This window comes from Mytilus californianus, unplaced genomic scaffold, assembly GCF_021869535.1.
Source record: "Mytilus californianus isolate M0D057914Y unplaced genomic scaffold, xbMytCali1.0.p SCAF_4, whole genome shotgun sequence".
Classification (NCBI taxonomy): domain Eukaryota; kingdom Metazoa; phylum Mollusca; class Bivalvia; order Mytilida; family Mytilidae; genus Mytilus; species Mytilus californianus.
This window is the reverse complement of record NW_026262690.1, coordinates 14052965-14125053: the sequence shown is the minus strand read 5'-3', so window position 1 is coordinate 14125053 and position 72089 is coordinate 14052965. Positions and strand designations below refer to the sequence as shown.

Sequence of the window (72089 nt, the reverse complement as noted above, 5' to 3'; positions counted from 1 at the left end):
TGCCATGCGACCTTTTATTATGATGTCTGTTATCAACAATATTCATTATGTCAATAGAGGAAGTTTTAGATATGTCCACCTGTTCAATGATATTATCATTTAAACCGAGGGTACGTGGTGTCTGTTGTAGTTTAATCCAAGAGAGTATTTTAGAAGAATTTTGAATTGTTTATACAATTGTCCTGAAATAGCATTGCTAGAATGTTGCTGCACAGAAATGGAAGTTTCACAATTGAAAAATTGAAATCATTACTTATTGATTTTAAACCTTAGTTGTTACCCAACCCTTACTGTTTATTTCAGAATAAATCCCAGATATCAAGCAGACTGAAAACTGTTTCGATGATATCCTTTATTTCAAGTATAACAGAATAGATGTGATTAAGTGTACACAATAATCACCAAGCTGTAACAGTTTTACAGTGACAGTACGTCACATAGCTTGATACAGAAGTTTGTCTTCTTGAGAGGCCTATATGAATTGTTCACGTCCAACAAACTTGAAAAATTGGTTGTCAAAAAGTTTTTTGTATCAGTTTTTTACGAAAGTTAATGTTTCCCTTCTTTACACAAGATATCATGAGTTATATGGCATAAATAAGACTTCGTGATAATAATATAAATTGAGCAAACAATAACTTCAATACATGATAAACGATTGAATTCATTGTTAAATTTATAAAACAATTACGATTTGTTTTTTGCTGCAAAATACTCGTTAACTATGATACATGTATATAAAAATAACATTTACCTCTAGATCTAAGCCTTGCCTGCTTTAGATGGCTTCCAATGTCATAGTGTTTTGAAGTATTAAACAAAATTCGTTCCACATTGACCCCAGCATATTGGAATGCTTCCATTAAACTGTCTTTAACAATTCTAAAAAATGACTTGGTAACGTCAGTTATAATTGTAACGTCTGTCCAATTATACCTACTAAATATACTCAAGTACATCTGTGAGATTGTATTCATATTATAGGAAAGCCGTGTTAGTGTTGGAAAATTATTTTTATCTTCCAGAACAGCATTGGTTCCAACTGGTGTAATGACTGGAAGATTCCAAGAGGCTGCAAGTCTACCAATTACGTCAACTCCAAAACTACAACCTTCAAAACAAAAAAAAAGTTTCATATTTAAATAGAATAAAGTGTAAAACAATTCAAACGAGAAAACTAACAGACTAATCTATGTACAAAATAATGAACAAAAAACAAATGTGATACACAGAAAAAAAACGACAACCACTGAATTACATGCTCCTGACTTAGGATAGACACATACAGAATGTGGCGGGGTTTAACATGTTTGCAGGCGCCCAACCCTCCCCCATACCTGGGACAGTATATATATATGTATATATATATAGCTATACAGTTTATGCTCTAAATGAAAGGTCTGTTTGCAAATACAAACTTAAACCGTTGGTTTTCCCGTTTGAATGGTTTTACATTTGTAATTTTTGGGGCCCTTTATAGCTTGCTGTTCGGTGTGAGCCAAGGCTCCGTGTTGAAGACCGTACGTTGACCTATAATGGTTTACTTTTATAAATTTTGACTTGGATGGAGAGTTGTCTCATTGGCACTCATACCACATCTTCTTAAATCTATTTAAAGTTGTATGTTCCCATATATTTATTGCCCATATATAGTATTTACAACAAACTAGTCATAACATGGAATACAGGTACCACTTAAAACTAATTGTTACGTACTTTTTCATTTTCAAAGTTAAGGAATTAGCCCCACCCCTCCAAAATTAATTCGGCCAATTAGTTCATCTGATTGCTGTTTATTTCATCAATTTCAAATGACATTAATTGAACTATTTTAATTTAAAACGACATAGAAAAATAAATAAAAATACGAAAAATGAGACAACATTACTATTTCGAGTCAAATGCATGATGATAGGAAAAGGGAGTGTATAATAATTGTGCAACAGTAGTCTACTGATGTTTGCATAATATAAATACATTTTACAAATCAAGGCCGAAAAACCTGTGGAAATTGAATGAACTCCAAATTGAGTAAGACCGGGTGTGTCGACAGGGTAAGCGTCTCTTGCAATGCATGCATCACCCGCCATGCGAATCCACACAATCGATAAATTTACAGATCTGATGACCATTCTGGTACCTAAAGATCTAAGAGCATGAAGACATGTCGCTTCTGTAAAAACCCATATAACTTTTTTAACTGTATCAATGATTTATTTTTGTCATATATTCTTATTTAATTTTACGTGTGTTTTATTCTGTTATTGCCAAGATTTTTAAAATCATAAATTAGAATGTAAATTTTTAAATTATATACGAGAATATACATAAGATATAAATATACAGATGAATGCGGTAATTAACTGTAAAAATTGACTGTTCTAATAATTGTCGCAATTGACGTAAACAAGGAGTGAGGTTAATTCTGTCTAAACAAGTCATGCGCGTACACTGGACAATGACTGTTCTGATTAAATGAGCTCCACGCTAAAGTAAAAATGTGTTCCTTGTTTGACATTAGCATACGAAAAACAACCTAAACCTGAATATAAACATATTCTGATTTAAAATATATCCCCTTAATGTTATCCAAATCTGAAACCTTTTTCACTGTCAAAACACAATAAAAAAACTGGGGGTGATCTCAATTGCTCCGGAAAGGTAGGCAGATTTTGCTCCACATTTAACACCCATCATGTTGCTCATGTACGTAATAATTTGGTAATAAGTCTAATTCGGTGGAATACATAATTAACTGGGAGATGTATACTCCATATGCAGGCGTTGCTGGAATGCTACGTTAAATTCGAAAGTTCATAATTGGGAAACTGAAATCTCTCTATTGCCGAATATTTGTTGTTCTCAACCGACCCTCATTGTCAATTTCTAGATGTAAGTGAAGATATGAGACCGACTGTTTCTGCTCTTTCCTTAATTTCAAGTTTGATGGGATAGATGCGATCAATGCAGTCACCATATATAGCGGAACGTGAAGGAAAATGCTAGCTTCTTTTCTGTCTTCCTAAAAAGCTCCTGTAAGCAGTCCGCCTCATATGAATATAGTTGGCATGAAGGGGAGCACAGTTGATTCCAATTGGAATGTCGATTATTAGTAGAAAACAATTCCTTCAAACGAAACAGATATGCTGTCAATCAAGAAATCAAGAAACTGGATATAATTTCAGTTTCAGAGAATTTTCTTTTTTAATCAGAGTGTTTTTTTTATTTTTTTTAGAAAGTACGATTTATCCCTCCCTTAAACAAGATATTTGTTTCTATGCTGGTAATTATTATACGAAACAAAGCAAGACCAATTATTTCAATTTGTCTTTTAATTTGGAATTGGCACTCATAATATAAGGAGACAGAAAAATAGGGCCGTCGGTTGGATTTTAATAAAAAGTTTATAATTTACAAATCTATTTACAGGATATTTGCAATTCACAAGCTTTAAGTTGGAACATACGCATATTTATCTTTGATGAGTTTTTACAATCACTGGATCGATGCCACTGCTGGTGGACGTTTCGTCCCCGAGGTTATCACCGTTTTTTTTTTAAATTTCAATTTCTAATGCTCTTCAACTTCGTATTTGATTTGACCTTCCAACTGTTTTGGTTCGAGCGTCACTAGGGGAATCGGTGGCCGAGCGGTCTAAGTAGTTCACCTGCTGTACCAATAGCTTGTCACCACTAAGTCTGTGTGAACTGACCGCCACGAAATAGCCAAAAGCACTGAAAGTGGCGTTAAACACCAACCAATCAATCAATTGAGTGTCACTGATGAGTCTTATGTAGACGAAACTTGCGTCTTCCGTCATAAGCGTTGTAAGCCTGGTATTTTTAATGAGTGTTTGTTTTGTTTAATGGAAATAAGTATTCCAAATCAAAACAAAAATGTTGAAAATTAGTATTCAGAATTACAAAGGAAAACAATGCTTTGGATGATAACTTTCAAATGAGAAAAGCAAGCAGGTAAAACATGGTTTTTCTGACAGTAAGTTAAGTGACTCGCCATTTTGAAATCCGGAACTTGAGTTATGTAGACCGAAATAATGACCGTAATGGGACGTTTTGTTTATGTTGCATTAGAACATGGATATCCGAATTGCATTGTAAGCTTGGTCTACATAAAACGTGATATTGTCACTAACTGTCGTTAAATCAGCGCCTCTACACGAAGGGTAATCACAATTTCCTACAGTAAACATACTTTTAACTTAGGCGAGGTTAAAAAAAAAACTAATATCCTCATCGAACTATATTTACCAGAATGGCACAATCTTATTTTTGTGTAAAAAATAAATAGGTGTTGTCTATCCCGTTCATATTTTTTGGGGGAAAGTAACATTTCAACTACACAGCATGATAAAATAGAATGTAATTTGTTGACATTATCTTCAAATCGTAACTGGAGGGGATTGGTTGGGATTTTTTCTTGTGTACTTTTACAACTATGGTGTTGACTTATTTTAAGAAAATTAGAAACATTAACTATAGTACCGATTTTAATGCACTAGATCATCATTTCGACAATTAACACATCTTCTGGTGCTAAATTTGATTGACGTTTGCAAGATCCGAGATTAAATCGAATTTCCCTTGATTGGTCGCTATAAAATTCCTGAAAAAAGAACTTCTGTCGAAGTGATCAATTTGACACTTCTTAAATTTAATGAACATTCTCAAGCGTTGACAACAATTCTCTATTTTTCGTGTTCTCGATACATGGCTTTTCTAAGTAAGCATTGATCTTAGATTGGTTGGGATATTTCTGAAGTACCCTTTCGGTCATATAAAATCCTTAAATGTTGATAGACAATTTAGCTTTCTTGTTTATATCGTTCCTGGAGAAGTAAATAAGTTAATCACTTCACACGCACCAAATGTATAATGAAAATATCACTTTATGTATTTTGTGCATCTGATGCGCTTTTATATATTAATTTTCACCAGAAACGCTCGAAAAAAGAAATTTGAAGGCCAAGAATGTATAAATATACAGTATTATTTCCATTTGATGCGTAAAAAATTTGAACAAAAAAGCACACAAAGGACCAGGTTACTTGTTGTATATCGAAAATACGATCAATCAGTTGGAAATAAATACTCCATATATAACACTAAGTTACCAATAAATTACAGGCACATATAGAATGTGGCGGGGTTAACATATTAACCTGTTACAGTGGTGTAACAGCAAACCATTAAAACACACTTTAAAAATCTGTTGGGGAAAATAGCGTTACTCGGTACGCAGCACAAGGAAAACAACTGACTTAAAGTCAAAAGATCCACAGTACCAATCTAAAAGTACTCGCAGTTACTGAAAGCTAGTTCAAAGCCAATTAAAACTAATACATAAATCATGTTTTCCAAGACTAAAGTATCAATTAGTATATATTCAACAGATTTAACGTCATAATCGTCTGAGAAAATCGTGGCCTCGACATAACATCGACAGGATGTAGGAGCATTACCGTTAAAACAATATTCAATGTCCTTTAAGATTACATTTATTCAGAGGATAAATAAGTTCACATATATCGTATTTAAATGTACGTGCTTTATAAACAACACAACCGTAACAATAATGTTCTGATATACCATTTTTTAGTAGGAATTCTACTGGTGTAGCCAAACTTCAAAACAAATCTTTGTATCTATGAAATGATATATGCTTACGAAATCACAGACTTAATAATTAATCAGTAATACATAGATAACATTCATTGAAATCTAAAACGTCAGACACTATCATGGAGAACACGTTGGGAAATATACAAGCCGTAAGAAGGGCTATAAAATCATCACTGTCCAAAAAGGATTATTAACAATTGGAAACGAAGAATCGTCTCCCTTGTCGTATTACGTCGTACGTTTTGTTTCTTTTGTATATTTGTAGTATTATAATATAAAAATCAGAAGCTTGCACTTCAAATTCTGAAACGGTTACGCCAACAGGTTGTTCTTTTATGTATTCACAAGCACCTTTAACATGTTAAATCTAGAGAGTAGTTTATTACGTATTCTTCGCCTTAAGTTTTCTTTGTGACGATTATCTTTAGTTCGTGCCTTATTGTGATTGACATTTACAATAATCTTCCGATTAGTCATGTTTTCTGTATGTAAGCGCAAGAACCAGAAAAACTAATATTAAAAAAAGAAATATTTCCTGCTGTATAATTTAAGACGAATATATCTCAGCAACTACAAAGTAACAAATTTCAAAATTGAAATCTGTTTTGTTTTAAAATTTTGCTCGTAAACTTGACTAAGAACTTGCATCATTATTTGCACAAACTTTATACTTTAGTAAGTCTGTGATTGGTAAATTGCACCATTTTAGATTAATTAGCAGATTTGTCATAGAAGGGGAGTCTTTGATAAAATTTTACCCAAGAATTTCGAGGACATTATTTTGAAAATTTAAAATCTTTTATGAGAAAACAGGTTTAAAAACTTTGAAAATCTTTGCGCAATAGCAAAAGCTCAAAGTTTAATAGGATTAATTAAGTTCTCAAAGTGTCAAATGTCACGTAAAAGTTTATACATTTCGTTAACTCACGATTTTGGAAAAAAAAGTCACGAGCACAACTTCTATCATAAACACTACGCACCCATAAATGTTTCATGTGAGTGTTTTTACAATTGCATTTAAAAAACAATAAGCATACATGTCCAATACGTCAAATGTAAACATTTAGTTAGTGTTTGAGTGTGGCATAAAAAAAAATCACCATCGCAACTTCTATCATAACTACTACGCACTCATGAATGTTTCACCTGAGTGTTTTACAATTGCATTTAAAACTATAAGTTATACGTTAATCTATCTTAAGTAATATCTAATGTGAAGATAGATGGATAACGAAAAAAGTTAAATCACAAAAATACTGAACTCCGAGGAAAATTCAAAACGGAAAGTCCCTAATCAAATGGCAAAATCAAAAGCACAAACACATCAAACGACTGGACAACAACTGTCATATTCCTGACTTGGTACAGGCATTTTCTTATGTAGAAAATGGTGGATTGAACCTGGTTTCATAGCGCTAAATCTCTCACTTGTATGACAGTCGCATCAAATTCCATTATATTGACAACGATGCGTAAATAAAACAAACAGACATAAAAGGTAAACATGTCAAAATAGGGGAACAGCAGTCAACACCGTGTCACAATCTTAATCACAACAAAAACAAACAAATATTTAACAAAGAAGCACAAAAAAGCATATATCACATTTAACAACCTCGTTCATTTCTTACTTATTTTTGTATTTTATTTATATTTGCCAAATCAACCCATAAAGGATCAAGGTATTTTAAGCACTTGGACCGAATCGTAATTTTAACATTAACTCTGGCGTAGAATCGCGTGTTTGACGTCAGAATGTAAACGTCACACAGGTAGAGATATAAAATAATTTTGTCGTTTAAAGTATGCAAAAATTATTATAGAACAATAACACAATGGCGGGATGTTTAAAGTACAGAGACACATCATATGTATCAAAGAAACATATAAAGTCACACGGACAAAGCACATACGTAAAAATGAAAAATAATACAAACAACACAATGACGGGATGCATAAGTACAGAGCCACGTCAAATGTATATCACCAAAAACAGACCAAACATTAAAAGTAATATTAATAAAGACAAATAAAAGAACACTTTAACACGTTATTAAGATAATAAACAGCGTCAGTACGCAGAATCTATACTTCAAGACCATCATGTATTATTTGTGAAGTTGATACGGAATATTTATCAACAAGGTCTTGGTACCTTCCGATGAACTTTTTTAGAAAAATGACGAGACGTTCTTTGACATACCCCTGGTTCATCAACTTTCTGCTCAGACACTGGTGACGTTTTACAAAGTCTGAGTAGGAGCTTCAAGCTCTTGCATACCGAATAAGTTGGGAAATGTATATCCCATATGCAGGTAAAGTTGGTATATTGCTACTAAGGTGGGGGAAATTGATAATTTTAAAATTAAAATCGTCTCGTTTGTCATAGATTCTGGTACTGAGATGACTGTGTATGTCAAATTCGAGGTATAAGTCTAAAAATGAGGCGGAGGAAGCCGCGTCTGTTGTTTCTTTAATTTCTAGTTCTGGGGGATATATTAATGGAACCCAATCAGAAAAGTTCGGATTGTTATTGGAAAAAACATCATCAATATATCTGAAGTAAAGAAGAAAGAATGTACGTGTTTGAGTTTTATGTGTGTGGTGTGTTGTATTCTGAATGCAAAATGGTTCTATCAGATCTCTTATATTATCCCATAGACTTAAAACAAATCTTGATTATCAAGTTCAAATTTAGGCATATTATTTCCAAACAGTAACAGATTTAAGTCAATAAGCAATCTTTAGGTTGATATGATCAAATATTGATTCTACCATCAACGCATTGTTTACTCTCAAATATCAATTATATGTCGTTTCTTTGGCAAGTCCACAGCAGCAAATTTAGTTGTTATAATATTGAAACTAACTATATAGGTGGTAATCGCAAGCTTATTTCATCATTATCTACAACTGCTTGGTGTTACAAGGGAGGGTCGAGATGCTTATTGAAAATGGAAGTGATGAACTTCTTCTGTGCTTAACCTTATTAATAACATTATGTTTTTTTTTTATCAAATTCATAAGGTATTGGTTTCGTTAAACAAACTTGACAACAGGGGATTTCAATTTGCTTGTTTCTTCTGTTTGATTTTTCCTGCGGAAAGGATGCTCAACTATTCAGATTGACGATTGAAATGATAAAAATGAAAACAAAACTTTATAAGTCTTTTTAAAGTTACGAGAAATACCTTTAACAAAATGTTCATTTAGATTTATTCGTCGTCTTTACCATTAATAATTTGTAAATTAAAAGAAAAGGAATAATGCCCCTTTTGTTCAGAAAACTCGCTAAATTTAAAGGCGTAAGAGATAAAAATGACATCATCAATAAATATGCATAATTAAATGCAGTGCATTCGTCATTAAGGATAAATCTGTCAAAAAATTCAAAGAATGTTGACACCACTCCGAATTCTATAAATGAAATGAATTACCTTAAATTTCTTCTGCCAAGGTTTTATTTTTTTTTTAATATATTTTCCTGTTGTCTTATTGTGTGTTTGGCTGGTTGTTTGTGTACATGAAAAGTAACAATTGTATTCTTGAAAAGGTTTACAAACCTGGACCAATAAAAACATCAATATTGTCGTTGTAATAAACATCTGCTGCAATTGCACCAAATCCATTTTCTGAACATTTCAAACCAGCATCCCTGTAGATATAATTCACATCGAATACTTCTGAATACATAGATTTAATCTTTTCTATTGCAATGTCAACGGCAGGGCCACTCTTTTTATATTCGTAAGGTAGTGTTCCGCCGTTCACCATTATAGTACATATTGTTATATTCGTTCCAAGTACAGTACAGATATACAAAACAATATTCCACAATACATAAATAAACATATTATGATAAGAATAAATATAGTAATAAAATTCCCCAACTATCAAACAATTTAGGAGTAAGGTTTAAATGATTGTAAATTTTCTTATATTGATGATATCTTCATTTCAGTTGGATGATAATTTTCAGGTAAATCAATAACATATCGCATAAAACTTATTTTTACGATCACAGAAAAACCGCTGACGGCTATCAATTTAAGATCGAACATAATCATTCCTTGATTAATAACTTTATGTCCCGTTCCCCCGAGTAAGCTACTCTTAAAATCATCGAACGTCAGATGTACAAAAGGTGTAAATTAAATTTATGGAGCTTGAATTTACTCTGCTCTTTAGCGTCATATGTGCATATTTATTCTGTCTTTAAGTGGTTCTGTTGGCCCAAGCTATAACTGTTTTTTCGGCATATATGTTTTGATTGCCTACTGTATTTTTCGGACGTAAGCTTATTTCTTGATCAATAATTTCGTAGCATGATTATTATCTGTCTGATTTCAAACGTATCATGTGTTCTGAGGGGGTTTCAATGATCAAGCAGAAAAAGTACTACCACAGGCACAAAAGAAATTAAATGCAAAAATAAAAATATGAAGATGTGGAAAAAACAAGATATCACACGATATATGGTGCGGTAAACTTCTATATTCTTTCTCTTACTTCTATAACTGCATTGTTTTTTCTCGGGCTTTCCAACATTTAAGTCTATCAATTATCTTCCAACAGATCATATTTTGTCAATTTGATAATTGTCGTCAGAATGTAAATAAAAGAATTCCACCACAGACATATAGAATTATAATTGAAGACACCATAAACAAGGGATGACTAGCTTCTCTGGTACAACATATAGTTACTCAAATTTATTGTTCGGATTTTGAATCTGATATTTGATATTTTATAGACAGATTAAAAAATTATTTTAAACCTATTCCTAGGTTTTTCACTGACTATATCAATAAAGAGATATGTTTGTATTATGGCAACTAAAACATTCATCGCAACACAAATATATCTTAAGGTCATCATTATGTCTTCAAACATAGGCAAGTGTCCTCACAATAGAAACAATGACAAGCTCTAAGTAGAAAAACTAAGATATACGTTTCTAACCAGCGACATACATATCATTATGAATCTAGTTTAGAGAGAACCTAGAGCTACATCTTTGATGATATCGATCGAAGGAAAACAAAAGTGTACAGAAAAAACTGTAAAATAAAAAATCACTTTGGACGAAATTAACCTAAATCGATGATTCAGGTTTAAGTTAAGCAAAGATAAATAATAATGAATCACAGTGTGTTTTTAAAGTTTCCTCAAATGTCATAATGTTTCGGTACAGAAACTATGTAAACTTTGTAAGCTGGAATATTGGCAGATATACTTCGTTTAAGTAAATTTCTTACAGCATCCCTTCATTGTTATTATAGAACACGATCCAGAATAGTGCCCGAAGTAAATTTGATATACCAAATTTTAATAAATATGTGAACTGGAATGAAACATGTTTCATGTGCTTTAAACTGTTTATACGTTAATCACCTAAATGCACTAGAGAACACAATGGTAAACAACAACAACTACAATAAGCGTGAACTCAAATATATGTAGAGAGTAATATATCTGTATGTGTTTTAAAAGCAGTGACTGATATTTCCTTTCTTCAAATTGGTAACTTTAGGTAAAATATATCAGTAACGGCATGCTTATAAATTCGTAGGATCAGCATAGCTGCATTTCTGCAAAATGCACATACCATAATGTCATATTTCAGCTGAAAAGTATTGTGCTGAAATATGTATATACAGAATGTACACAGCCATGTATCACCATCACTGCTGGTGATCCGATGGATTAATCTGTTGTAGAGTTGTCACTGGTTCAGACGTACTTATAAACATGTATTACAAATGAACTTAGATGCACGATTTTTTATTAGTTGTTATTGTTAGCTTTGAACTAGCTGTCAGTAACTGCGATTACTCTCAGATCTGTACTTAGTGTCTTTTTGTTGTGGGGATGTATAAGTACACTGCCACGTCCACTCTGTGTTTTTGTTAGATGTATTTCTGCTTTGTATCTATCTGATGAGTTAAGACTTTTCAAATGATTTTTATAGTGTGTTCTTATGTTGTAATGTAACACCACTGTCCCAAGTTAGGGGGAGGGTTGGCGCCTTCAAACTAGTTTAACCCCGCCACATTCGGAATGTGCCTGTCCCAGGTCAGGAGAAATTCTTTGGTTGTCGTTTGTTGCTGTATATGTTTTTCGTTCATTATTTTGTACATAAATCAGGCCGTTAGTTTTCTCGTATGAATTGTTTTACATTTGTTCCATAAGGGATTTTATAGCTGAATAAATGGTATGGGTTTTACATATTGTTGAAGGCAGTACGGTGACCTATAGTAGTTTATTTCTGTGTCATGTTGTCTCTTGTGAAGAGTTTTCTCATTGGCAATCATACCACATCTTCTTAATTTTATATAAACAAGGTGTTGAATTATTTCTAAACATTTAGGATATTTAACGCACTAACTTTATAAGATGTTATGGTCATTTTAAGGAAATATTTGATTACCTAGGAACGATGAATAATGACTCCAAAAGAAATTTCTTTAGCAATACAAGATTAATCCAAATAAAACAATTGACAATTTTTAATCTGTAAACAAATCTCTAATGACTTATGGATCAAATAAGCATCGATAGCAGCTTTTGTTGGACAATAACAGGAAACAAGTAATCTTGGGTCAAAGTTTAATAACAGTTCAACTGATATTTATTTTAATGTTTAATTTTTCCTCTTGTTTAGTTATAATCTCAATTGTGAGTTGTTGACACTAGAAAATTAACAGACTTATCTACTGTGGTAAATGTTCCAGTATTTAACCGTACAGATCAACATCATACTGAATTGTCTGAAAAGCTACACTACAGTATTGAATTGACTGTATGCAAATTGTCTGAACAGTACTGAATAACCGCTATTCTTAAGTCTGAAAATTGACTGAAAGACTGAAAATGATTGAATAATGTTTTGTGCAGACTTTGCAGATGATGCTAAGATCAAAATGACCCTTATTAAAGACTAAAATAAATTTACTAGTGTGTATATTGGTAAAAATTATTATAAACATGCAAAATAATATTGCAATTAAAAGATAGGAATCAAATAAATTGCAGAATAAACTGTCACAAGTCAGCACTTCGTCTTGACATGAATTATTAGTGAAAAGGTCATTTTGTATATATTCTATGTTAATAGTATTTATGTTGTTTCGTTGTTTTCCTCTTAAAGTTAATGTGATTCCCTTTGTTTTGGTTTGTGACCCGGATTTGTTTCAGTTAAATCGATTTATGACTATTGAACAGCGGTATACTACTGTTCCCTTTATTGGATCATCAGAAACAGTAAGATATTTCTACTCTCAGGCAAAGATGACCTTAACCGTTTTCTGTTTGTAATTTTTGGTGTTCAATGCTCTTCAGGGACGGATTGTCTGCCCTTGATGTGCATGGCGGTGATTTTTGTGCTCTGGAAAATATTCATAAAATCTTAGTTTTAAGAGTTTCAGGAAGCTTTTTTTCCCCGGAAATTTCATCGAAATGATCGTAAGTTTCCAAACTGGGAGAATTGTGTTTAAATAATGTATTGACATTTCAAACTTGACTGTTTACAATACTATAAAAAATTGAAAACAACACGTTAAATAATTTCATGCGTCCGAAGCGCTTTTCTGGATTTACCTTCATCAGGAACGCTCAAAGCCAAACATTTGAAATCCGAGGGATGTATAAGTACCGAAACAGTTGAAGAGCTATATGATATAATTGTACTAGATCTATATCAACATGTCATCTACTCATCACTCGCTAACACAAACAGAGACAATCAAATGAGATTTTTCACTACAATTTAGTCATAAATTTTATAAAGGTATAACGCATGAAGAAATATTAGAATCGTTGGAAAAAGAAATTTCACGAAATGACATAAAAATAACAGAGAAGTCGTGTGTTATAACCCTCAATGAACTGAGAATAAAACAAAAACTTTTGGTATCTGGTGTTTCAATACGAAATAGAGCAGCTATTTTATATGATGTGGAGAAAAATATTACGAATGTTACAATAAAAGATGCTCCGTTCGAACTCAGTGAAATGTATATATTAACTCAAATGACAAAATACGAACAAGTTGTTCCTGAATCGCTAAAAAGGGGGGTAAACTAATGTACTGATATAGAAACGGGTACAAGATACCTCCAAATACTAAAGTGTACGCCAACTCTTCCAAACCGTTTTTATCCAACGCAATCATAGGTTTGAACGTTGTTTTCAATTTAGACTTGTTTATATTTTTTCGTTTGGGCTTGTATTATATTTGCCTTCGGGTTTATATGATCCGTTCATCCTATTTTGACTCCTCAAAATTCAAGAGTCTATCCTAAATTGAGGTATATTGTATGGCTTTCCAAATACCGTTTCGATTCCTAGCATCACTGAAGAGACATTAATTGTCGAAATCCGGATATGGTGTACAAAAACCTTTGCACCTATTGTTTGCGGTATACCATCTTTTCCGCAAGTTTGTTGTTTTCTGTTTAGTATTAAATTTATAATTAAGATCCATTTATTACATCGGTGATCCGTTTATTTGGCAATCGCCAATGGCAGTCAGCAGGGTTTAAAAACTTTTGTTGTTCGACCTGTTAGTCAAATGCGTTTTGTTAAAATATACTTTTTCACTCTTTTGGTCTTTTGGAAAATGTTGTTTGTGCTGTATTTAGACCCCTCTAACAAGAAATTTGTTTTGCATGCACACATATAAAAATTGCGGTTTTTATCCAACGCAATCATAGGTTTGAACGTTGTTTTCAATTTAGACTTGTTTATATTTTTTCGTTTGGGCTTGTATTATATTTTCCTTCGGGTTTATATGATCCGTTCATCCTATTTTGACTCCTCAAAATTCAAGTGTCTATCCTAAATTGAGGTAAATTATATGGCTTTCCAAATACCGTTTCGATTCCTAGCATCACTGAAGAGACATTAATTGTCGAAATCCGGATATGGTGTACAAAAACCTTTGCACCTTTTGTTTGCGGTATACCATATTTTCCGCAAGTTTGTTGTTTTCTGTTTAGTATTAAATTTATAATTAAGATCCATTTATTACATCGGTGATCCGTTTATTTGGCAATCGCCAATGGCAGTCAGCAGGGTTTAAGAACATTTGTTGTTCGACCTATTAGTCAAATGCGTTTTGTTAAAATATACTTATTCACTTTTTTGGTCTTTTGGAAAATGTTGTTTGTGCTGTATTTAGACCCCTCTAACAAGAAATTTGTTTTGCATGCACACGTATAAAAATTGCGGTTTTTATCCAACGCAATCATAGGTTTGAACGTTGTTTTCAATTTAGACTTGTTCATATTTTTTCGTTTGGGCTTGTATATTATTTGCCTTCAGGTTTAAGGCGACAGTATATTAATGAAACCAGAATGAGTTTAACTTTTGCTACCATAAATGTGAACGGTTTAAGAGATTCAAAAAAGCGTTAAAAAAACATTAATATTGCATATTTGAAGGAAACCCACTGTACTATAAATGATTCAGACCTCTGGAAAAACAATGGAGGGATAGGGGGGTAAAATAAACTTTTGAAATTGCGATACAAATGATTCGAGGGGGGTAGCTATTCTCGGATTTCAATTAAAAGACAGTATAGTAACTGAAAAATCTAGAGACATAATCGTGCGGAAGATAACATGTGAAATTAAAATTCATACGGAAAAATATTAAGTAGTAAACATATATTCACCCAATGAAACTAATTCACGGAAACTCTTTTTTTAAAAACTTAACAGTACCTGATCTAGAGAAAAATGGTCCTCAAATTATATTTGGTGACCTTAATTGCGCTATTGACAGAAAACTTGACAGGTATCCAATAAGATCAAACCATGATCAATCTTCCAACGAGCTAAAAGACCTAATGACAAATAATAACCTCATAGACATATGGCGCTATCATAATATGAATGTTAATGAGTTTACTTTCCAAAGAAACAATTCAAGGTCTCGAATAGACCTCATTCTTTTGAATGAACTAGTTGCACATAAAGCGTACAGTAGCAAAATATTACACTTTCCGTTTAGTGACCACGATCTTTGTAGTGTAAAAATCAAAATAGACGAAATAAAACGTTGCCCAGGAACGTGGATTATGAACCAAAATATAATAAAAACAGATGTTTTTAAAAATATTTTTAAATCTTGGTGGGAAACATGGAAATCTACTAAACAGGATTTTCCTTCTTTACGAGAATGGTGGAACATGGGTAAAGTCAAAATCAAAGCACTCACTATTGAAATTTTAAGCAAAAATGGAATGTCAGAATCAAAAAATTTAAAGCTAGAAAATGAATACAGAATCTTAAAAATGACGTTCCAAATAAAAAAAATGTACACGAAATTAAATACATGGAAAATACAATTCGAGAATTTTATGAGCAAAAATGCGAGGCAGCCATTCTCCGCTCAAAAAGTGAATGGTATGAAAATGGTTAAAAGGCCTCTAAATATTTCTTTAATTTAGAAAAACAGAAAGCTAAAAACAAATTATGGAATCGTATAAAATGCTCGGACGGCAAATATAAAAATGACATAGATTCAATACTATCCGAGCAGGTTAAATTTTACTCCGAGTTGTTTAGCACAGAAGGTTGGGACGAAAATAGCACAGAAAAACTTATCGGATGTATTGACAGGAAACTGACGGACGATGATAGACAAAATATAGAACGACAAATTGACGCTGATGAATTAACTAAGACATTTAAAAATCTCAAGAAAGATAAATCTCCGGGAAGGGATGGGATTATATCGGAATTTTATCAAATATACTGGGACCTTATCAAAACGGATTTCACTGAAGAAATAAACTAGGTATTTGACGAAAATGAACTCAGTAAATCGCAATACCAGGGAATTTTAACTTTACTACATAAGGGAGGGGAACGAGAATTATTAAAAAACTGGGAGAAATATAAGTGATGGAAATAGACTTTTACAGGGTATTATTGAATATGTAGAAAATTAGAATATGGAGGGATTAATTATATTTTTAGACCAACAGAAAGGTTTTGGTAGAGTCGAATGGGGATGGCTGATAAAGGTTATGGAGGGTTTCAATTTTGGTAATAACTTTTGTAGCTGGACAAAAATGCTATTTAAAAATGCCAACACTTGTATTAAAACAAACAGGTTTCTGTCTAAATCCTTTTCAATAAGCAGATCAATAAGACAAGGATGTCCTATAGCCCCCTTGTCTACATAATACAAGTGGAACCAATGGCGTGTGCCATTCGCGCAAATGTAGAAATACAGGGAATTAAAATACCAACGTAAAACGGACATATTGAAACTAAATTATCAATGTTTGCGGACGATACACAACTAATAAAAAAATCCGAACAATCGACCGAAAAAGTCTTTGAAATATTGGAAATATATGAAAAGGCCTCCGGCTCCAAAATTAACTGCGATAAAACTAATGGTTTGTTTATTGGGAGACTAAAGGGCAAGAAACCAAGATTAAAAAAATTTATCCTGGATTAAGGATAGCATAAAAGCTTTAGGGGTCCACCATAGTTATAATATTAATAACAGTAAAATATGGGATTCCATAATTGGCAAGATAAAACACTGTATTCACGTTTGGAAAACAAGAAATTTAACGTACAGAGGTAAAGTATTAATTATAAAAAAACCAATTAATACCGATTTTGGGATACGAGGTTGAGATGAGGGGTATACCTAATGAATGTGAAAAAGAAATAAACTCGCTTTTCTGGGATTTTGTTTGGGGCGCTAAAGTCAGCCTTGTTGACAGAAAATTATGTTGTCTGGAAGAAAATTTAGGGGAAATTTTAATACAATAGAATTGGTTTGAATATACCGCCCCTTACGTATTTTACACTTTGGTAACCTTTGAACTACCATTAGAAAATGTGTTTTTTAAAATCATTTCAAAGGACTTTAAGCCGAATTTATTTGATTTTTAAAATTGTCCAATGTTTTGCACTAATAAATTCAGACACAAATTTGTTTTGTATTCAGAGAAGGCCGAGTTTATCATCAACCGTGAGCTTGAAGAAGATGTCAGCGCAGTGCTAACCGTCACAGGTAGGTTTCTTTGCTATTCATCTTTTTTGGCTGACAACACTGAGGATGCCAACAAGTTACGTACCGCTATTGCAAGAGTTACGTAACAAAAGTGCTATAAAGCCATAAAGTAGAAAACCCTTGACATCAAATCAGGGATTACACCCTGTCGTTTAATCACCCGGCAGATAAGCACCAAGTTTCTGTTTCAAGTATTAACTGCCGTGGCATTTCGCAATACACTGCCCGTACGCAAATTGACAGTTCATCCCTAAGGTCCAACATTCAGCGACCTTCACCAAACCTTATTAACCTCAGTCTTCCTCAGCTTAGTTCGTTAATAAATGAAATTTCGGTATTTATCATAGTTGGGTCATATAAAAACTATGGCCATTATGTATTAAAAAGAAATGTGAGAAAGTATTTAAAATTTTGGATAAGCGAATTACATGTTAATTCTTATATATCTGACATAATATAATAAGTTTTAAAAATTCCCCTAATGCAAACACATTGTACAGTATTTTGTAGTAACAGTTTCATGCTAGAAAACTTTCTGATTATGTCTAAAAAAACAATAACTGGGTATTTGAAGCAGAATTAATTAATTAATCTTTTATAGGGCAATTTCGTGTAAATTCTTTAGCGGCTTCAGTAAACAGTTCCGATAAAGGGAGATTAATTTTAGGATTAAATACATTTTAATGAATTAGTCGAAAAAACAGAAGATATCATTTAAAGGTGGTTAGCAAGCACTGAACTTTACGCGTAAAGATCATAAAATGAAAAAAATACGATTTTATAGCGGGTTATTTTCATCTTGAAATACGCATAGACAAAAACAAATTTTTTCCTTGAATTTTTAAAACGAGAAAAAAGTATGTCTTCACGGTTTTGTCGTTAAGGCTGGGTGTAGTATGTGATGTTCCTTATCGTTTGTGTTCGTTTGGTCACCAGATAATTTTTTTTAGACGGCAGATGGGTTTCACAATCATGATGAAGCTATCGCATCGTAAATAGAACCGTTCAGCAAGATTTAAAAAAAAAAAACGCAGGTTTTGTTGTTAACAAGGAAAGGGTTTTGGGGAACTTACTGGAAGGTAACAATATTTTTTTTTTTGGGGGGGGGAATGCATTTGAACAAAGGTATTGTTGAAGTGCCAGTCAGGAATATGACATTCGTTTGATGTGTTTGAGCTTTTGATTTTGCCATTTGATAAGGGACGTTCCGATTTGAATTTTCATTGGAGTTCGGTATTTTTGTTATTTTACTTTTTTCATGGAAAATAATAAGTTTTTGCTACAAAAAAAAATGACTCGCTCTACATGTTGCATAATCTTTATCTCTTCCGCTCTTGCGTTTGTGAGATATTAACTACTCTATAGGGAGCCTGAAAGAATTTTTTTACTAACGCTAGTGCTTTTGCTGGCAATTTTGTTATACGAAGCATAGAATAAACTTCTCATTAAATGTTTAATGAATCGGAAATCGGAAAAAGTCCTGCTTTTAGAGAACAACGATCTGTAGAATTTTTCTTGGCGAGTTCTTCGAAAATACCTTCTGGCAAATCGGTTAAGTTTTATACAGATAATCAGAATGACGTTAAATCTTACAGGAGATCAATATAGTAAAACATTCGATGACGATGAAAAATCAGTCAACAAGAACCTATTTCACTATTTTTATAGATTATTGGACCGGACATGTTTGACTGATTTGCTACAAATTAAAAAAAGTAGGTTAAACAATTCCAATTCACAGTTTGGATTCAAAACACATTAAGAGTGGACACTTAAGCCTATAATTTGTCAACCGAAAATAACTTGGTAGTCTACCATTTCTGTAGTTCCTCTTGTCTAAGAACACATGTTGTTTGATAGAGTTAAAGGGACTTGAGTGATTTTGAAATGAGAGTTTGTCCCATTGTGAGCGTTTTAAGTTGATTCTTGAGGACAATTTTGCGACTGTAATGCACATGTTGTTAAACGAAGAGATTTCCGTCGTATGGGGATCTCACAAAGATAGTATTGTTTAGCAAAAATTACATTCTTGAGTTATATTTTGATTCTACGTGAGATATTTTAATGTTGTTGCATTATGTGTTTAGATTTTGAAATATTTGATGCTCAATTGTAAATTAATGTCTAGGCAAAGAATAGTAGTCACTGTATTTCTAGTAATGGAAGTGTAAATTTTTTTCGTTGTTTTGTTTCTGATTTTACAAAGTTTGTTTTCGTATGAACAATGGCTATCTTATTGGAAGCAGCCAGATACCAATCCTTGCGTTAGCCAGTAAAGCACACAATTCAAATAAAAAATATAAACTGTTTTTAAAAAATCACGCTGGTGCAATTTGTAGAAACATTTATTGTCCGATAACTGTTTGCATTTCCTTAAGTTCCTTAGTTCAACAACACGTCTCTTAGTCGGTGCCCGACGTTGCTTATTACTGTATAAATCGCTATCATTACATTTCTTTACTAATTACACCTTATGTAAGAATCCTGGGTTTTGATTGGTTGATAGCCAGTGTATTTTTCACCAATTTACTGCTATCAAATGAATATCGTTCATTTTTTAACGCCGCCGGGGTATATGCAAAAAGGATATGCCTTTTTTACCCTCTCTGCCGTGGTATTTGCCAAAAAATACTCTATCCGACTGGACGCTTGTAATGTCACGATCATCATTGCGTTTTTGAACGTTAACATTCGGTGTAATTAAACAGATATAGCATGTTCTTGAGGGGTATTTGCGAAAAATACCAGTCTTGAGAATGAATTTCCCTCGCCTTACGGCTCGCGAAATTTAACATTCTCTCGACTGGTATTTTTCGCAAATACACCTCCTTAACATGATATATCTGTTCATAATTACAACTTATATAAGAAAGCCAGATTTTGATTGGTTGATAGCCAGTGTATTTTTCGCATATTCTAATATTTTTTCCTCATTTCAAACGAATTTGCCTCAAATACCATGGTATTTGCCATTTTGGATATTCCTTTTTTACCCTCTCGAGCATTTTCCCGCCAAAATTTTCGGATATGACGTTAGATGAAAATGCGAGCTAACGCGTATTAGTACATGTATAATTCCCGCGGTTCTATGATAATATCCTCAAAATTATGCATAAACATGTTAATGAATTAGTTTAAATCCAAATCTATTCGGTGTAATTAAACAGATATATCATGTTATGGAGGGGTATTTGCGAAAAATACCAGTCTTGGGACCGAATTTCCCTCGCCTAGCGGCTCGGGAAATTTTACAGTCCCTTGACTGGTATTTTTCGCAAATACCCCTCTATAACATGATATATCTGTTCAATATAATTCCATGTGATGATAACATGACTTACGAATTTGGTTAACATTTATTAGTTCGTGAAGTGCCAATAAAAGTCCAAATTCGTGAAAAGTAAGTTGATCCTTATTGAAACGACCTTAAAAATGTTTCGAATTTATTAATAGGTGTTCTGTGCTAAATAGGATTTTCTGTAATGTTTCCATACCGTGAACTTGCTTACATATAGATTGATAATCTGATTTCTGCAAATAGACGTGTAGATTTAAAGTAACAAAGAGCAAAACCGATATATCAAGGAAATGTTCATCATTCTGTTCTCATAGAGAAAACATAGTGTTTATCCCGTTTTTCTGGTTAAAGTATTACTTATCTGTCGCTATGTTTACCCGACGTTCTGAATATAATTCTACTTCCGTTCAGTTTTACAAAAAACTAGGTGCATACACAATTTCTATTCCTATATACAGTGTTTATTATTATTCATCAAAGAAGACGATATTTATCTTGTGACGAAGTGTTGGCAGACAATAAAAGTTATGAATAAATTATCTAAAATATTCAAAGATCTTCCATTTGCATCTAGTTCTCCAAATAAGGAAAATATTAAGATACGACATAGAACAACTACTGACGGGAATCCCCTTTTCGGGCATGCACACAAACATTAAATGTATACATCATAGTTGTCAGTGTCATGATTCAGGTCAATTAAAATCCTAATTTATAAATCAATCAGAAACAGTAATGGGTCCATGCTATCATAATTTACCTCATAAATAAATATTAATCATCTAAATACAAATTTACCTTTAAGGTAATCAGATTAGTATTTTTTTCAATCATGTAAATAATTCCTAAGGTAATGGGTAATGTGATTTCTTCAAATCTTAAATACGAGATTACGTTATAGCATTCTGTAAAAGAAATACACACAATATTAAAAGCGATATTTATTTTTTTAAAACAAATTAAAAGAGAAAGAAATGTAGGGTAGCTGTTATTTCTTTTCCAAGAATAAAATCAATATTTTTAAAAAGTAAACTGAATAAATAATGCATTAAGAAAGGAGGCACAAATATGATCCAGATTTAAAAGGATGGAAAAGGGGAAAATACAAAATTATCTTGTGATTAGTTAAGGCGACTGAAATCAAATAGAAAGAGACAAAACAGGGTAACAAACAGAAACTGATGGAATCGTATGAACTCCAGAAGGAACTAGATCGGTCCAGTCGACAGGGTAAGCGCCTTCTTCTATGCATGCGTCACCCGCCATGCGAATTTACACTCAGTATAAATGTCACATTCGATAAAATTACAGATCAGACGACTATACTGGTATCTAAAGATCTATTTTGTAAGACCGCGAAAACATATCGCTAATGAATTTAGACACCGACACATCGTATCGGTCAACCAATTCGTGATGGTGACCATAAAAATTATGTAGAGTCGATTTATGTCGTTCTTCCTCATAACTCTATTAGAGCAGTTTTTGTGTAAGTAGCACATCCCTGTTAATGAAGTACGTATAGTTTTAACATACACGAGCGTAATGTAATAACTGAGATATGTAAATACATACGATGGAGCATGGGGTATGTTACTGCTGAGAAATGGGAAGTTGACAATTGGAAAGTTGAAATCATCACGTTAGTCATAGATTCTTGTTGAAAGTCGTTCGCCTGTGTCAATATCGAGAAAAAGATCAAGGTATGTAGCAGACCTTAAGCTTTAGGTAGTATCCTTAACTAGTCCACTGGGATATATGAGGTGTAAGATTTCATAGAAATAAGAGCTATTGAGTGACACATTAAGAAAGACTACATATAGTAGTCGTCATGTAAAATTGGCACCGGCATTTTGATGAAATATCTTTAAACAATCAATTGCTTTCATTCGAGATGATAATAAATGCCTTTTCATTCCTAACTGTAACATTGTAGTTTACTTTTTAAATACAATAGGAAGTCAACGCTACTACAATCGTTCAAAAAATTGACTACTATAGACGCTACATGCATGGCTAATTTTCCATTAATAACAGTACTAATTTCAATGACTGAAAATCTTGGAAGTTGTTTGAAATGCAAATCTACTTATTAGTCAGAACGAAATAAAATAAACAAAAAATCTGTTCGGCTGCTGTGAATGAGAGTAGATGGTTTTTCAATGCAACTGAAGTATATATGGAATGTTTGGTAGGTACACGAAATCTGTCCTTTAATGGTTCCATCACGGATGATCACCATCTCAAACACAACGTCATTTTCAAAAGATAAAACTACATCGAAAACACAAATCTTTTCTTTGAGAAACAAAAAGATCAATAGATTGATGGATGTCTGATATTCAAATTCCGGTATGAGATTATTACATAAGCCTAAGTTGTATGGTGCAGGATGCTTATTCTTTTGATGATTCTCTTTCATCAAAAGAATAAGCATCCTTGGGGGGGGGGGGGGGGGGGAATTCATTTGAACAAAGGTATTGTTGAAGTGCCAGTCAGGAATATGATATTCGTTTGATGTGTTTGAGCTTTTGATTTTGCCATTTGATAAGGGACGTTCCGATTTGAATTTTCATTGGAGTTCGGTATTTTTGTTATTTTACTTTTTTCATGGAAAATAATAAGTTTTTGCTACAAAAAAAAATGACTCGCTCTACATGTTGCATAATCTTTATCTCTTCCGCTCTTGCGTTTGTGAGATATTAACTACTCTATAGGGAGCCTGAAAGAATTTTTTTACTAACGCTAGTGCTTTTGCTGGCAATTTTGTTATACGAAGCATAGAATAAACTTCTCATTAAATGTTTAATGAATCGGAAATCGGAAAAAGTCCTGCTTTTAGAGAACAACGATCTGTAGAATTTTTCTTGGCGAGTTCTTCGAAAATACCTTCTGGCAAATCGGTTAAGTTTTATACAGATAATCAGAATGACGTTAAATCTTACAGGAGATCAATATAGTAAAACATTCGATGACGATGAAAAATCAGTCAACAAGAACCTATTTCACTATTTTTATAGATTATTGGACCGGACATGTTTGACTGATTTGCTACAAATTAAAAAAAGTAGGTTAAACAATTCCAATTCACAGTTTGGATTCAAAACACATTAAGAGTGGACACTTAAGCCTATAATTTGTCAACCGAAAATAACTTGGTAGTCTACCATTTCTGTAGTTCCTCTTGTCTAAGAACACATGTTGTTTGATAGAGTTAAAGGGACTTGAGTGATTTTGAAATGAGAGTTTGTCCCATTGTGAGCGTTTTAAGTTGATTCTTGAGGACAATTTTGCGACTGTAATGCACATGTTGTTAAACGAAGAGATTTCCGTCGTATGGGGATCTCACAAAGATAGTATTGTTTAGCAAAAATTACATTCTTGAGTTATATTTTGATTCTACGTGAGATATTTTAATGTTGTTGCATTATATGTTTAGATTTTGAAATATTTGATGCTCAATTGTAAATTAATGTCTAGGCAAAGAATAGTAGTCACTGTATTTCTAGTAATGGAAGTGTAAATTTTTTTCGTTGTTTTGTTTCTGATTTTACAAAGTTTGTTTTCGTATGAACAATGGCTATCTTATTGGAAGCAGCCAGATACCAATCCTTGCGTTAGCCAGTAAAGCACACAATTCAAATAAAAAATATAAACTGTTTTTAAAAAATCACGCTGGTGCAATTTGTAGAAACATTTATTGTCCGATAACTGTTTGCATTTCCTTAAGTTCCTTAGTTCAACAACACGTCTCTTAGTCGGTGCCCGACGTTGCTTATTACTGTATAAATCGCTATCATTACATTTCTTTACTAATTACACCTTATGTAAGAATCCTGGGTTTTGATTGGTTGATAGCCAGTGTATTTTTCACCAATTTACTGCTATCAAATGAATATCGTTCATTTTTTAACGCCGCCGGGGTATATGCAAAAAGGATATGCCTTTTTTACCCTCTCTGCCGTGGTATTTGCCAAAAAATACTCTATCCGACTGGACGCTTGTAATGTCACGATCATCATTGCGTTTTTGAACGTTAACATTCGGTGTAATTAAACAGATATAGCATGTTCTTGAGGGGTATTTGCGAAAAATACCAGTCTTGAGAATGAATTTCCCTCGCCTTACGGCTCGCGAAATTTAACATTCTCTCGACTGGTATTTTTCGCAAATACACCTCCTTAACATGATATATCTGTTCATAATTACAACTTATATAAGAAAGCCAGATTTTGATTGGTTGATAGCCAGTGTATTTTTCGCATATTCTAATATTTTTTCCTCATTTCAAACGAATTTGCCTCAAATACCATGGTATTTGCCATTTTGGATATTCCTTTTTTACCCTCTCGAGCATTTTCCCGCCAAAATTTTCGGATATGACGTTAGATGAAAATGCGAGCTAACGCGTATTAGTACATGTATAATTCCCGCGGTTCTATGATAATATCCTCAAAATTATGCATAAACATGTTAATGAATTAGTTTAAATCCAAATCTATTCGGTGTAATTAAACAGATATATCATGTTATGGAGGGGTATTTGCGAAAAATACCAGTCTTGGGACCGAATTTCCCTCGCCTAGCGGCTCGGGAAATTTTACAGTCCCTTGACTGGTATTTTTCGCAAATACCCCTCCATAACATGATATATCTGTTCAATATAAATCCATGTGATGATAACATGACTTACGAATTTGGTTAACATTTATTAGTTCGTGAAGTGCCAATAAAAGTCCAAATTCGTGAAAAGTAAGTTGATCCTTATTGAAACGACCTTAAAAATGTTTCGAATTTATTAATAGGTGTTCTGTGCTAAATAGGATTTTCTGTAATGTTTCCATACCGTGAACTTGCTAACATATAGATTGATAATCTGATTTCTGCAAATAGACGTGTAGATTTAAAGTAACAAAGAGCAAAACCGATATATCAAGGAAATGTTCATCATTCTGTTCTCATAGAGAAAACATAGTGTTTATCCCGTTTTTCTGGTTAAAGTATTACTTATCTGTCGCTATGTTTACCCGACGTTCTGAATATAATTCTACTTCCGTTCAGTTTTACAAAAAACTAGGTGCATACACAATTTCTATTCCTATATACAGTGTTTATTATTATTCATCAAAGAAGACGATATTTATCTTGTGACGAAGTGTTGGCAGACAATAAAAGTTATGAATAAATTATCTAAAATATTCAAAGATCTTCCATTTGCATCTAGTTCTCCAAATAAGGAAAATATTAAGATACGACATAGAACAACTACTGACGGGAATCCCCTTTTCGGGCATGCACACAAACATTAAATGTATACATCATAGTTGTCAGTGTCATGATTCAGGTCAATTAAAATCCTAATTTATAAATCAATCAGAAACAGTAATGGGTCCATGCTATCATAATTTACCTCATAAATAAATATTAATCATCTAAATACAAATTTACCTTTAAGGTAATCAGATTAGTATTTTTTTCAATCATGTAAATAATTCCTAAGGTAATGGGTAATGTGATTTCTTCAAATCTTAAATACGAGATTACGTTATAGCATTCTGTAAAAGAAATACACACAATATTAAAAGCGATATTTATTTTTTTAAAACAAATTAAAAGAGAAAGAAATGTAGGGTAGCTGTTATTTCTTTTCCAAGAATAAAATCAATATTTTTAAAAAGTAAACTGAATAAATAATGCATTAAGAAAGGAGGCACAAATATGATCCAGATTTAAAAGGATGGAAAAGGGGAAAATACAAAATTATCTTGTGATTAGTTAAGGCGACTGAAATCAAATAGAAAGAGACAAAACAGGGTAACAAACAGAAACTGATGGAATCGTATGAACTCCAGAAGGAACTAGATCGGTCCAGTCGACAGGGTAAGCGCCTTCTTCTATGCATGCGTCACCCGCCATGCGAATTTACACTCAGTATAAATGTCACATTCGATAAAATTACAGATCAGACGACTATACTGGTATCTAAAGATCTATTTTGTAAGACCGCGAAAACATATCGCTAATGAATTTAGACACCGACACATCGTATCGGTCAACCAATTCGTGATGGTGACCATAAAAATTATGTAGAGTCGATTTATGTCGTTCTTCCTCATAACTCTATTAGAGCAGTTTTTGTGTAAGTAGCACATCCCTGTTAATGAAGTACGTATAGTTTTAACATACACGAGCGTAATGTAATAACTGAGATATGTAAATACATACGATGGAGCATGGGGTATGTTACTGCTGAGAAATGGGAAGTTGACAATTGGAAAGTTGAAATCATCACGTTAGTCATAGATTCTTGTTGAAAGTCGTTCGCCTGTGTCAATATCGAGAAAAAGATCAAGGTATGTAGCAGACCTTAAGCTTTAGGTAGTATCCTTAACTAGTCCACTGGGATATATGAGGTGTAAGATTTCATAGAAATAAGAGCTATTGAGTGACACATTAAGAAAGACTACATATAGTAGTCGTCATGTAAAATTGGCACCGGCATTTTGATGAAATATCTTTAAACAATCAATTGCTTTCATTCGAGATGATAATAAATGCCTTTTCATTCCTAACTGTAACATTGTAGTTTACTTTTTAAATACAATAGGAAGTCAACGCTACTACAATCGTTCAAAAAATTGACTACTATAGACGCTACATGCATGGCTAATTTTCCATTAATAACAGTACTAATTTCAATGACTGAAAATCTTGGAAGTTGTTTGAAATGCAAATCTACTTATTAGTCAGAACGAAATAAAATAAACAAAAAATCTGTTCGGCTGCTGTGAATGAGAGTAGATGGTTTTTCAATGCAACTGAAGTATATATGGAATGTTTGGTAGGTACACGAAATCTGTCCTTTAATGGTTCCATCACGGATGATCACCATCTCAAACACAACGTCATTTTCAAAAGATAAAACTACATCGAAAACACAAATCTTTTCTTTGAGAAACAAAAAGATCAATAGATTGATGGATGTCTGATATTCAAATTCCGGTATGAGATTATTACATAAGCCTAAGTTGTATGGTGCAGGATGCTTATTCTTTTGATGATTCTCTTTGTTCAGCTATACAAATTCATATTATCGATACCGAAATGCAATAAATGTATTATGGGCAATAATGAATGCAAATGTATATAATAGTTAATAAAAAAAGCTACTTCTCATAATAATTGTACATCTGTGGATTTTAAACTAGCTATCACGCGTTATAAAGACCATCGCAGATAAGCGATAGAACTTCCAGACTTCTTGGTTGACCATCGCACTTCAGCGTCCCTTTCGCACCTCCGAGTCCTATATACTAGTATATATATAAAAAAGAAGATGTGGTATGAATGCCAATGATGCCAATTTGGGTCAAAGTACATGTATATTTATCCAATCGAAAATGCAAACAATTAATTTTATGCACCCACCCTCCTTTTTAAGCTGTTGTGATAGAACTTTAAATGTAATTCATAAAAGATTGAGTAATATATGTGTGCTAGCGTGTATTTATTCATAATTGAATAAATTTTGGTATAATTTTGTAATTAGTATTTGATTTCTTATTTGAATTTACATTAAAATTAAGATGATTTTATTACTAATTCATATTTGTGTTTTCGTTGATAAATAGATTAATTACGGATTCTAATTAATTATGAGTTGTACCATTTGTATTTTATATTCACAGACTTTGACGATTGACTAGTTTCGTCACTTCATCTATTATGATGGTCATTGTTTTTACGCTTGATTTGACCACACACTTTCAACTATTGCATTGGTCATATAAATTTTGGCGGTTTATTTCTATTGAAGTCTATAGTTAATTGTGGATTGATGTTCAAACCGAACACACTTTTCATATATTTTCTTTAGTCTTTATTAATTTTGCTGTTTCATATTTCGTATTATTTATATTGGAGGAATTCCACGATTGTTTCTGGTATTATGACAGAGTTCTGCATATGACGTAGTTATACGTTGAGGCATAACCTTTGCACCTCATACGAGGGTTTCGTTTTGATGCTTCATAATAAAATTATCCAGAACCCTAAATGGTCAACTATTTATTACACCCTAGATAGTGCGACTACATTTTGGCGCCCAAGTAGGGACTTTATGTACACATTTACACATGCATATAACATACAGGCATTACATTTGTGTGATTAGGTTTTTTTTATATACCATAACACATATGTTGCAACTTTGCGCAACAGTTAATTGGATATGCTGTTGGGGTGTGATGTTAGTTACATGTACATAAAAATTATTAGACATTTTTATTAGTATGTATATTGACTTAGTAGTCTAGTTTGTGTTATAATGGTGATTTTAACATAGAATTTTCTGCACAGATTTAGAAATTTATTATTATTATTATATTTATTTTTTTTTATTTACTGACTATAGGTGATAAATAAGATTGCGTTTGATAAACTTAGTGTGAATCTTGGTATATGATAGAGTTGTAGCGCATGTTATATAGGTGATACCACCCCTTATTCCTTTGCATGTGAACCCATCTATATCTCTGCACACATACCTACTAACACGTGTACACTTACACTTGAGTGAGACTTATTTTAGTCAGTTGTCTGTACTATTAGTTACCATCTTTGAGACTGTTTCTGGCAGCTATACAGTTTGTCTAAGTTAGTGCTAGTATACTAGAGTTTATTTTACTACTACCTGCTCTTTGATAATTCTGTACTTAAAGTAATTCTATCCTAGACTAATCATTGGTATTTAGTGGACAGATAAGACTTGGACTGTAATCCAGTATCATCATATTTAGGTGATATACATGTGAGCTTGGAGTATAGAATAGTATATTCTAGTTTATACAGTGAGTTATAGTAGTATATTAGATATAGATATATATTATCCGTAGTTGTCGTACCTTTCGATTCGCCTTATACGTTGATTGTTTGACCGGTATAGCTATACTCGGATATTTTGTACTCGCATATTTACAGTTTTCAGTATTGCATGATAGATTTTGATTTTGTCCCGGATTATCACACTGGAGTTTCTACTCAACATGGCTTCTAAGTAAAAGGAAGACGAAATTGTTACTCAACAGCCAACTCCAACAACACCTACAGCTGAGATGATGAAGACTTTCGTAATGATTGAAAAGATGGGAGCTAAACCGAAAGCTGATACCCCAAAGGACTTAAAGAATTGGATGATGGAATATCTGATTTCACAAAGAGCATTCAAGGAACAGAAACCTGAACCTACTACAAATCCACAACCACAACTTATAGCACCACCTCAACCAACTAATATGACCAAGATGATGATGAATGACCCACCAAAGATAGCCTGGTTCTCAGGAACAAAAACGAAGGCAAGTGATACAACTTATGAATTATGGAGACATGAAGTTTAGGTTTTACTGATTGAAGCAGAATTATGAACAAGATTCTTTACTGAATGCGGTAAGAAGATCATCAAGAGGGGAAGCAGGAAATGTTGCCATTAGGTTGGAACTCAACGCATCTGTTAAGGAAATAATCCAGAAATAAGACAGCATGTATGGAAGCGTCGACAAGAAAGAAGAGTTTTTTAGCTGAGTTTTGTGGTTCAAGACAACGACCAACTGAAAGTGTAACAGCATGGAGTTGTAGATTTGAAGGATTTATTGGAAAAGCAGTAGACAGAGGACTTGTACGCCGACAAGATGTGGATAGTATGCTTCATGCAATGATTTGGACAGGATTGAAACCACATCTGAAGGATATATCAGGACATGTATGATACAATTGGAGATTTTGATGGACTACGGGTAGCTTTAAGGCAGATAGAGAATGACCATTACAACAGAAGTAAAACACTGCTAACAGATACCAAGACACAGATTTTCAAGGCTATAAAAACCCAACCTGAGGATGAAGGTCTACAAGAAATCAAAGGTTTGATTAATCAAATCCACACCAGACTGGATTCGAACGACAAAAGATGGGAGCAAGCACCATGGAACCATCAGCAACAACCTACATAACCATCACCATGGCAACCACCGAGTCAGTCAGCACCATGGCAGATGCCCAATCAGTCATCACCATGGCAACAACAACCACAGTTCAAAAAACAGCAACAACAATATAGAGGTAGAAGAGGAAATAGAGGTAGAGGACAGAACAACTATAGAGGTAGAAGAGGAAATAGAGGTAGAGGACAGAAAAACTATAGAGGCAGAGATAACCCAGAAAAAGAATACCAATGCTAGAGATGTGGACAGACAGGACATCTGAAGATAGGATGCAAGGTAAGGATGGGCCATAGTCGACACATTTAAATTCCAGGAGGAACATCCATAGATTTACAAAGCAGCAATGTTCCCATAGTCAGTCAGGTAAAGACACTACCAGGACTCTTTGGCAAGCCAACAGAAGTGAAGATACATATAAATGGAATAGAAACATAAGCATTATTAGATACCGGCTCAATAGTTTCAACCGTCAGTCAGTCTATCTTTGAACAACACATACAGACACCTTTAATGAAGATTGAAACCTTGCTTAATATAGAGTGTGCAGATGGGCAGCAATTACCATACATTGGGTACACGGACACTTACATACAGATACCAGGTCAATATCAAGATTACCCATGTGTACTTCTAGTGATACCAGACAGTAGATACAACAAACAGGTATCGCTGTTATTAGGAACAAACACACTTTCTACCATCATAGATACACTAAAGGTAAGTATAAGAGATAGATTTTTACAGGAAATCAGCTTGACTACACCATGGTACCTAGCACTTAGATGTATTATACTCAGAGAGAAACAACTGACGAAGAACAGCAACCGTCTTGGAGTTATCAGAATTGGACAGATCAAGTCCATAACAGTACCACCAAATTCATATATCACAGTAACCGGTTACCTGGACAAAGAAATACCGTACCATGATTCACCAGCTATATTACAGTCATCACTACTTGCCAAGAATTACAACGATTTTGACATTTAACCAACACTTATCAGCTACCAACACAGAAAGAATGGACCAGTGAAAGTAAGAATTTCCAACATAACAACCAGAGCTATAGTTTGTGAAATCCAACCAGTAACCATCGAAGCACCACAGGCAACAACATCAGATGATGAAACACAAGTTATTATGGAAAAGATGGAAATCACTCAGAATGATCTTACCAATGAGCAGTTTGATGAAGGACGTGCACTTATCCGTTCTTACATTGACATCTTTTTTTAAGAGGGGTGGGTGATGATGTAGGTCACACTGACACAGTACAGTACAGGATAGACCTTCTGGAAGACAAACCATTCAAGGAGAGATACCGCCACATACTACCAACAGCATATGGGTCAGTATACGTAATTGATTTCCCGTAGGCGGTAATGGTAACATTTTCTTCTGTAGCTCAGTCCATATATTTTCTACCTCAGGAATAGATTAACTTAACTGTATTTGGCAAAACTTTTAGGAATTGTTGGTCCTCAATGCTCTTCAACTTCGTACTTTATTTGGCCTTTTTGACTTTTTTTATTCGAGCGTCCCTGATGAGTCTTTTGTAGACGAAACACGCGTCTTGCGCAAATACAAAATTTTTCAATCCTGGTATGTGATGAGTTTATCGTAAACTTGGATATGTATGATGATTCGTTTCAAAGCTGATACATTTTCACATATGTGGTTAAATTTTCGGGGTACGAAGTGTGATTCATTTTTCCGAAATTTAGCACACCCCGAAAATCCTGTCGTGATGCGGCTCCTTGTGGTACAAAATCCCTTTTTTCACACAATAAGTTCTTTGAAAATGTAATATTTTGTATACATTTAATAACTCCATAGTTTTTACACATCTATTCTATTGTCCTTTACTTTCCAAATCAACACAAATGGTTAAGCTCAGTCACTTGATAAAAATAGAAACATGTCCAATATCACTACACAGAGAATTTTTGTTTACGCTCAACTTTTGTGTTCCTCAATTTGAGGCGCATTAAGGATATTGACTCATATGATGAAGTCAGGTCACATTTTGAGACAGCTATTTGATTTTGGAATTATCTGACCGTCACATAGTCCTTTTGCCTCCAATGTGATACTAATAAAGAAGAAGGACTCAAGCCTACGCCTATGTGTGGATTATAGGAAACTTAATCAGGCCATGAGAAAAAATAGCTATGCTCTACCCAGAATAAAGGAACTGTTGGATTGTTTTTCAGGATCGACCTATTACACCGTTGTGGACATAAAGTCAGGATATCATTAGATCGAGGTCTATGAACTACACAAAGAACGAACAGCCTTTATAGTCGGTCCATTGTGTTTCTTTGAGTACAACAGGATACCGTTTGGTCTAACCAACAGCCCAGCCACTTACCAGAGAATGATGAAGGACTGTCTAGCCGACTGCAATCTGCGGATAAGCTGTGTCTTTATAGATGATGTTATTATTAATCGGAAGACGTATGAAGAACATCTGAAGAATCTCAAGCTAGTGATAGAGGGGATTAGACAAGTCAACTTGAAGCTAGCGCCAAAGAAGTGTTCCTTCTTTAAGAGACGTGTGAAGTTTGTGGGCCATATAGTGTCAGAAGCAGGAATGGAGATTGACCAAGAGTAGACAGACAAAGTTACTACTTGGCCGAAACCAACATCGCCAGAGGATGTCAGACGCTTTCTTGGGTTTGTAGGCTACTACAGAAGATTTATCAAGAACTTCAGCCGCATTAGTAGACCATCACTGATTTAATGCTATCATCAACAGGCAAGAAATGAAGCAAAGGTAAGACCAAGAAATAGATAGAGTGGAACTGGGGACAAGACCAAGAGACAGCATGTGTCACCTTGAAGCGACTTCTCACATCAGCACCTATATCAGGATATGCCGATTCAACCCTACCATTTGAGTTGCGCAAAGATACTTCGGGAATAGGATTAGCAGTCCTAGTTTGTGTTATAATGGTGATTTTTACATAGAATTTTCAACACAGACTTAGCAGGATGAAAAGCAGAGGTCTGACGAAAGCAGAGAAGAATTACCCGCCCCATAAACTGGAGTTTTTGGCATTGAAGTGGGCCATTACAGATAAGTTTAAAGAATACCTGTTTGGACAGCAGTTTACAGTATGGACAGGTAACAACCCACTCACATATGTTCTGATAACAGCAAAACTGGATGATACAGGTCACCGTTGGTTAGCAGACTTAGCCAGCTATCACTTTATAATCAGGATAATTATTTGGACTAGTATTGTGAAAATAATTGTGAATTTTACATCGTTCACTATGGACTTCCTGAAAGACTCCACTCAGACAAAGGAGCACAGTTTGAGTCCAAGCTTATTAAGGAGCTCTGTACCTTAACAGTGGTGGTAAAATCCCACACCACCAGTTACCACCCACAAGGGAATGGATAATGCGAGAGGTTTAACCGGACATTAATGAGTAAGCTGGGAACCCTAGAGGTTGAAAAGAAGAGAAACTTGAAGGCTTATGTTGGACCATTGGTATATTGTTAAAACAATACCAGACACGATTCAACAGGCTATTCACCATACTTCTTGATGTTTGGGAGAATTCCAAGATTACCTGTGGATATTACATTTGTTTTAAGGAAAAAAGCAAAGAATCAAGACTATATCAACAACCTTAAAGATAGACTGGAGTAATCACACAAGGCTGCAGAAGAGATGTCTAAGAAATCCCAGTTGAAACAGAAAGGAGGTTATGATACTAAGGTTCGTGGTGCAACCATACAGAAGGGAGACAGAGAACTGGTACGAATCAATTCATTTGATTGACTACATAAGCTCTCCGATAACTGTGAAAAGGATTCTTGCCGTGTTCTTGATCAACCGAATAAAGACACTCCAGTGTATACAGTGCAAAAAAAACATGGTAGTGGAAAGAAGGGAAATTTGCACAGAAACCATCTACTACCTGTTGGATTCGTCACAGAAACACCTGAAGAGAACAAACCAGTACCAAAAACCAAGAAAAAGAAAGCCAACAACAGTACCATCTGAAACGATACCTGATAGACCAGTATCAATTCAAGAATCTTCTGATGAGGATTCAGGGGAACTGGTTATTATACATCCGAATGCTGATGATAACAGTGACTCATCCGTTACAGATTCAACATCACAGCAAGGAGAGTAGACTGAGGTACTAGAGACAGAAGCTTCGGAACCTGATGGGGACGCCATTTTTCAGGGTGATTCAGTTGCAACCGTTGATGAGACAGATTCAGAAGAATAACAGACAAGCGCTTCCGATGGTTGGAGTGACATAGAACAGCAGGAGAATCCACCTGAAGACAGTTCGTCGTCATCTTCTCCGACTATTAGACTGTCTACCAGAGAAAGAAGACAAACAGCTTGGATGCGGTCAGGTAAGTATGACACATCGCATTCAGCTAGTTTGGTTACAGAGAATCCAGTGTATTACATCATTAGCAGGAACCAACTTATTCGAAAATCTACAAACAGAAGCATCAAAGACGATTTAAGATATTGTTAAAACTCCAGCTAGAAAATGACAGGGAGTATGTGCAGAACTCTGTGAAATTTGTCTTGTAATGTTTAAATGTGCAATCGGGTGTTCCTAACCTCCGGGATAACATCCAATCAAATTTAAGTGTAATGTATACAGGTTTAAATGCGCCTATTTATATTGTTTGCAGATGGCAATTATAATTACAATGCTTGAGCAAAAGTTTATACAAACAAAACAAGCAAACAAACCAAAGTCTTAATCTACAAGCATTAAGGAATTAGCTCTAATGAATGAACATACCACATGCTGAACAAATGCGCAACACATCTCCGCTAAGTGTCAAATTGAATGCTGCATGAATACATATTCAAATATTCATGATTGAAATAATATTGATATAATTTTGTAATTAGTATTTGATTTCTTATTTGAATTTACTTTAAAATAAAGATGATTTAATTACTAATTCATATTTGTGTCTTCGTTTTTAAATAGATTAATTACGGATTGTACTTAATTATGAGTTGTACCATTTGTATTTTATATTCACAGACTTTGACGATTGACTAGTTTCCTCCTGATTGTTACTCACTTCGTCTATTTTGATGGTCTTTGTTTTTACGCTTGATTTGACCGCACACTTTCTACTGTTTCATTGTTCATATATCTTTTGGCGGTTTATGTAATAGTTATACACCGAAGGATAGGTGTGTCTGGATAAGAAACCCCGACGGCCGGAGGCCAGAGGGGTTTCTTATCCAGACACACCGTATCCCGAGGTGTATAACTAACTTACACCCAATGCTATACCCTATATTTGTTAACAATGATTATTAAATGAAAAAGAACGGATAGCATATTTATTGACAAAATCAAACCATGATTTATAAGAAAAACATTTTTTTTTTACATGAAACCCCACTAGTAACCTTACTTTGGCTATGTTCGTTCAAACTTCGACAAGTGAGTAGATTTTACAAATGTCAAAGTTGCTGTTTTGCATATTCCCGTTAAATCCTAGTGCTAATATGGATCAGCAGTTCAAGGTTGACCGTTTCGTGCAATCTTATTACAAAAAAAAATACATCATACTCCTTGTATGCAGTTGTCAATATGGACGGGTATAAGACGGACGACTTTTTGAGTCAAACGTTGGATTTGGTAGAATAGACTAAGATAAAGGCAATATTATAACCGAAAGTACTTACCTTATCAGTTTAATGAAGGTAATCATAAATATATTTTTTATGTAACGGTTTTATAAAAAAAAAAGAAAAAAAGAAGCCCCACCCCTCTTCCCGAGAATAAACAAACATTCATATTCGGATATACTGAGGGATAGGTGTGTCTGGATTAAGAAACCCGACGACCGGACACGCTTAACATACAAAAATACAGATAGAATATTTAGGAACTCCCTTTTTGGGGGCAATCCTGGGGGGGGGGGGGGTCCGGAAGTAGGAATCCCCGTTTTTTTTTTAAGATTAATGCTTTAGAATAGAGACATATGACTTGGATCAAAAATTTTACCTTCAAGTAAAGGAGTATTAATGGAACAACCATTTTAACTTCAAAAATGGGGAGGGGGGGGGGGGGGGTTATGGTTTTTTGTCGGAGTCAGAAAATTTTTTTTCTCGAAAATCGCGGACAATTTTATTTAGTTTTTCAACGCTATCAATCAAATGATTTGTTTTTATTCAAAATAGATGCTTAATATTTTTTTCGCTATTGGAATTTCCTAAAATGTGGTTTTTTTTTTAATATCTTGAAACAACTTGTAGTGAACACTATTAGTAATTTCTTATGTTCATGCTATTTAAAAAATAATCAATTTCTATTGTAATGAATAACAATGGACTTTGTTTTCGGGATATAGAAGCAGGGGTTTCCAGAAACACCGCTCGTCACACCCTGTGGTCAAAATCCATTGTTATTCGTAACAACAGATCTATACAATTTACACTTGTTTCAGAAATAGAAACTATGAAGTATAACAATAGAACTGGGGTGTAATTATATTGAAGTATATAGTTAATTGTGGATTGATGTTCAAACCGAACACACTTTTCATATATTTTCTTTAGTCTTTATTTGCCGTTTCATATTTCGTATCATTTGTATTGGAGGAATTCCACGATTATTTCAGGTATTATGACAGAGTTCTGCATATGATGTAGTTATACGTTGAGGCATAACCTTTGTACCTCATACGAGGGTTTCGTTTTGATGCTTCATAATAAAATTATCCAGAACCCAACATGGTCAACTATTTATTATGCCCTAGATAGTGCGACTTCATATGCAGTGTTTACATCCTTGGCTTTCAAATATTCGGCTTTGAGTGTTCCTGATGAAGGTCAATCCAAAAAAGCGTTTCCGACGCATGGAATTTATACAGTGTTGCTTTCATTTTTTATCCCGCAGACAGTTGTGGCCATCCAGTTTTTCAGTGCTATTAATCCACTGTACCAGGTAAGGGGGATTAAGATCACAAAAAGGTTTAATCCAGCCACATTCTAAATGTGCCTGTCCCAAGTCAGGGGTTGTTATTTAGGTGTTGTCGTTTGTTGCTGTCTGTTATATTTGTTTTTCGTTTATTGTTTTGTCAAAAATCAGGCCATGGTTTTTTTTTCGTTTGACCATGTGTCATGTCGGCCTTTTATAGCTGACTATAAGGTATGGATTTTGCGCATTGTTGAAGGCCTTAAAATGATCTGTGTCATTTGGTCTCTTGTGGAGAGTTATCTCATTGGCAATCATACTACATCTTCTTATTTTCATATATAATATATGTTTTTGCTTGAATCCGCTTTATTTGGACTCTGCTGGGTAAATGTCTAATTGGCAATCATACCACATTTCCCTATTTTTTTTATTTCGGTGAGTTTCAAGTTGAATGCTGTTGTTCACTATCATTTGTGGTAATCTACCCATTTCAGATTAAGGGGTTATCCCTTGGACTGAGAAAGTTCACTGTATAACTTAAACCAAATCGAAAATTAATAATCATATTGATTATTCTAAAGTTTTATTAAGATCAGTACATATGCAGTCAGACGCCTGGTCCTTGTTCCTGTTAAATAATTCATAACATACTCAGAATATTATCAGTCAGACAACTTGACCCAACATTGCAAATTCTCATTGCTTCGCATCACGTTGCGAAGCTATTAGTTTCATAGGATATTCACACCATATTGAAATTATTACGTAACAAATATCGGTCCTCATTGGTGGCCGTATGATATGGCTAAGATTCTTTTGGTATGAATGGTACGTAAAATTTGAAACATGTAACAATTAATAATTGCGTCATATTCTCTTTAAGATACATACTGTTGGATGAGCGCTGATAATCTAAATTGAAACATTTATTATTAATACCTGTTACATGCATTCCTTTGTGTTAATGAATTTGAATTATGTACAACTCGTTTGCGTATGCTTATTTATAATTCTATATCACCAGTCATAGTAATCATATTTATAAATAGGTCTGTTCACTGATGCTTTTTTCTCAGTTCTGATTGATATAATAATAATTAGATAAAATTATATTTGTAAGTTTTAAATATCATATTGTACAATTAAGAAAGTATCATAGGTATAAAACATGCATTCAAAAAATACAAAAACAAGTAAAACACTATTATCCATATAACGAAAAAAAGAGGTATTCCACAGGGTTTTCGATAATCGATCAATGAATAATGTTGTCTTTACTGTTTTATCTTGTTATAAAGTGTCGCGTCAAAATTCATATTAATAAATAGGCTCAGGCAGTTTTAATTTTGATTGATTGATAATTTTGAATGTAAAAGAATAAATTAATACTAAATTTGTATTTGCTTTGCATCACTAGTCACGTTCGATATTCACGCCATGTTGCAATTATTACTAAAAAAAACGGCATTAGCTGTCAAATTCATGTATTGTTCCAAATTCTTATACACTAAAACGTATATCCAAATTACAAAAAGAAAAAAAGAAACAATTAACAATGCATAAACTCATTATAATGTATCCGTAATTCGTGTGTATTTTAGACCAGACGCCATCTAATTATCCATCGAGATGACCTTCGAAGACTGCCGATGGTTATACAAACCGATATAAACACAAGCACGTGCTATCGTATAACATAAAAACCATCGTTTTACTTGTATAAGAATTATTTTTTATGGACCAGGCCATTCAACGAAATAATTATTCCTGGTAACTCCTATATTTCACTTTTCAATGTTGACATTCTTTTCTATACATTATACTTAGATTTGATTGGACTTTATGCTGGAGGTTAGGAACACCCAATAATATTTGTCCTGTAATGTTTACATGTGCAATTGGGTGTTCCTAACTTCCGGGATAACATCCAATCAAATTTAAGTGTAATGTATACAGGTTTAAATGCGCCTATTTATATTGTTTGCAGATGGCAATTATAATTACAATGCTTGAGCAAAAGTTTATACAAAGAAAGCAAGCAAGCAAACCAAAGTCTTAATCTACAAGCATTAAGGAATTAGCTCTAATGAATGAACGTAACACATGCTGAACACATGCGCAACATATCTCCGCTAAGTGTCAAATTGAATGTTGCATGAATACATATTCAAATTATGTCAAATTATGTTGAATTGTTGACTTGCAAGCCAAATATACATCAATGATATTTTGTTACCAAATGAGCTCTTAAGTTTAATTGGATTCTCGTATTCAGAAGTTTCTACTAGGACTGGTCGTTGCGTAGCAGTTTCATTGTACAGATAATAAGTAAGGATTAAACACTTTTTATAAATACAATGGCTGGTTCTTTTGCACTATCTTTCTTACTTGATTTATTTATGTACTAGTAATGTAAATTTGCTCTTATGCCGCGAGATGTCAAAATAGTACACTGCACGATTTAGTAAAACATGCATTTACTATCACATGGATCAGTTTATACGGGCTTGGATCTGAAAAAAAACAACGTATCTTTTCTTTGATTTCACTGAACCAGTAGCCATTTCAAGAAACAGTAAATTTATTTTATTCGTAATTTAGTATATGCTGTCAAGTTACAAATTTCACATATTCGTAAATAGTAAAAATTCTAAACACACAAGATATTTTATTGCAATAACGCTTTAATGTGATTTGATAGACTATATTTTAGAGGTTTTGGGTATTTATGATATCAATGGGAACATTGGATTACAATTTAGGCAAAGCCCGCCTGTTTTGAATTGGGAATAGGGCCGATATTTGGTTGAAAATCATGGATAGAAAAGAGACTGTTGAAGACAAAGGCAACATTTACTGTATGACTGCACCTGGAAACGATATAACTGTTATTGGGACAGTTTAAAGGGAATTGATTTAAAATCACAATCCATTAGATAATGCGTTTGATAAATGCTAAATCGAATTTAAATAAGTTTCAATGTGAAATCAAGCAAAAACATGTTTTTACTCGATCTTGAAACAACTAAATAATGACATAGCATTGAAAAACGTGTACATTCTATATCAGGTAATATATTGGATCAACAAAATGGCCCTGACACGATGTCTTAAAAAGGCAAATGCCTGTTACAAATTGCATCCATCATATATCTACATCTGGAACAGTAAAATTCTTACCGTTAATGTTAATGTTAATACATAAGAATACAAATAAAAAATAAATTTTCATCAAGGTTAAAATATTGGTATCCAGCTAAAACTTACTTATGAGACACTTTAAATTAAATAGTTATTCTTAAGTATTCATTAAGAAATGTAAATGTATGTATTTTAAGCTTTTCTAATAAAAGAAGATACTAATAAATAATATGCACAATATTTTCTTCGATACAACATAGAATACAAAGATTTATTCATGATTTAGCCTTATCAAATCTTTAATTCTTTTCTGAAATCTTTTTTTTTTTTTATTAAATTATGTATTTTATCCTGGAACTACGTTAAAACCAGAAATTAATCTTATCTGGTTTCGATCTTTTTTTCTTTGGAGTAAGGTAAGGAATCTCATAAGTCTTATTTTTTTCAATTTCAGCGATGGCTCAATGGAAAAGATCAATATAATATTAATTATAAATATACACAAAAACTGGCAATTCAACCGTATAATTTCGTACTCCAAATAATAGAACTGTTTCTTAATACTGCAGAAGCAGAGAAATTTGCAGAGTAAAGTAAGTTAAAGTCTCGGGTTAATGGTACATTGTAATTTCATGATATATACGCTACAAATCCTTTAACTCACACTTTCATTTAATAAAATCGCGAGGTAGCAAAGTCGCAAAGTAACATTTTTAAATTTTACCCCTTTTAAAATTACATAAATGTATAAAATATAATGTTTCTCGTAAATAATTAATATTAGACGGTATTTCTCATCCTACATTTTATCGTGATGTTGTAGATATTTAACGAAAATCAAGTACAAACAAGTTAGCTTAAGTATAACATTTATATTTCATATATTGTTTAAGTATTTCCCCCTCATTTCATAATTTGGTATCAATGATAGCACATGGTACAATTCCACTTATCACATATATTAAATCCTGTTTACACAACACAGCCATCCTTATATCTTTGTTTTTAATTGCGTTTTTTTTTTAGATATAATTCTTGTTTTGTAAGATTACGAGTTTTAACTCAATCATATTCCTCTAATTCCACAACGTTTGTAATATTCCTGGTGGTTGGTGATATTGTTTTGGTTGTTCTGTTGACTTGTTTATCACTAAAAATAAGACATTGTTCATTGTGTTTGGAAGAGCTAACTTGTTGATGAGTATTTGATTTGTTGTTATTTGTGTTTGTCAAGACTTGTTTTTCCACAGTTGTATCATTACGTAACCAATCATCCTGGTCAACATCTGTGTACACGGTCACTGCACTGCTACAAGAATGTTGGCAAACTGGTTTGGCTTCGGTTGTTCCCATATCTGGTTGCCCCTGAAAAATAAATGGACAATATTATATGACTTTTTTTCAATATTATACTCATATCAACCAATATAATCCCCAGAGCTCTGTAAGGGCTTACCATATACACTTTATTTCATACTACAGGATTTTTTTGTAAATGAGGTTGATGAACCCGAGATCGCTATTACTGGTATCGAATCATAAAAAATGTGCTTATGTCATTATGATTTTGAAATACTATATGAAAGGATAAACCAAAAGTATTGGAAGATATATATCCCCCCCCCCCCCCCCCCCCTCTTCCCATGGTACGTCTGTACAGTTACGCTCAAATAGAAGTGGATCTAGGATAATTCAGTCAAGTCAACTGAAACGCCATTTTGAAACTGCAGCAATCAATATCTCATGCCATAAACCCTTCGGGTTACGAACTGGAATTTCTAATAAACAAGGAATGTTATATTGCTTTTTTCAACATCACATGCGTATCGACTCGAGACACAATTATCAACCCGAGAGTTCTGCTGATGGATTAGGTTGGTTGATGGTTGATACGGTGTGTAATATTGATGAACTGTTGGGGTTTGAGAAAACCTGTGCAACATTTACTAAAATTGATAATATCATTTGAATGGCCGATACAGAACGATAGTCATTGATTATATTGACTAAATTAAAACTTAATAAATAGACAAACCTATTAGATAAAATATCAACACAACATTTCATTTGCAATAATACAAAGTAATAGCAAACATGATGGAAACATACTAAAATCGTAAAATCTTACAACAAGTGTTCATACTTAATCTGGATTGCCCATAAAAGCCTTACGGCTTATCTTATATATCTTTATTTCTCAACAAACCAAATTACATTGGTATAGAGATACACACAATAAATATTACATAATGTATATGTACAGACATACAAAAATTATACGGAAGCAAGAGGGAGGCACATATCATATATTACGGTATACATATTAAACTAAATGATATCAAGTACATGAATTACCCAGGAGAGCCTAAATGCTTATCAAATGGGAACCATCATTGTGTTACAATCCTTAGAAATATTATAAAACCAAGACTTCAGCAGGTTTTATACTAATTATGTTAAAAATAATTGACATTGTTTAGACCATTCAACTATTCAATAAGATAAAAAAAAAAAAAAAAAAAAAAAAAACACGTTGCTTTCTTTTAAAAAAAAAGATTCTTGCACAACTCAATTGAACGCAATGTTGGATTTTAGTTGTGAATAGAAAAGTGTATATATACAGCTACTATTTGAATTTACCTTTTAAGGCTTGATTATTTTATTTATTACTTGGTAGTGTACATATTTTTTCTTAATCCTTTTGTAAATCCCAGTTTCTGCAAACCGGATGTCTAATGCAAATTGCACAAACCAATCGCAATATAAATCTAAGCACTCGGTTTGCTTTATTATCTGGATGCATTTATTTAATCTTTCATATCTTCTTATTTTGTTTCCTGGATGCATTCAATTATTCTTATACTTGTTATTGAAACTGTCTATACTCATGGTTTGTACTCAAGGTAAGATGTTGTTTAGATAAATTTAAAGTCCAATTTCCATGTGAAGTGAAACCCTGTGCTATGCAACTTATAAGAAGGTTTCGTATATTTTTCTTGAGAGTAACACAGAGGCTTCATTTGGGACCTCTTATATACTGCCAGTTATGTTGGTCTCATAAAAAATCTCAAATCTAAAGGATTTCCTAAAGTTACTTAAATCAATCCAAATATTCCACAGGAAAACTTGGTTTTGAAGAATATCTTATTTTCATACGTTTTATGAATACCTGAACATACTCTCAAAAGAACCACTTTATATAAAAAGATATGTAGATATATAAAGATACCAGCATTTAAATGTTGTACCCCAGACGGGAGTTTAGTCTGCAAAAGACTCATCAGTGACGCTCGAATAAAAAAAGTTAAAAAGGCCAAATAAAGTACGAAGTTGTAAGACAAAGCGGACCCAAAATTTCGAATACATCTAAGGTAATCTATTCCTGGGGTAGAAAATCCTTAGCATTTCGAAAATTCAAAGTTTACAATAGGACAGTCACTCAAAAGGGAAAAAGAAAAGAGAAACAGCTAGAGGTCAGAAAACATTAAGTAATGATGACCATGCTTGAAAGTCACATATAAATCTCTTACTGACGTGTCCTGGATTTAGAAAGATTTGCGAAAGTTCACATTCGCAAGTGAAATTAATATTTATGCATGCACGTGGTTTTCTTGCTCAAGAAATAGTAAATGGAAAACATAGGCACTGATACTCTAGATAAGAATACCCATTTGCGTCATCACATATATTAATCTAGGCTCAAATCTAATGTGTAATAGTTGAATTCGTATGTCAAACTACCTTCCTCAAGTGTTTTGACTCCGGATTCATTGCCATTTAATTCGGAATTTGTGTGAACGCAAAGGGTTGTATAATTATGATGTAAATGAACTAACACGTGTGTAGGATAGCTGTTCAACACAATGAATACAGCTTTCAAAATCGTACCATAATGCAAAGATTTAGATCTATAAGGTTGAACTATTAACAACAAAAAAAGAATTGAAATTTAATTAACATATATTCCTGATAATGAATCTTTTCCGAAAATTTGAAATATGATATCAATAAACACAAACGTCATGTATTTTCTGATGGACATTTTATCTATCAAATCAATCTCTTCTTAAAGTCTAGCTTTCCATTATATGAATATATTGATATACAAAATATAAGACTTATGAAACCATACTAAAACAGTATAAAGTAATTAACGTAGTAATTAATTTTTCTTATGATTATTGTAAAATATTAATTACGTTTTTTGTGAGAAACAAGGATTTAGATTACTTGTGAATTGAAACTATGGAAGTATTTTTTTTCATTCACTACCGTTTAAAATTTAGATACTAACTTATGTGTACCCATCTCTGCTCATTGGTGCTCATATGTTGCATATAGTTTTCATGAATATATTCACTGTTCAAATCTATTCGACCGTTCATTCATTCATTCATATTTTTAATTCCTCATAAATGAGATTAAATAAACATACAATAAGTGAATATCAGTAAATATGTTCCGAACCATATGAGCATTCCGACCGTGCACGTATGGTCCGGTTATTGGAACCCTTTTAAAGAACATTGAAAAGGTGTCCCATAAATTAAAAGTTTCTAAAATTTTTTTTTTACTTATTCAATCATATTGTAATCATTGTTACATGATTAATGAAATAAAGTGAATTTTACTTAGTGAATTAGTAAGAATTATAGTGAAATCATTTTACGTGGTCATTATTGATTTGTTCTTACATTTGTACGAAACGCAACATGTCGACTTATAAAAATAACTTCAAGAAATATCTAAATGAGTTGTTAAACAAAAAGTCCATTGCTTAACTCACAGGAATTTTTTTTTCATTGAACCCTCTTTCTTTCTTTCTTTCTTTTTAATTTATTTTGGTGTTTTTATTGAATTAAAATTTCTTAAATATTTCAAATTATTTTTTGTTATCTAATGTGTTCTTGATCCTATTTACACGATCTTACAATAACAGATGTTTTTAGTTAATGTGTTCTTGATCCTATTTACACGATCTTACAATAACAGAAAATAGTATGAAAAGGAGAAAGAACACAACAATTAAATGAAAATAAGTTGAGATTAGAAGGAATTTTGTTTCTGACATAATAATAAAAACATTAACAAAAAAGAAAAAGGTCCATGCCAAAAACGCATATGGTTTCACTTAGGGACGCAAAAGTCTACAAGATAAAACGCTCTAAATTCATTCTAGCGAAAGCAAGATAATAGATACACCAAAATTCAGACAATATGTAAAGATAAAGGAATCAGTTAGAAACTCGTGCCAGTTTCGGTTCGGAGAATGAGCTGTGTTCTCCTGGGAAGGAAGTTAAAAATTTATTTGTAAAATACCTATATGGTCTAAATACTCATATGGTCTACACATACAACGCCTACAGGGGCCGTCTCAAAACATGAATAATATAATTGCGTTATCATTATACTTGATATTTGATAATATTTAATATGGGCATTATTAAAAACACATATGTTTTGTCAAAAGGCAAATAGGTTCTAAAATATAAATGATTTTTTGACTGCAATCTAGTCTTTATATTTTTATTTTCCGATCTACAAATGAACTGCGTTTGACATATATAATGTCACGTGGTAGCCTATCCATAGAGGGACCGTATCAAAGACATAGAAAACTACCTGTATAAATGATCGAAAATTACCGAGAGGTTCCGAGAAACTTGTTTCCAAAGATATCCGAATGGCCCATAGAAGCTACTAGCCTGGCATCCTGACCCACTCTAATACTTCGTCGACTGTCGAGCAGTGAGCCAGGATCCCAGGCTAAGAAGCTAGCAAAACTCACCAATACATAGCTGAGGGGATGAATCGTTGCTTTCCTTTTCTGACAAAAAATCTATGACGTCAGATTTAAATTAAAAGATTCAATATTTTACTTTAACTCAAGTTCCAAATTTTTAATAGCATTATAATAAAATGTTAAATACTGTTGCTTTAGGTGGTATAAAGAAAATGTATCCACTAGATACTGTTGAATATTTATGCAATCTTTGTTTGACCTTAGTGAAATTGCCTTTTATACATTACGTATTTTACAGTTTTGTGATGGAATTATATGGTCTCCGTTTTAAACCAAATATTTTGTTTAAATGCAGACATATTCTGTCATCACTTACTCGTTGGGGTTCCTTTCCAAGTTTTTTTCCGGGTTCGAATGCTAAAATAATATTGGGCTATTATCTGCAGCATTACTCAGGTAAATTAATTACGAGACCATTATGGGCGAAAACAGTCATTACGAAAAGACATAAAATTCAAGATGGCTGATTGTTTTCAGGGTTTTCGACTACTTGAATAAAAAATCATCGGTCACAGAAAATTAACAGATCTATTGCAAATATATTTTAATGTTAATATTTGAATTTCACTTCAATTGATATAAAAGGTGCTTTAATATTCAATGTTAGTTAACAATTTATTTCATAAATGCTGGTTTCGTAAATAATGGTCCCGTTATAATGCTCTGTTGGCTGTTAATGGCACTGTTTCGATTTTAGTTAAAAATCGGCATTTTAGCAATAATTTGGTTATTATGATATTTTCTCAGTTCTAATTGATTGATTTATGATGTTGCTAAGGTTCTATTGGCTAGAACCGGATATATAATGTGTAACATGCCCTGGACAGGAGAACATATACAATACGGAAGATAAGGAATAAGATAACAATATGGGTATTCAAGACCATATAAACAATTATTAATTAACTACTCTGTTATTAGACTTAATATGATGAAAACTGCCTATGCAATATAAAAGTGTCAACTCGGCCAATACAGAATAACTCGGCCAATATTGATTTTTTTCTGTATTGGCCGAGTTCTGATCCGGCCAATACAGGATTTCGGAACGTCTCTAGTTTTTAGATCGAAAGTCATGATAAACACAAACTTAAAGTAAACAGTCGTTAGGAAGACGCAGTTTTCATTTACTCACCATAAACATGCCGAAACGTTCAGTGTGGCATATATTTCAGGCTGAAGACGGTCACATTCATTTGAAAAGCATTTTGTAAGCAGGCAATTGAATTATTTCAGGTTTGGGCAACGAGTAGTTTATCACAAAGTTCATTTCTTGTCGACCTCAGGTACAACCGATAATTTTACTGTTTACTTTCGCTTCTCATGTTTTGTAAACTGTCATTTATTTTTCAACCCGAACCAGGCATATGCATTGTGGAAGGGTGACAAATCTTGGGTCAGTTGCCTTATGGAAAGTTGTATAATTTTCAATCATATTCAACTCCTACATTTTTTTTTAAATAATTTTTTTCTGCATTACACATGCAATGGCAGTACCTTTCCAATTACTATTTATGTGTTGCGTCTAAATCTGAACTGTAACACTTTATAGTGACTGGTAAGGGTAGAAAAATTCATCAGATGAGAAAATGTAGAAGACGCCTGGAAACAGCACCAGATCATTTGATATTGCAGCTTATAAACATGATAAATGGGAACTCAGATTTGGATAGTTCCACTTCAAGGTAAAAAATGTATATCTCTTGTGGTATATAAAACAATGTTAACACTGTAGTTAATTAATAAAGGTATCATTACGTGTATTTCTGTATTGGCCTTGTTATTGGTCCTTGGCCAGCTGTATTGGCCTTCGGCTTTCGCCTCAGGCCAATACAGCAAGCCTCGGACCAATAACAAGGCCAATACAGAAATACTCACGTAATAATACCATATTATTGCTTCACGTTGACGTAATTAATGATAAGCACTTTGTACCTTTGTAGAAAAGTTAAACTTGTGTAGTAACTAATCTAGACAATTCCTATTCACAAAGGATTAACTTTTTTTATCCATTAGTTTTACTAACAAAAGTTTCAAAAAATAAATTGTTCTTTATATTAACGCCAGTCAAAAATTACAAATGTGTCATGCTGTGTGTAAAAACTTTAAATATATAACCAAAACATGTGTACTACTAATTCAGATTTATTTTCACATATATTTAGCCTTACTGTAACCAGTGCATACAATTTATTCAATAACAATTCGAAACACAAAAATAGGCCGTACTATCTTGTTAAGTTCCTACCTTAATGTTCAGATAATTTCCGTGTCCCGGGTAATCATTAATTATAACCTCTACGTACTGGTATATATAAATGTTTTGCGTTTTCTTGATGAAAAAATGTGTTTGTTATTGTTTGTCATACACCTCCAGTCAGCTTAAGAAGATTAGAGATTACTTCTTTAAACCTCTGTTAAAACATGACCCTTCATTAGGTTCGTTTGTATTAATTCTATAATCCTTTTTTCAAAGGCTAATCAATGTGGACTATATTTTGACATTATTATCACTCTAGTTTTTCATGTTAGGAAGAAAATTAAGAATAATAAATGCAATTATTTATTCGTGTAAATGAAATAAATACTTTCATAAAGTTCGTGCCTCCGAAGAGCTTTCCCGGATTATTCTTCATCGGGAATACGCAAACCAAAACTTTTAAAAGCCATGACTGCTGAAATACGCTGCATCGTTAGGAGCTATATGACCAAATTGGACCTAAACAAAATAGCCAATTAAAGTTCAACTTTACATGCGGGGGTTTGAACCATAGTTTTAAATATTTTTTAATTCATGAACGTATGAATTTTAAATAAGTATATGTTATAAATCATGTAGGTACCGAAGCATTGACTACTGAGCTGATGATACATTCGGGAACTTAAAGAGAGGCGAAAGATACCAAAGGGAAATTCAAACTCAAAAGTCGAAAATACTCAACCAGCAGCAGTATCGACTCATTGTTTACAATGAGATACCCTACGACATAGATGAAAAACTAATTTACACTTTTATGTAAACGCGTATTAAAAATAAGAAGATGTGGTATTATTGCCAATGATATAAAAATAAGGAGATGAGGTATGATTGCCAGTGAGACAACTATCCACCAAAGTTCAAATAAAGTGGATGTAAGCAATTATAGGCAACCGTACGGCCTTCAACAATAAGAAAACCCCATACCGTATAGGCGGCTTTAAAAGGCCCCGACATGAAAAATATGAAACAATTCAATTGAGAAAACTAACGGCCTAATCTATAACAAAACAATTAACGAAAAACAAATATAACAGACAAGAACCAACGACAACCACAGAACTACAGGCTCCTGACTTGGGACATCCACATAAATAATGTAGCGGGGTTAAACATGTTTGCGAGCGCTCAACCCTCCCCCTAACCTGGGACAGTGGTGTAACAGCACAACATAAGAACAAACTATAAAAATCAGTTGAAAAAGGCTTTACTCATCAGATCGATACAAAGCAGAAAAAACATCAAACATAAACACAGAACGGACGTGGCAGGGCTTTATCCATCCCTCATCCCTAATAAGAAAAAGGACACTAAGTACAGATCTGAGAGTACTCGCAGTTACTGACAGCTATTTCAAAGCCAATAACAACTAATAAAAAAATAATGTATCTAAGACTAAAATATCAATCAATACACGTCAAACATCCAATAGATTTAGTGCCGTAAAGACGTCATTAAGTCAGAGAAAAACATGACCTTGTGTAATGCCAAAATGCCAAACGATCGACAGATTGTAGTACCGTTAAAGCGCATATGTGTATAACAAATCTATTAGCATGATTTTAATTTACTGATAACAAAATCAATATTTATACCAATAAAAACAATATTCAAACATCTAATTACAGTGTTGAATGGTAACCTTTTAGAATAAGTTTATCTAAAGGATTGGTGAGTTTACCCGGATCGTATATAAATTTCCGGGCTCGGTAAACAAAATCACCGTAACATTTAGGATGTGCTATTCCGTCTGAAATAAGTGTTTTAAGGTACAGCCAAACTCGCAAACCAAATCTTTGTATCTGTGGAAGAATTTAGTAAAGGTTTTAAGTAATTTGTGGTAACAAAATCCCTGACTTAATAATTTACCAGTAATACATAGATTATGCTCATTGAAATCCAAAACGTCACTACAGACACGGGCATAATGAACGAGTTGGGATATATAAACACCGTAAGATGATGTCAGAGGAACATCGCCGTCCAAAAAAGGAAAATTAACAATAGTGAAAGAAAAATCATTTCTTTTGTAGTAAATTTTTGTGTAGAGTTTCTGGTGTAAAACTGAAATATCTAAATCTAGGAAAGGAAACTTATTGCTGTTAATATTTGATTTATTTAAAGTAAGTTGCTATGGGTAAATTTCGGCAGTATATTTAGAGAATTCTTGATTGTTTAACGAAAAAATATCATCAAGATAACGGTAAGTGTTGTTGAATTTATCAATTAAATTGAATTTAGACGGGTCTTTACTGAGTTTGACCATAAACTGTGATTCATAACAGTACAGGAACAAGTCTGCTATTAAAGGGACACAACTGGTGCCCATAGGAATACCTACTATCTGTCGATAAACTTTATTGCCGAAACATACATAAATGTTGTCACCACCACATTGTTGGCTGCTTTGTCGGTCAGTACGAACACAAAACGCTTTGCGAGTACTTGAATTTTGTTTTTAATCCTAGAAATGGGCGTATTACTTATTCTTTTATTTATTTCTAAATTATTTTCGAAAAGTGATATACGATTATCAACAATATTGAGACATTTATTCAAATAGAAATCAAGTGACTTATTGTCAGATTTCTCCCGTTTACACCATTTTTTACAATATGACGAAAGAGCATCTTTAATAACCTGACGACACTCTTCCCAATTTATTTTCGACGGTGGACGATATTTTGGTCCTTTTTTCAAAAAGTTTATAACCTCTCGGTCTTGGACGATATTGAGGTCCCCTGTAATTACATGGCCATAGTGATCATATCTAAACTTTGATGTTTCAGTCTCATGTCGAAGGAGCATTATTTTCTATACTGACGTCTGATGTAACTGACGTCTGATAAAAAATTAAACTAATACTTCTACTGGGTTTTTTATACGAAAAAGAAATTACAGGTGGCTCTTTGTTATCAAACTATGGAGGTATAAAGTTTTGAACGGTAGAGTCATGAAAAAATACTAGACAAATTAATAAAATCAATACCTCTATTAATGTATTTTATTTTTATGAAATACTTTTTATGATCGTCAGGTTTGTCAATTTGAGGGAACAGTCAATGGTGACAAAAAGCTGTAATAATTCGTGTACACTCATATTTAACGATACTGTATCACACTCGTTATAAATATTATGTAATTTACTAATTGGTATTTGACCCAGTTTACATAATAATTGATGTCTACCATTGTTTTTAAATATAGATAAAAAATCATCAAGTTTAAGATTAGAACGATGTTTATTCCGTTAATTGCGGTTAATGCGTTTGCCATGATACCTATGATTGCGTTGTCTTTTCAATAGTCATGATATCAATAGAGGAAGTTTTAGATATGTTTCCTTGGACCATTATATTGTTATTTAGACCAGGGGATACGCTGTCTGTAGTCGTTTAATCCAAGACAGTTCGCAAAGTTTACGGGAATCTTCAAACTCTTTATGTGATTTTCCTGGTTGTTTCTAGACGGTTTGAAGTGGTTGGAATTTAATATATCTAATATTGTGTTCGTGATTTTCTAAATGTTGGTAAATCAAACTTTTGAATTTTTTAGGTCTGCGGAAGCGGTATAGTTGTTCTTGTGTTCGTTTGAAAAATTCACGTCCAGTTTGCCCTACATATTGAATACTACATTTCGGTTTTGTTCTTGTTACAAGATATATGACGCTTTGGGGTTTTCAAGTAATGTCATATGAAAAGGAAAGAGAAAATGTTCTTCCGTTCACTGATGAACGAACAGTATTATCCGAAGATAATCTGGAGCAAGTTTGTCATTTTGTCACGTGGATATTCGAAGTGTGGAGAGGGTTTTGTTATTTTACCGTTTCTTAAAATCATGATATAAAGTTTAAAAGTAAATAAGTAAAAGAGGCCGAAAGTCAAAGCTTTGAATTGTGATCATAATTACGGGAGTAGGTAGTGCAGTCGAAGAATTCTAATAAAAACTGTAGTTAATTTGCCTGGGAACACAGTTATTTTTTCGTTGTGCATTTCTATTAGATAATGAATTAAAATTTTAAAAATCGCTCCTGCTCTATCTCAAGAAGCTCTAGACATACTAAATATTGACCTTATAAAACTAAAACAAATCACCACTATACCTAAATATTAATCACCCAAAGTCATTTAAAAACATATAATTTAATCCGCCTACTTTATATATCCTGCATAAAATATAAAGGAATCAAAAGGAAAGTATGTAAACAAAATTTTGGAAGTAATATGCTGCCTACAATAGGGACTATCACAATAAGGACTATATGTGTGTGTCCACGGACCAACTGTCCACAATAGGGACTATATCCTCGGACCAACTGCCCACAATAGGGACTATATGTGTGTGTCCTCGGACCAACTGCCCACAATAGGGACAATATGTGTGTGTCCTCGGACCTACTGCCCACAATAGGGACTATATGTGTGTATCTTCGGACCAACTGACCACAATAGGGACTATATGTGTGTGTCCTCGGACCAACTGCCCACAATAGGGATTATATGTGTGTGTCCTCGGACCAACTGCCCACAATAGGGACTATATGTGTGTGTCCTCGGACCAACTGCCCACAATAGGGACTATATGTGTGTGTCCTCGGACCAACTGCCCACAATAGGGACTATATGTGTGTGTCCTCGGACCAACTGCCCACAATAGGGACTATATGTGTGTGTCAAGAAAAACAGAAAATATTCTTAGTAAAACCATAGCAGGGGGCAAATAAGATAACCCAAACTTGAGACATCTTTCAATTATAGTCCAAATGAACTGTTACTATGTCTCATCATGGAAGTATGAAATGGTTAAATGATTTGTTTAAGATATCTGTAATAGTTAAGTAGCTTTTTTTAATACAAATGCAACTATACCCTTCTTACTTTAATTTGTTATTATTCAAATCATCTACGCAAAAATTTACGAATAAAAATGACTTGCCTAATTTTGAATTTAGATTTTGTTTGTATATATTTTTTTCGTTGATAGTTTTTTATTCATTTTCACATTTAGTACGGCAAGTGGTATCAATAAATTAAAACATAACTAAATATTATTGCTATATATCTATAAACATTTAGGGTCCTGAATCTACATTTTGATGTCTATACTTATATATTGGCATTGCCCAAGATCATGTTTTTCCCTGCTTTTTTATAACGTCTTTACATTGAACCCATTGGATGAGTACTAATGAATATTATCATCTTTAATATACATAATTTTTATTAGTTGTTTTTTGCTTTGATCTAGCATTTAGTAACTGCAAGTACTTGAGGATCGGTATTTTGTGTCTTAAGTCTTTTTGCTAATTGGGTTTTTTTTTTTGTCGATCTGAAATGTCAAGCCCTTTTCAAATGATTTTTATAATTTGTTCTAAGGGGAGGGTTAGGCGACAGTTTAAAGCCGCCAAATTCTGTATATGTTTATGATTGAGCAATATTTTTTGCCACAAGTGATTTCTGCAAATAGTATTAACAGCTTTAGAAAAACCAACAACATTTTTAAAGTTTTTTATGTCACTTGAAATCGTGTGTTAAAAAGTAAAATAACAAAAATATCGAACTCCAAGGAAAATTCAAGACGGAAAGTCCCTTATCAAATGGCAAAATCAAAAGCTCAAACATATCAAACGAATGGAAAACAACCGTCATATTCCTGACGTGGTACAGGCATTTCCTTTTGTAGAAAATGGTGGATTAAACCTGGTTTTATAGCTATCTAAACCTCTCGCTTGTATAAATGAATACATTATCAAGCAATGGTAAAATATCCGTTCGAAATCCTCATTTGTTTTCGCACTTCGAGTAAATGCAGAAAAAGCAAGATGCTAAATGCGTCGAAAAAACTTTAACAACTGAATATGGATTGAATAAGGTATAAATCTCAAACTAGGGAAGGCAAAGTCATACCAATTCAATGTTTTATACAAAATTTCACATGGTAACTTGATAAATAGATCACAGGACTTGTTACTCCTATAATACGATATAACCCCATGATAGTGAATAATACCCGGAATTGTTTTATGAACAACTTAACAGTCCGGATTCTACTTTGTCAAAATTATCTCTCCATAACGCCACCGATTTTTTTTCAAACATAAAAATGGAAGCCATTGTAGGGATGACGCGCTGTCAGTTTAGCTCTTGAAAATCGATAAATTTATCCACATAGCATCATTACGATCCACATATGACATATGTATTTTAAAAGACAAATGAATCTACTAGCTATTGAGCATCATTTAATGTACTTGTAGGCCTATAGTCAACTTAAAATTATTGTCTAATCGGTTGTCAAGGGGAATTTTCGAAAGTTCAAAAACACTAAAAAAAATTCCAATTAAATATTTCGTGAAAGGGCAGACTAAAAATTTTCAGAGGTTGAAGATTAATTACCCTAGATAATACACACAAAATTCATCTTTTGGAAGTTATGCATTTTTAAGATCCACTTGAAAAGTCTGTTGTCAAGTACTTTTAGTTAAAATTATTAATTCAAACACACCTACTCTGTTATTATGACGCATTAGAAAGGTATTTCGTTTGACCCTATTTCATTTTATTAGTACTGTGAGTTTTTAATGTTATTATATCAACCTGTAGCCTAAGTATATAAAATTAATAGAATCTGAAGCTAGAAGATGTATCAAATATATTTGCAGTATACGTTTTCAAGACAAAATAATCAACTCAAACACGCCTGAACATAAAAAGGTGTACTCGACTTTCTCTTTTTAAAGAAATTATTGCCAATATTTAGGATTTTTTCCGAAATAACCTGTCGCCGTTGCGGAGATGGAAAATAACACTTTAAAAAAATCAATCCTTTATCTTTCTGTGGAATTTTTTTCGGCGGAATTTATGCTTATGCAAAAAAAAGATTCACATGTATTTGCACCTACCAGTGCGCGAACTGGTGACAAAATATTACCTCCCCTGTAAACAGTGCGCTCTTCTGACTAGAGGCGATCGGTAAAGATAACGGATGATGCTGTAATTGTTTTGCTTGTTTGAAATGAGGTAGCACAGACGAACTAAGACGTATCAACTTAATGTGAATATGATAATGAATCAGGTAAATTATTAATTGTTAAGTTGATCCTCTTATCATACCTTCATATGATAGGCAAATTCGTGAATTTTCGATTTTCAGCGTCGTCATGGTTCAAACTTGTATAAATCATGCCATCCTTTCATTATTTTTTTTAATACTAACCAATGGTTGGAACACTTTGATTTTCTCTCAATCTGTAAAGTTGATTATGTTGCATGACATATATTTTTATCGGGGAAAAAATTGATATGCAGCAAAGATTGGCACTTTTTTATTTGTGTTGCTACGTGAAATAAAGGGAGGTAAATTAAAGTAAAAGAAGGCGCGCTTTTTCAAATAGTAAACAATTTAATTCAGATGCATGGTATTTTGTCAAATGATAAAGAATATCGTAGAAATTTAATAGAAATTCTTCTAATGTATGCAATTTTCATTACAGATATAATATGATATACTGAAAGCCGAAAAGGGGTAAAAACATCATTCCATGAAAAATGGGGGGGAGGGGGTCAGTACAAAATGTTAGCAAAATTTATATTATTTTTATCTGTGGTAACAACCATTTGATTTTCAGGTGGCAACTGAACTAACGATAAAGGGGCATGCAACTATATGTAACTAGTTTTTCAATTTCATTGTCTAGCAAAATGGCTGTTTTGGGGCATTTCTCTGTTCAAACATTGGTTTAATATTTTCAAGTTCTCTTTGGATTGCCTAATAATATTGAACAAAAATATATGACATTGAAGAATACTGAATGTAGGGTGTGGAGAGCTAGTTTTCATATCCATAATTTCATTATTAAGTTGTTTTCTATTGTCTGTTGTCCAAGATGAAAAATTTTTAGTTTCATAGCAAATTATTCAAATACTTTAATCTTAGGAGTATGGTTTTTTACATATTCTTTATTGTCTCAGGTAAAGCACTGATAATTGTGACCCAATTTCAATGATTATTTACTGATCAATTTAGCACAGATTTACATGTAAAATAGACACTACTTGCATTTTTTTAAAAGACTATATTTTTCATCTCTCTTTTAAAAAATTACATCATATTAATCCATAATTGTTCTTCTTTGAGACATAATTTACAGAATATTTTTTAAAATATAGATCATCCTCAAAAGTTACAAGTAAATTAGAATTTCTAATTAGTTACCACAGGATACTGAAAAAATTTAGTTATTGTTGAACAAGTTTAATACTAGTATTTAGTAAACGTTTTAAGTTCCTTCAATGTATTAGTCCCAAATTTTCTTTATGTTATATCTGAATATAAAAATAAGGAGATGTGGTATGATCATGATTTCCAATGAAGCAACTTTACAGCACAGTTCAAATGAAGTGGATGTAAGTAATTATAAAGACCCCTATTTTCACCCAAGTCATTCTTGAAAACATTGCTTTCTGCCACGGTTTTTAAATAACAAAAACTTATTTCGTAATTAAATTTTTTATTAGATTGATCAGAAGAGGAAACAATGTTCAAATTATTTTGCAGCGATGCTCTGTATGGAAGGAAGACTGCTTTAGAATCCAACAGTTCCGGAGGGGGCCCTTTTAACTGACTGTTTAACATCAAGATCGATGTAAGATTCATGTGCTTCATCCAGTGCAAGTTGTTGCCGGTTTTTCCCTATAATTGTGGCAGAAAAACCACTAGCTCTCAACTGGATAATAGACAGTGTCTGGCATTGAAAGGATATCAAACGAATGTTTTATGGAATGATTCTCAAGAACATATGACGATTATATGCATGGAAAAGTGGAGCTAGTCTCTTTCATGCAGCAATTCGTAATTCCCAGTTTGAACTCCGAAAAGACAAGAACAAAGAAATGTACATCAATGAGAAACAGTCTCTGAATAAAATCATGCCAAAACTTAAAAGTGTCATCAGTGTTGCATAATTTATTAGTAAAGACAAAAAATCCATCTTTAAGATTGCCCAACTGAAGGCTTTTGTCTGTAATGTTTTGTAAATCTTGAAGATTTATATTATTTTATCAATATTGTTGTTCTTTGATATTTTGTAAGTAAAACCATGTCTTTCAATATTTTGTTTGTGGTTTGTTTACATGTAAATTCTGAAAGCTCATGTTTTGAATTTCCATGATCAAAGACACTGAGCAACTGAGCTTTGTTGAAAGATTTCCACATGTCGAGATGAAATAAATGAGTTTTTCTAAAGTTTGTGCATTGCTGTAGAACTGTTATGAGGCCATATATCTTCTTTGTGTGTTAATTTGGCAATTTCTTTCCATCCAGCATCAAAGTATGTTTTCAAAATAAATGGCTGGGTGGTTTTAAAAATATGCCAGTCACCAGGGAAAGGTAAGACTTACGAAAGTTCATCTGAATATTCAACTTTTAACTTTAACAGAATAAATGTTTTGGCATCACCGACAGTTATAATAAGGCCGCAGTTTAAATTTTAACCTAAAGTTTCATGATTTTTTAGCTATATTGGGACATATTTGACAAGTGTCCGACCTTTTCTTTTTTGAAGAGGGGGTATGACATATTTGCATTCTAAAGAAATATTACAACTGGGACAGAGACAGTACAAGGATCCTAAGCTATGGATGTCTTGTAACCAACTTAAAAACTCACTGGCTTGTTCATATTATGATACGATCTGTTTGCCGTCTACGGTCTTAATTCCACATTTGTCGCACTCTTGACAAATTTTTCAAGGATGGGCTTTTGGTTTCAATTTGCATGACATGGAAGTTCACAAAGTTTATGACAAAATAAGGATTAAATTTGTTTATTGATATGACATGCCAAGTTATAATCCGAGATTTCTCTGATGTCCAACGGCTGTTTTGCCAGACAAGCTGGGGCCGTGCTTGTCTGGCAAAACAGCCGTTGGACGTCAGAGTAATCTCGGACTAGCCAAGTTATTCTAAAAATAGCTCCTCGCATGCTACCCGCCTGATTTACAAACTAATATCAGAGTCGGATTATGGAAGGGGGACAGGGTGCCCGCCCCCCTTTTGTGGGAAAAAAATGGTTGATTATATAGGAAATCACTGAAGCATGACTGTAGCGGGCCTCCTCTTAGGCAGTCAGTGGGTACCCCCTTATGAAAATTTCTGGATTTGCCACTGTTTATACTTTAATATGCACGTTAAAGATTTAACATGCGGACTTTTAAATCAACACCGGAAAAGTTGTTCAATTTTGCGCAAAGAAAAATTAATGCATTTTTAATTTTATGGATAACATTTTCTTTTGCACACACTCCAACATATTACATGAACTGACAATAAACATAAATCAAAGTTAGAGAAATGTGTATATTTATATCCAAAAAATACTGTGACAAAAATGCAGTTGATGCATAAGACAGTTTGATTTTGTAATTCAATGTGTAATTGTAATTCATCATAAATTACCTGTTAGAACAATACATTAACGACAACTACATTGAAAATCATCCCTTTATCCTGGGTTGCTATGAGACCCGTTGTTGCTAGGGTGCTCTCTTCGAGGACCGCGCTATTGGTATACAGTATGCGGGTTCGTTATAATTGTTTAGCAAATAAAGTTGGGACCTCGGACTCAGTTAAAGGATTAAGGATAAATTGAAGTTATAGTTTTAGACTACTTTTTGATACAACGTTAATTGTGTGTAATTTTGTTGTTTCTTTGTTAAGTTTCAAAGTTTAAAGGTTGGTCTCGTAGTTTTTAGTAAAGTTTCCAAGTTGTAGTTAGGTTTTGAGTTAATTAAAAAATTGATATTGGAGTATCTCAGATTCTGTGAAAACGGATACGAACATATAGTTTATAAGCCAAACACGTTACAATACCAAATAAAACACTTATGATATCAGAAGACAAATAATTTGTTTTACACAATGTTACAAACTATTTCGTAGTGTGTACGTATTTCAATTTTCATTTTTTTTCCACAGATTTGAATTCAATGGAAGATGCGCATACCTGTACATCATAAAAGTGCAAAGTCTATGTTCTTTAACACACGTGTTTACTTTGGATCACATGTTTTTCAAACATAATATGTCATTTATATTATGATGATTTCTTTGAAATGTTTTAAATACACATCACATTAGGTAAAATAACAAAATGTAAGAAAAATATGCAGTCAAGATTGGCAGTTTTTAAGACACCCTATGTTGAGCAATAAATTGTTCAATTAGCAGCATATTTGGCAACTAAAAAATCATATATTAATAAATTCAGCTTTAAAATATACTTTATTTATAGTGTTTGTATAAAAGTTATTTCATGGTTTTGTGTTTAAAGAGATATTCATCCCTATGCATATCGAGTTTTATGTGTTTATTTTTTTTTACCTTTTCTATCTCTTTCATAAGAATAGTATCACTGGAAATCCCACTGCTACCACAATCGACTGTTTTGTGGAAATTTGTCTTTAATTTAAAAGATTACAATATCTCGAAGCTTCATACTATAATTTAAGTAAAAACACGTATATAAGATGCATAAAATCCTAAATTATGCGCCTTCATAGTCATTAAACCTTTAAGTCCATAGAAACAGATGTAAACAATTCAAATATACCAACTTGGCCTTTTTTAAATTCTCTAATAAAGAGTTTAATTTCTTTTGTTTGATTTCAATTGGATATCAGCCTGTATAATAAATTGCATAGAACCAAAACAGAAATTTATCAAAATATCGAAAAGTTCACAATATGTACTTGTCTGGTATACATTCAGACATTGACGTGATTGCGCGCTCGAACCAAATCATTTTAAAAGTATTTAAATTATCATAATAGACGTGTTACGCGTTAGTTGTGATTATAATTGAGATTTTTTATATGTATGTCGAAAAATGTATTAACTTCTTCCTGTTTGACGAGTCCTTTTAAAAAAATGAATAAGACAAGAATGTAATAAACGACAGACATTTAACTCGCAATATGTGGAGGACTATTTCTTTACACGGATGACAGGAACAGATCAAAATCAACCACAATATGAAATGAGCTGAATAAGATGACATTTCACGGGTTTATAAATACAGTTCATTCATGTTTAAAGCTGTGAAGACACATTGAAATGTAAGTTCGTACTTATTATATATTTCTTAAATCATATTTCATTGCCATAATGATACTTAGAAATGAATAATTGTACATGTAAACAGGTGAATGACTAATTGTACTGCACCGTTTTAGTATTGTGTATATACAATATGCAACCTAAACATGTTAAGAGACGATACCTAATCATGTTAAATGTATAAATATAGGCTATTGGATCAGCATACCATATTATGGGTTAGTTTAGGCGAGAGAAATGTCTCACAAACTTTGGATAATTTTTAAAAACCACACACCTGCAACAGTTCATTTTAGTTTCTCTATCTATGTTGGGGCGTGTTTTATTGGTCTCTTCTGTACATCTCCAGAATGTCTTTTGGTGAAGAGTACAAACAAATGAATCTGGACCTCTTCTGGAGATATTCTGTTGAAGAAGCAATAAAACAAAAATTCAATTTGCCGTCGAATGTAGCAGAATTTTTTTTATATGTTGGATGACATAAATGGAATTTACGATGATTTATTAGAAAATTAAGACACGTCAGTTCCGATTCGGTAAACATGACTGTAATGGTGTGCTCTGTTTTAGCATTGATGTAATTATACAATAAGTATAAAAACAAAGAAAATTGGTTGGAAGAAATCGCTGTGTTCGTGACATTTTTTCTTTATGCTTTCCCAGCTCAATTTTTCTAAACAAATCCGGCTTAAAGCCCCGACCATTTGTTTTTCACGAATAATCTTAAACTGTACAAGAATTTGTCAATGTTTGTCTGGTATATGATCGAAAAGAACATCTTGTCTATCAATTTTTTTAACAATTATTTATATTGCAAAATTTTGATGGTCAAAACCTTCGGACCACCACAAGGTATACAAGGTCACAGCGTTTCTCACACTGTTTATGACTAAATCCGTTGGTTGTGTACTGATTGATACTTAAATCTGGGAGAACAAGATTTATTTCAGTGTTACTTGTAATTAGCTTTGAACAAACTTTCAATAACTGCAAATACTCTTATTTCGGTGCTTTGTGTCTATTGTCTTAACGTTAGTTGTTTTTTGTGTCTCGTACCGATCTTTTGAGTTAATCTAATTGCAACTGACTTTTACAGTTTGTTCTTATGTTGTACTGTTACACCACTGTCCGAGTTTAGGGGAGGGTTGAGCGTTCAAACATGTTTAACCCTGCCATATTCTTTTTGTGCCTGTCCCAAGTCAGGAACCTGTAGTTCAGTGGTTGTCTATCAACTCATATTTGATTTGTTGTAAATGGTTTTGTAATATAGAATTAGTTAGTTTTCTTGTTTGAATTGGTTTATATTTTTCATGTCGGGGCCTTTTATAGCCGACTATACGATATGGGTTTATGTCATTGTTGAAGGCCGGACGGTTGCCTATAATTGCTTACATCCACTTCATTTGAACTTGGGTGGATAGTTGCCTCATTGCCTACATCTCCTTATTTTCATAATATATACCTGACTTTTAAACTCGTGTTTTCCTTAACATGCATGAAATATTTGTCACTGGACGTTAAAAATAAGCAACCAACAATCAATCAATTTAAACTTGTGTTAAATAAGGGGAAAACCATTTGATATTTTTTTTTGGGGGGTGGGGTGGGGGACAAGAGGTTTTTAAATATGAAAAATGTGGCCAGGTAAGAGCTAAAAAAAGCACGATTAGCGACAGATTAAAATGAATAATAAATCCGCAAAATATCCTCCTGACCCCCCCCCTCCCCAGACTATAAAAAAGTCGTCCCCTTACTGTTATTGTCCGTGTAGTTATCATATTTATCCAGCTTATCGTCCTTACAAGAATGTCCTACTAAGGATGTCATACCATAAAAACGTTAATCACACAGATCACATTCTATTATATCTGCATTCATAAATTTATTAATGTCATTTAGACTAAGCGACGCCATGTTTGTTATGTGCCTCTGCCGTCTAAACTACCTATTTAAAAGGAAGAGGTAGAAGAGAGCCAGAAGATCTTCCCAATGCAAAACAAAACAGAAATGGACCTCTTCTGGCTCACTACCGAAGAACAAAAAAACACGCCCTTGGCCATTGATTGAACTATGTCAGTTGTGGTGGTAAGTAGAGATGAGATAGGAATATATCTTTACATCAGAAAGGCAACAAAACTCAATGTTATACGCTACATGAAGTGTCGACAGTCACGACATACACGTCATTAGACTATTTTTCAACGTATATCCGAGCATCACAGACGAGAATTTTTTTTTTTGAATACTCATATAGTGCGTGTTATTATTGTATAATATCTTGTAATTTTGTATGTGTAATAACTTTTATTTAAACGCAAATTTAGAGTGCCGGGATTTTACTCCGACTGACTTCCTGTTTACGCCGAATGACCTAATGACGTAATGACGTTTGCATTAGATTCACCGTAGGTCTCTACCGTCAATTTTCTGACGGCTTAAAAGAGCTAGAAAACGCTATATTACTTTCAGCTAAGCCCGAGATTGGTGTATATTGTTTACTCTGACGAGTAATCACCATTACCTTTAACTTACTTAAAAGGCAATCGAAAGAGATAAGGGTTTAATGGTAATATGATGTCATACCAAGTATTACAAAAGGACTTTTGCACCAGGAGAACATGCATTTATTTTTCCTGAATTGAATCAAAATGTCTATTCATTTATAAATTTCCTCTGACTTCAGTTTTCCTAATAAACTCCATAGGTAGATTGTCTAAATTACTAACATCATGGACATCACTTTTCGGATCTCGTGACTGTTTTACTTCGGTTATTTTTCAATCTCTTAAAAGTTGAGCTTTGAATTACTCCGTGCTTGTTTGAACTTCAATATATTTTTATCCTGCAATCAGCCAACTATAGTAAAAATAAAGTCTCCTGTTACTCCGCTTCCTTATTGAGCAAACAGTAATGTGAATATAAAAAAAAAAATCTTTGTGCGTAACAGTTCATTTTGGAGTCCCCTTCGCGGTCCAGGTTTAAACTATGCCGATTTTTTTGAAAAATCAGAGACAACTATTTGGATTTAAACAACTGAACCTTAAAATGGAGGGTGTAAATTACAGGATAAAAACAATGTATGTACATGTAAATCTTTTACATACAATTGTGTTTCTGTGATATACGTTTCAGTTATTAGCTCGAAGTAGCGAAAGTATAATACACAGAATAATAACCATACAAACATATTAAAAAGGTATTAAATAAGAAGTACGCCTTTTAGAAATTATATTAAGATTGCGTAAAATTACTCAACAGTGAATTATTACTAACAAACGAATAAGAGATAACATGAGACATATTTCAGTATTATAGTAATAATACATATAAAATGTCAAATCGCAGGTAGATAAGCAACGTCTTTAAACCATCATGAGTCACCAATCGAATAATATCTTACTTGCCATCTAAAATTATTTATCGCAACTCGGATAAATTATGACGTTATGATTGGTTTGACGCCGTCACGTGGTGACCCCCTATGGATCCGTAGGGGTCAGTAGATTTCATATGAGGTTCATGACGTCACGTTTACTGTTAATGGTGACGTCACCGATTAATGTTTTTTGCACTTCATTGCTTATTTTTAAACATAACTTAGCTGGAAAAGTCCCGTGTGCGATAAATTCGTTATACGGTTCACTACTGACCCCCTACGGACCCATAGAGGGTGAGTAAAATCAATAGGAGATTCGGGCTTCTGCCTCACCCCCTATGGATTTTACTAACCCTCTATGGATCCGTATGGGGTCAGTAGCAAACCATATAACTTATAATATAGATTACAGATTATTCTTTACTGGACTTATTACCATATTGTGTATATTATAGCAGATATCACCATAGACTTAGTCTAGAATGGCAATACTTTGTCTACAGAAAAGAGGACCGTATGGTAGATGGATTTGTTTGGTATTGGTGGTTTTAATACTATCACAATTATTTGTTGCTATGCGACCAACAGCCTTAATGTCATATCAAGCGGCCATTATCGCAGATATCCATAACAGTTTTCTTCAGAGACAAGATGATTCCAGGTCGCACCTATTTGACAGAGATGCAACTGATCCAGAGCTTATAAATTATGTCCGTAAAAACTTCATTGAACATTTTCAAAGCGTTCCTTACAACTTGACCACTCCATGGAGAGAACATCCAACACGGGAACAAAGTAAACAAATTGATAATTTTTTGCATAAACAGGTACTGTAAATAATTGAATACTTTACACTTTAAAAAATGTACTTGGTGGAATTATTCAATGAAAAACTGGGTGGGGGTAAGAGGGGTCCTGATCCCGAAATCCCGGGCTTAAAAACATGGAATCCCGAGGTCCCGAATATAAAAAAATTTAAATCCCGACATCCCGAAATTCGAAAAAAGAATTCCCGGATTTCGAAAGGATCAATCCCGAAATCCCGATCTTAAAAACACCCGATCCCGGAGTCCCAATAAAGGTCCTACCCCCCCCCCCCCCCCCCCCTCATAACTATATCAGCAAATAAGTAAATACAGGTCACGAACTGCTTGCTAGGTTTTTCAATAGAACAACAGACACAAAAAATAATATCATTTTCAAATTAAAAGTATACACCATAAAAAAGTGAACCTCAAATGGCTCTATTATACTCTTTAACAGTAGGACACAACTGATAGCTATTAAGGTAGATAGGGTGTCTTCCTCCATCTTGGATTTTGAAATACCAGAAAATAATCGGTCTAGATCTTTAATAAAATGTGCAAATTTTGAGAGTAGTTGATAATTCATGTGTAAGAATTTTCATTTTAATATAGAAAATGACATGTTTTATTAGGTCTTTCCACTTTTCTGTGGAAAGACCTATTGGTTTTCTTCTGATTATTATTTTTTTCTTCTTCCGCCACTTATTTTCTGACAGTGCTTTTTCGTTTCGCAAGATGTCGCTTAGATTTTTTGCATATGATATCGAACAATTATTGCGACTTTGAAACTGACCCTGTTTAACCGAACACTTTTTATTGTAAGAGTTATCTCCCCACACAATATTTTTCTTGTGTACGCATCTCCTTCGCAACCGTAAAAGATTATGACAAATTTATGTCACCAATTTGCTCGTTATATCCTCAGGATCTTAAGAATAATTTTGACCGAAGCTTTCCGGAAACTCCATATGAGAGTTATTTCCCCTTCTGTATTTAAAATAAGTAAAATGTAATTGTAATTGGTAAACCATAAGTGATAGAGACCTAGGGTCTTTTGATTTGAGGTCCTTCGTCCAAAAAAAAGAAAAAAGGGTCAAGGTCAAAGGTCAAGGTCATTTCTAAATTTAGATTTTGGCTTATTTTCACCTCTTTTCAAACAAGATTTAAGATATCGACAACATATTTTTACTTAATTGTTAGTTGCGACATGTCGTAACACATACATATTGGTTTAAAGGGTACGCTTACATCATCTTAGAGTTTTCTCCCCTCTTTTATTTAAGAATATGCATATGGTGATATAACTCATGAACCAAATATATTTAAGACATAGGGTCTTTTGATTTGAGGCCCTTGGTTGATGACCTTGAAATTGAGCTCAAGGTCATAGGTTAAATTGACGTTCTAGATTCTGACCTTTGCTTTTACCTCTTATGTATACATGATAAAGCCATGGGACTTTTTGCATTAGGTTTCAAGCCATTTAACCTTGGAAAAGCCAACCGGAAGTGACCTTGTGTAAACCGGAAGTAGTTTTTTTTTGTACTTAATTAATATAAAAGTTTATAGAACCAGATGTTTTTGGTATCAGTGTCAATTAAATGTTTGAATAATACCAGAAGTAACATTTTTAAACCGGAAGTAACAAATAATCTCCCTAATTTAAAAAATATTGTATAGAAACCATATATTTTTGGAATCAACGTACAATAAGCTATCATTTGACGCTGGAAATGACATTTTTAACCGAATTTTACTATTTTCATATCAAAATACATGTGGTTTTTTTTTTGTGGAAAGACCTTTAATTGTTCTCTGAACAATTGGTTTTTAATTATATTTATGGTTGTATTTTACAAAAAACAGAATAGTTTTGTTTGATTCAATTTTTTCCAACTTTGCCACATAAGGGGAGGCAACTCAAATGTAAGGGCAGATAATTCAGATAAAGTTACTTTTACAATAAAATGTGTTAGGAATTTACCTATTTTATTATGTAGAAAGAAAACGGGTCCCGTGACCCCTTTTTTTTTCTTTTTCTTATCTGAAAGTATAATATTAGAGTTATCTTCTCATATTTTATCTCGAAATTCTATGGTGTAGTTTTCGTTTTATGGCAGAAAATTGCGTTTTCCATGCATAATCTATACAAAATCTGTCAAATTTGCACAACCTGTAGCGTGAAAATAAGCCCCGTGACCCAATCCTTTTTATTATTTTTTTCAAAAAAGCATGATATAAACTACATTTTGACAAATTATTAAAAACTTCTATGGATTGTAATTTAGACACCCCATCTACCTTAATATATAGTTTTTTTTTTAAATACTCGTGTGAAACTACCTAAGATATCAACCGGAAAATTCTTCTTGCATATTTTATTTTGCTTATCTTAAATGTTAACGCATTCTATCAAGCTGTTACTTTACTCTTTTGGATCGTTTTACGTTTAGTTGCATTGGTGCCTTTTATAATTTCGCGTCTCCAGTGAAACTCATTTACGACCGTCAAAGTGTAAAGCAAAATATTTTGTCCGTATATTGGCAACATTTCATTATCATAATAGTTTGATAGATATCGAGAAAATATATCATAAATTGATTGTTATGAAATTTTGTCTCATTAAAGGGGGGGTTATAGAAATTAATATTTTGGACACTCCTATCATTTTAGTGTTTTGTTTTATTGATTATAACAAACAAACCTAAGTTCAATAGATACAGTTTATATTCATTAACTCTAAATGCCCATTTGAAATTACTTTTTGTTAAAATATGTTTTGTTCGATAGTTAAGATAACTGTCTTACTAAATATTTTCAGTTATGAATAAAAAAAATGTTTGGGTTTTGCAGACAAACAATATTTGATGCAGCTTTCACGGTAATACTCATACTTTCCATGGACAATATTTCCAAGAATCCAAAACCATTCATAATCTTTATGGCGAAGGAGTTCTCCGGGAGAATTTAAATTGATTATGAAATTTTATAATGGGCAGTATTCCACAGTAAAATATTGTCATGGACAGTATTTCTAAGTAAAATATTGTCCCGACCAATTTGACAAAATTTCATGAAGAAGGACAATATTTCAAAGTATTTCAGTATAATTGAATATTGTATGCTGACAATATTTTGTATGGAATTTTGTCTGAAAGACAATTTTTCATAAGGGACATTATTGTATGTTACAAGTATTACATTAGAAAATGAACAAAACGTATGTCCTGTGTAAAGTACACATCGCTGTTGACGTGTTGATTTTAGGATCATAATATAAATAAGAAGATGTGATTAGTTCCAATGAGACAACTATCCATCTAAGTCACAATGTGTAAAAAGTAAACAATTATAGGTCAAAGTACGGCCTTCAACACGCAGCCTTGGCTCACACCGAACAGCAAGCTATAAAGGGCCCCAAAAAGACTAGTGTAAAACAATTCAAACAGGTTTTAAAACCAAGCATACACAGGTATATAAACTTGAACAGTCCTCAAAAATTAAATATATTGTACGGCTGCCAACTAATTTATTTTTTAACTTGCAGACCAACGGTACATTTGTAGATATAGGAGCAAATGACGGAGAACAAGATTCCGTAACTCTGTTTTTTGAAAGATGGCGGAATTGGACAGGTTTATTAGTTGAACCTAATCCTTCCAAGTATGACACAATTAAACAGAAACACAGGCGAGCTTTAACAGTCAATGCTTGTGTCAAGGTATGGTTTATTGATATACTTATATACTGTATTGTACTTTCTTGAAACTTAAAAAAGTTTTTAAAATTCTCATTTTTTGGTAGCTTCCACTTATAAAATCTCCAAGTCGCAGATATATTATTAAGTGCTTGAAAGTTTATTGCATAAAATTTGAATGCATTTTTTTTCTACATTGCTTTAATAAGAAATATTAAACTAAGTAATTAATAAGTCGGGACAGCGGACCAATGAGTGTATTGTTGTGTAACGTATACACAGAAACTTTTAATTTTTCACTTACATGATTTAAAAATGATACAAAGGTTCAAGGAATTAAAAAAAAATTATTCCTTTTCACCTGAAATCTAGAATAGAGCAATTGCTGTTATTAAAATATTAAACGTTTTCCCCTATTTCAGTAAAATAGAGATAAAAGACAAATAAATGTAGCTTAAAGTGTGTCCAACCAAACTACATGAATAACAAAAAGACATTTAGAGGTCTAAATAAGTTAAAAACAGACAGGTGTCTATACAACATACCAAGCCCTAAAACCTCGAGTCAGGTTTCATAGTTAACCTTTATCAATGGTCAAAAGTCTATTCTCCTAGTTTACTCTGATCTTGTTCTTGGACTGGTCTGAGCAGCCACGAAAACAAACATAAATTAACTCAAAGCAGTCAAAAGGTGTGCTTTCTAAGTCAACTTTCTGTAGACGTAATAACTCTACCCATGTGTAATATTGCTCAAAATGGCGCATTGAGCTGATATGGGAGTCTTCGGATGATAACAGGGCGATATCGAAAAGGACATGTTATAATCTATATTAAGTATAATCAGAATACACACACGTCAGATATATTAACTGTGCGTTCCATCGTGTTGTGGTTTAAGTCTTGTGACAACTGTTTAATTTTTTTTTAAAGTAATGAACGCGCTATTGTTATATACCTGATCATACCTTTATCGATTACAATATCACAAACGTAAGTAAAATAGTTAACTGGTTCGAGTTCAAATAAGTGGATTTAAGCAATAATGAGCCAACGTACGGCCTTCAACGATTAGAAAAACCAATATCGTATGGTCAGCTATAAAAGACCCCGAAATGAAAAACTATGAAACAATTCAAACGAGAATACTAACGGCCTAGTTTTGAACTAAACAATTTACGAAAAAATAATACGACAGACATGAACCAACGACAACCACTGCACTACAGGCTCCTGAGTTGGAACAGGCATATAAAGAATATGTCGGGGTTAAATTTGTTTGTGAGCGCTAATCCCCACTAACCTGGGAGGGACAGTGGTGTAAAAGTACAACATAAGAACAAACTGTAAAAATAAGTTGCAATTGGCCCCACTCAAAAGATTGGTACGCCTCGCTAAAATAACTAACATAAAAACAATAGACACAAAGCACTGATATAAGTGTAATCGCAGTTACTCAAAGCTAGTTAAAAATAAAAATAAAGAGATGTTGTATGATTGCCAATGAGACAGCTATCTACCAAAGTTCAAATGAAGTGGATGTAAGCAATTATAGGCAATCGTAGGGGCTTCAACAATTAGAAAAACCCATACCGTATAATCGGGTATAAAAGGCCCTGACATGAAAAATATGAAACAATTCAATAGAGAAAACTATCTGCCTAATTTATAGCAAAACAAAAAACAATTTACAAAAAAAAAATGACAGACATGAACTAACGACAACCACTGAACTACGTGCTCCTGACTTAGGACATGCACATGATGAATGTGGTGGGGTTAAACATGTTTGTGAGCGCTCATCCCTCTCCTTACCTGAGACTGTGGTATTACAACACAACATAAGAACAAACTATAAAAATCAGTTGAAAAGGGCTTAACTCATCAGATCGATACAAAGGAGAAAAACATTTAATAAAAACACAGACCGGACGTGGCAGGGTATTTATACATCCAGCTAGTTCAAAGCCAATAACAACTAATAAAAGAAATCATGTATCTAAGACTAAAGCTAATTACAACTAATAAATAAATCATGTTCTCCCAGACTAAAGTATCAATCAGTACACAACGGATTTAGTATAAAGACGTGATAAACAGTCTGAAAAACGCATGACCTTGTGCAATGCCAAAATATAAGTAAAGAGTATTGACAGGATGTACGATCATGAGTTTTATAACTGTATAAATATAGCAATATATGTTTTAATTCTTAACTATTTTGTTATTAGCAATTATGATAGGATAGGCATTAATAAGATAAAGTTTAGATTATTACACATACTTCTTAAAAATCAGTGCCGAGATCGTCCCACATCAACCAGAAATGTATGATATAGACTTTTTCATAATACACAAACAAATGCTATAACATAATACACAGACAGCAAGATATAATATTTTTTCTTGTAATTTCAGACAAATAAAAACGAATCAGAAATGTTGTTTTCACGAAATAAGAAAATACCTTGTTTTTGGACGGACACCATTTTATATGCTTTAAACAAACATCAAATAGATCTGCTTAATATTGATGTAAGCGGCAAGGAGATGGACATCTTAAAGTCGGTCGCACATGACAAGTTTTTTATACGTGTAATAACGGTGGAGTTTGCTATAGATATATTGCCAGAACTGCACAACATATTTGGCTACATGGATAAAAGAGGTTATGTTGCTATTCATCAATATATTAACCAGGGAATACAGAAAACTGATGTGATGTTTGTGAACAAGCGTGCACTGAATTCTCCATCATAATTTAATTGTGCTTAAGTGTGGTGAGCCCTGTAAACGGTTAGTTGGAATAGGTGAAAACTTTTTTTACCTTTCACTGCTACGCAAGGATAAAGCATTTAAATAACACAATGCAATCAATTGATGAATTGATACTACTTGTATGTAATGTCAGCTTTTGATCTCAAATATTTGTTACAGGGGATTGTGAACTATACTATTCACACTTATAAATGAAACTAAATACA

At 33.1% G+C, this 72089-nt stretch overlaps 2 long non-coding RNA genes across 3 annotated transcripts in view; one reads left to right on the top strand and one right to left on the bottom strand.

Annotated features, from left to right (window-relative positions):
* Positions 1–39010: 39010 nt before the first annotated feature.
* Positions 39011–49213, bottom strand: LOC127737512 (uncharacterized). Its single transcript, XR_007999610.1, has 2 exons — positions 49109–49213; positions 39011–42422 (listed from the first exon to the last, which is right to left on the bottom strand). It is a non-coding gene; the product is annotated as an uncharacterized LOC127737512 (long non-coding RNA).
* An 11764-nt stretch (positions 49214–60977) lies between these two features.
* Positions 60978–72089, top strand: part of LOC127737511 (uncharacterized) — an 11341-nt gene continuing 229 nt past the window's right edge. The window contains exons 1-4 of one of the 2 annotated variants that reach the window (XR_007999609.1): positions 60978–61229; positions 65065–65433; positions 68960–69133; positions 71524–72089. The exon at positions 71524–72089 is cut by the window's right edge and continues 229 nt beyond it. This is a non-coding gene — a long non-coding RNA (uncharacterized LOC127737511). Of the gene's footprint in view, positions 61230–65061; positions 65434–68959; positions 69134–71523 lie in introns of both variants that reach the window. The other variant, XR_007999608.1, reaches the window with a different exon arrangement.